The sequence below is a fragment of the Melanerpes formicivorus genome, unplaced genomic scaffold (genome assembly GCF_026170545.1).
Source record: "Melanerpes formicivorus ecotype bairdi unplaced genomic scaffold, bMelFor1.0.p_v2 SCAF_26, whole genome shotgun sequence".
NCBI classification, from domain to species: Eukaryota; Metazoa; Chordata; class Aves; order Piciformes; family Picidae; genus Melanerpes; species Melanerpes formicivorus.
The window spans coordinates 8,489,109-8,548,070 of record NW_027142378.1 but is presented as its reverse complement, the minus strand read 5'-3'; the positions used below and the strand labels follow the sequence as shown (position 1 = coordinate 8,548,070).

At 46.7% G+C, this 58,962-nt stretch overlaps 2 protein-coding genes across 4 annotated transcripts; one reads left to right on the top strand and one right to left on the bottom strand.

Annotated features, from left to right (window-relative positions):
- Positions 1-3,531: 3,531 nt before the first annotated feature.
- BROX (BRO1 domain and CAAX motif containing) lies at positions 3,532-26,294 on the bottom strand. 2 transcript variants are annotated; one of them, XM_068153532.1, is made up of 13 exons: positions 26,231-26,294; positions 23,811-23,941; positions 22,821-22,927; positions 21,238-21,334; positions 18,986-19,081; positions 17,855-17,927; positions 17,398-17,503; positions 16,174-16,263; positions 14,757-14,842; positions 13,147-13,228; positions 11,039-11,189; positions 9,701-9,860; positions 3,532-9,208 (listed from the first exon to the last, which is right to left on the bottom strand). In XM_068153532.1, exons 2-13 carry the CDS (start codon positions 23,909-23,911, stop codon positions 9,122-9,124), a joined length of 1,236 nt encoding a protein of 411 aa, XP_068009633.1. In that variant the 5' UTR covers positions 23,912-23,941; positions 26,231-26,294; the 3' UTR covers positions 3,532-9,121. The 2 variants fall into 2 exon arrangements, with proteins under 2 accessions (XP_068009633.1, XP_068009632.1); XM_068153531.1 differs by lacking the exon at positions 26,231-26,294 and adding an exon at positions 25,522-26,031.
- A 210-nt stretch (positions 26,295-26,504) lies between these two features.
- Positions 26,505-58,647, top strand: AIDA (axin interactor, dorsalization associated). Of its 2 annotated transcripts, XM_068153529.1 has the most exons (11): positions 26,505-26,732; positions 30,934-31,003; positions 38,106-38,159; positions 40,599-40,653; positions 46,768-46,831; positions 47,606-47,712; positions 50,516-50,527; positions 53,135-53,257; positions 54,410-54,532; positions 56,028-56,145; positions 57,432-58,647. In XM_068153529.1, the coding sequence occupies exons 1-11, from the start codon at positions 26,623-26,625 to the stop codon at positions 57,526-57,528; spliced, it is 933 nt and encodes a 310-aa protein (XP_068009630.1). In that variant the 5' UTR covers positions 26,505-26,622; the 3' UTR covers positions 57,529-58,647. The 2 variants fall into 2 exon arrangements, with proteins under 2 accessions (XP_068009630.1, XP_068009631.1); XM_068153530.1 differs by lacking the exon at positions 50,516-50,527 and having other exon boundaries at positions 26,506-26,732.
- The last annotated feature ends 315 nt before the right edge of the window (positions 58,648-58,962 follow it).

Sequence of the window (58,962 nt, the reverse complement as noted above, 5' to 3'; positions counted from 1 at the left end):
ACCCCATCAAGTCTCCTCCTGAACACTTCCAATGACAGTGACTCCACCACCTCCTTGGGCAGCCCATTCCAATGGGCAATCACTCTCTCTGGATAGAACTTCTTCCTCACCTCCAGCCTAAACCTCCCCTGGCACAGCTTGAGACTGTGTCCTCATGTTCTGGTGCTGGTTGCCTGGGAGAAGAGACCAACATCCACCTGTCTACAACCTCCCTTCAGGTAGTTGTAGAGAGCAATAAGGTCACCCCTGAGTCTCCTCCAGGCTAAGCAACCCCAGCTCCCTCAGTCATTCCTCAGAGGGCTTGTGTTCCAAACCCCTCCCCAGCTTCATTGCCCTTCTCTGGACTCGTTCCAGCAAGCCAACCTCCTTCCTAAACTGAGGGGCCCAGAACTGGACACAGGACTCGAGGTGTGGCCTAACCAGTGCAGTGTACAGGGGCAGAATGACCTCCCTGCTCCTGCTGGCCACACTGTTCCTGATGCAGGCCAGGATGCCATTGGCCTTCTTGGCTGCCTGGGCACACTGCAGGCTCATGTTCAGCCTACTATCAACCAGCACCCCCAGGTCCCTCTCTGCCTGGCTGCTCTCCAGCCACTCTGACCCCAGCCTGTAGCTCTGCATGGGGTTGCTGTGGCCAATGTGCAGAACCCGGCACTTGGATGTGTTCAATCTCCTGCCTCGGTGCTAGTTTCTCCTGCTTCCCCTCTCCTTACACCCCCTCTACATTGGCACCATCCCTCTTGTTATGCCAGTTCAAGCTCAGATGTTCAACTGCTTTTCATAAAACTGCAACAGGTTTAACTCAAAGCCAACTTTCTTACTGCCTAGCAGTTCATACCCTGCATTGTGGGTCACACTGATTACAACACAGTGATGAAGGTCACTGGCAACAAAACCCAACACAAACAAACAAACAAACAAACAAAAAACCAACAAAAAACCAACCAGGATGTAAAGAACTAATTACAGGGTTCTGCACTGAGACAAGATGGGAAGCAGCTGCTTAGGTAGCAGATATGCTTACTCTTGGTGAGATCCAGCTGGAGGCTTCTGTTCTCTTTTGTACGTGACACCATTTGAAAAGCATCTGGAGAAATTAGAGAAAGTCCAGGGGACAGCAAAAAGAGCAAGCAAATATCTTGGGAACTAAGATGAAGGCAGAGAGATGCAAAGGGATGGTGATGTTTAGTCTACAGATGAAAAGACTAAAGGGAGATGTGGTGCCAGTCAAATGCAGGCAAAGATCATGTAAGACAAAAGGATAGTTTGTTGATAGAGCAAGAGAGGAGCTTGAAATGCAGACAGCATGAGCTACATCAAATAAACTCCATTAGTGAAAGCATTCAAAAACACTGCAGCCAGTTATCTGGGGGGGCTGCTGCAGTAATCATTACTAGAAGTCTTGACAGCCCTGTCCAGAATTACTCCCACTCTCTAAGGGAGAGAAGCCAAACAAAATAATCCATCCTTAATTAGAATCCCCCTATTCTGAATCATCTGCCAGTGCTTTCTGCCACACTCACCTAACTGTGAAGGCTGCACAAAATTCCTAAGATACCTAACATACTGCACTCTGGTGGTTACCTACCTGCATGATACTGGCAGCCTTTCAGTACTTGAAGAGGGCCTACAGGAAAGCTAGGGAGGGACTTATTACAAGGGCTTGCAGTGATAGAACTGAAGGAGTTGGGGCTGTTCAGTCTGCAGAAGAGAAGGCTCCAAGGTGACCTCATTGTGGCCTCCCAGTATCTGAAGGGGGCCTACAGGAAGGCTGGGGAAGGACTTCTCAGGATCTCAGGTAGTGATAGGACTAGGGGGAATGGAATGAAGCTGGAGGTGGGGAGATTCAGGCTGGATGTGAGGAGGAGGTTCTTCACCATGAGAGTGGTGAAGCCCTGGAATGGGTTGTCCAGGGAGGTGGTTGAGGCCCATGGCAGGGGGGTTGGAACTAGATGATCCTTGTGGTCCCTTCCAACCCTGACTGATACTATGATGCTATGATACTATGAACAAGAGGGAATGTATTTAAACTTGAGGAGGGTAGATTTAGACAGGATAGTAGAAAGAAATTCTTTAAAGTGAGGGTGGTAAGGCACTGGAACAGGTTGCCCAGGGAGGTTGTGGATACCCCCTATCTGGAGGTGTTTAAAACTAGGTTGGATGAGGCCTTGAGCAACCTGCTGTAGTGGAAGATGGCAGGGAAGTCCCTTCCAATACAAACCATTGTATGAATCTGTGATTCTACGATAATCAGGTTGTTCTGTTGTGTTTGATTTGCTCTTTCACTTGCACCAAGGCTGCCTCTAGGTATCCAACCCCCAAAATAGCTCCCTTATGAGTACTGTGAAATGCACCCTTTGGAAAAGACCAATAGGCTGACAGCAAGCAGTGTAGTCTGAATTATGTGAATGGTTGGTAGTGTTTATGCCATCTGGCCAAAAGAAAACACAGAGTTTTAAAACTCATTTTAAATCCCAGTAATAATTCCTTGAGACAGGACTGGTATTAAAAGATGGGGGGGGGGGGGGAATAGCAACATTCTAGACACAGTCTCAAGCTGCACCAGGGGAGGTTTAGACTCGAGGCGAGGAGAAAGTTCTTCACCGAGCGAGTCGTTCGTCATTGGAATGTGCTGCCCAGGGAGGTGGTGGAGTCACCATCCCTGGAGGTGTTCAAGAGGAGATTGGACGTGGCACTTGGTGCCATGGTTTAGTCATGAGGTCTGTGGTGATAGGTTGGACTCGATGATCCTCGAGGCCTCTTTCAACTTTAGTTATACTGTGATACTGTTGCCCTTCTCTAGGGATGCTCCAGCACCTCAATGTCTTGCTTGTACTGAAAGACCCAAAACTGACCCCAGTATTCAAGGTGCAGCCTCACCCCATTGACTTTACTGAAATCACTACATGCATAAATTAATCTTTTCTGCAGTTTCTTTTCAGTGTACCTTGTTGAGGGAAAATTATTTACTTCAGAGGGAAAAAGGCATCAGAGTCTGCTAGAGACGATTTTTATCTTCTAGCAAGTGCACTAGAGCTTGAGAGGCTAAAAGGCCTTAGTGTGTGTTTACACTGAAAACTGAAATGGCCAACTGTGCCTCTGAAGATGGAAAACATCTTTCCTACAAATCCACTTGCCACCTGAAGTGGCCAGCAACCTGCAGCTCCCAAACAGCCCCTTCACATAGTATACAGAACAGCCTACAACATCCCAGACCTTTGCAAACACTAGGATTTTGTGTAAGCTTACAAAATCAGACTTCTTTTCCCACCCTCCCCCCCAAAAAAAAAGGAACTAAAAGCTTGGAAATTGCATCTCCTCCCTTCCTGCCCTATGACTCAAAAGTGCTTCACTGTAGCTACCACTTCCACATCACCCAATCCATGTCTTTTGCTCATGGAAATCCTCCTTCAGCCCCTCAGAGGGTTCAAGTATCCTCTGTAATTATTAGTCTTGCATGAAATTGGAGAGAGTAACACCCTTCTTCTTGCTCCTAACCTTAACCTTTTGAAATGATGAAACAAGACCTGGTACATTAAGATTGTTTATTTTCAATGGTACTCCAAAACCCGTGGCTATATACACATTGTCAAACTATGAAGCTTAAGATTGCATGGTGACAGTCCTCACAATACAAGACTGCTCAGTCAGAGCTGATGCCATTGATTCAGTTGCAGTCCATGAAGGCACCAAAGGAGGCAGGCCTTCCTATGGAAAGAGCTAACCAAGGGCTGCCTCAGTTACCATGTGGCATTTCTTGACATTGAGACCATCACCAGGGGGGAAAAAGATCTGAGTGAAACCAACAGTCATTGTAGGAAAGGTCTTCATACTGCACTCAAAATCTGGAGACAGGTACCTGTTGCAGGGGCTTCTCCATGCCTGTCATACTCCCTCAACTAGGCCAGTCAGGGGACAAAACCAAATTAAACTGGAAATTAGAAAGCAGCCTGTGCTTTTGTGATCATTTGGCAGTGATCTTTAGAGAGGGGTTATTACTTCAGGGGTAATGTTAGAGAGGGGTTATTACTTCAGGGGTAAGGTTAGAGAGGGGTTATTACTTCAGGGGTAAGGTTAGAGAGGGGTTATTACTTCAGGGGTAAGGTTAGAGAGGGGTTATTACTTCAGGGGTAATGTTAGAGAGGGGTTATTACTTCAGGGATAATGTTAGAGAGGGGTTATTACTTCAGGGATAATGTTAGAGAGGGGTTATTACTTCAGGGATAAGGTTAGAGAGGGGTTATTACTCCAGGGGTAATGTTAGAGAGGGGTTATTACTCCAGGGGTAATGTTAGAGAGGGGTTATTACTTCAGGGATAATGTTAGAGAGGGGTTATTACTTCAGGGATAAGGTTAGAGAGGGGTTATTACTTCAGGGATAAGGTTAGAGACGGGTTATTACTCCAGGGGTAATGTTAGAGAGGGGTAATTACTTCTGGGGTAATGTATAGGCATGGACAAGACTGATGGCAATGTTGAAACTCAGTTTAGATACTAGACACGTGGATGGGATGAAATGTGTCATCCCTCAGCCAGTACCCAGCAGCTTTTCCTTCCTTTGCATTGACAACACAGGCAGATTAACTGCTGCCTCCTCTCACGTTCCCCCAGTACTGAAGGCAGAGACATGCTTCATGAGTTTGTTTTATACACAGACAGTTGAAGGTAGGTTTTAGTAATGCTTGCCATAGAAATCTTACCAAGAGCACAGTACTGAAATCAGTGCAACAGAATCAAAATGACAGGAAGGAATATTTACAGCCACACTGTATTGTACTGAAATTGCAAGGTCAGAAACTCCTCAAGTGCAAAGCTGGCTATATTCAACACAGACACAGGGATCCGTTCTCTTGCTCATGGTATGAGCCTCTACTACTACTACTACATATCCATGCTGAACACTGAAGTGACCAAAGGTTATCCTGAGGCTGACAGGCACAACTCCTCTCCTCAATGCAGTGAGAGGTGCACATCAGCACCCAAGGGCCACATTTAGTCCCTCAGTGGTAGGAGTGCCACATGCTGGATGGAGATTAACTACTGTAAACCCAGGAACAAGAAACATGGAGGAAAGTGTATTTAAATACATGGAGGGAGGGATTTTAAATAGAGATCTTCCAAAGAGCTTTATGGTTTGGTTTATAGGAGGTTATAGACAATCACTACAGTTTTAAAAGCACAAAACAGAGGGCCCAGCACTCTGTAGTTTATTTAGCTGCAGTTCTGTCCTAGTTCCAACTGGGCACAGGTTTTTAAAGACTATTTACACCAAAAAGATTTGCAGGGTAGCCACAAGAGCCTCTAAGACCAGGGAGAGGCCAGAAAAGCAGGCTCTTGCAGCATGAGAGTATTGCCAAGTCACCACTCAAAAGACTTCATCCTGAAAAACTTATAAAGGAAATCACAACACAAGGAACGTGGCTGCTAGGTTCAACTGAAACCGAGATTAACTGAGACTCCCAGTGAATCCACCCATAATCTTAAGCATATTGGACACTTAACCTACACATTATTTACAGTAAGTCTAGCTCTTTTAGAATAGAATAGAATAAACCAGGTTGGAAGAGACCTTCAAGATCATCCTGTCCAACCCATCAACCAATCCAACCTACCTAAACAACTAACCCATGGCACCAAGCACCCCATCAAGTCTCCTCCTGAACACCTCCAATGATGGTGACTCCACCACCTCCCCGGGCAGCCCATTCCAATGGGCAATCACTCTCTCTGGATAGAACTTCTTCCTAACATCCAATCTAAACCTCATCTGGTGCAGCCTGAGACTGTGTCCTCTTGTTCTGGTGCTGGCTGCCTGGGAGAAGAGACCAAGATCTGTCTGTCTACAACCTCCCTTCAGGTAGTTGTAGAGAGTAATAAGGTCACCCTTGAGTCTCCTCCTCTCCAGGCTAAGCAACCCCAGCTCCCTCAGTCTCTCTTCATAGGGCTTGTGTTCCAAACCCCTCACCAACTTCATTGCCCTTCTCTGGACTTGTTCCAGCAAGTCAACCTCCTTCCTAAACTGAGCTACTACCCAACAAAACCAGAAGGGAAAGCTGCTCATGGACTCATGGCCGCTCTCTACCCGTCGCAAACTAAACACTCTCCAGGTTCTTATTTTTGAGTAAAGCTACCCAGTGTTTGCCACAGGATTTTAACCACACATAAACAAAGTTTGTCTTGAAAAGCAACACATGTTGAGTGAATTGGTTTGCTCCATTAGTCTATTTTTAAACTACTACATCACATTTACTGAAATAGTCATGGCCTAAGAGGTTACGCAGCTAGGCTTAAGTAATGCCTTCATCTGACACGATCCACTTGGTTATGCCCCAAACTATTTACAGTCAACTTGATTCAAACACACCACCACCAAAAAATAATTGCAAATCTGGTAAGTCACCTTTCCTAAGAAGTTGTTTGGGAATGATTTAACCATCACCTGCTAGTTTTATTTTGTGATATTCACTCACTGAAATACATGCATGGGGGAAAAAAAAGGCATTAGAAATGAGTGCCAGGACTTATACATGCATTCACAAACAGGGGGGAGTCTGTGCCTAAGTGTGGAGGATGTGGAAGGGAAATTGAAGGGAGGAGGGAAAAGAATCCAGGCTGCATAGAAGGAAAGGGACAGGGAACTGCTTGAAAGAGTCCAGCCCAAAGCCACAAAGATGATTAAGGGAGTAGAACATCTCCCCTACGAGGAAGGACTGAGGGAGCTGGGGCTCTTTAGCTAGGAGAAGAGACTGAGGGGTGACCTCATAATGTTTATGAAGATGTGAGGGGTGAGTGTTGGGAGGACAGAGCCAGGCTTTGCTCAGTGATGTGCAGTGGTGGGACAAAGGGCAATGGGGGCAAGCTGGAGCAGAGGAGGTTCCATGTGAATATAAGGAAAATTGTTTTCAGTGTGAGGGTGACAAAACACCAGAACAGGCTGCCCAGAGAGATTGTGGAGTCTCCTTCTCCAGAGACATTCAAAACCCATCTGGATGCATTCCTGTGTGACCTACTCTAGATGATCCTGCTCTAGCAGGGGGGTTGGACTCAATGAGGTCCTTTCCAACCCCTAACATTGTGTGATTCTGTGTTAAAATGAATTAGGCTGAGACACACACAGCTACCTCAAAACCAATGAGTAACTAAAAAGTCATGATTATGAAACTCAGTTAACTGCATCTTGATCCCTAAAGGGGGCAGGCTAAGCAAATGGAGATGACTACAGCTGCAGGAGTTTTTGGAATTTAAACCTGTGTAAGCAAAGTAGTTCCCTACTCTGTTCTGGCATAAACCTAAGCTGGTCTTTTAACAGTGCAAGAAGCTGACCAAGTTATGAACAGATCTGAGTAACTCTTCATAAAACATATCCCAGGCCCCTGTGCAGCAGCAGAAGAAACAGACCAATTTTAGATAGAAATTCTTCTGGATGCTCCTTGTCCTCTATCTCCTAAGCTCTTGCAGAACAGAAGCTTCTTTCAAAGCAATTTAATTGGTTTTACATTTGTTTTTTGTGTGCAGAACTGGCTGAAAGAAAATATGGAAGCAAGGAGTTCTGCATTTCATTCCCCCCTAACAGCCAGCATTAAAAGCCTCTTTGCCTTCTGCAGCAACAGCTTCTGCACTTTGGTCCAGTGTCTCAGGGTGAGTCTTGAGCTTCCTATTAATCTCCTCAACAGTTTCTATTCCACAGGCCTTCAGGGAGCTACACACCTGCCCTCTCAGCTAAGTTACTCCCATGAAAGATTCTAACAGAAGCACTGAATTACACCACAGTGGAAGATGAACTGATAGTACAAAGGGAGGAATGTGTTTATAGCTTAGGTCACGTTAAGTGCATAAGCCACCAGGATTTGTTGAAAGAGGAACATTTTCAGGCTGTTTCTTCCTCAGGTAAAAAGAAAGTGAAGCAACTGGTACCCAGAGACTGCAAGGCCCTCACTTCAACATGTGCATGGGACTGGAAGGATGTTTTTGCTGACAGGGGTGTTTGGCAGCGCTCAGCACTAAAGGATGTTATCACATTTTCCACAGGAGGCAGAAATGGAAGAAGCAAGTTCTACAAAATGCTTTCCTCAGTCTTGACTGGGCTTGGCTTTTGGCAAGTTCTCTTCATTAGGAGCTGGTGTCAGTGCAATACTGCAAAAGCTGAGGAATAGTAGTGTTTACATATGGCAGAAAGGAAACCTAGAGTTCTGTTTCCCAGTTACACCTTCAGCTCACCTTTTGTCCCTGTTAGCAGCTTCTTACAGGCACTACCTTGGTGGAAACACAGCATCTTGGCTACAATTCCATTACCTCATGCATCACAAGTTCATGAATTCTAGTGCCAGGAGGTTTCAACTCCCTGCATCTTTCAAACTTAGCAAATCTTCCAAGCTTGAAAACTCCACATGGGTGACACTGTGGTGCATTATTTCTGAACTTTCATATTACTTGCTGCATCCTCTCCACATGCACATGAAAGGGTTTTAATTGAAGGACAGGCAAACTAAAAGCACCTTACTACCAATTCTAATCCAAGAACCCTTGTCAATAGAGAAGCTAATGTTTTCAGAGTATAAATTGTGCTCTAGTTAGGCAGAACTGAAGGTTTTCCATGGTCTGTGAAATACCATAGGGGTGTCACAAACAAAACCCAGATTGGTTGGGGTTTTTTTGGCTCACTACAATTAGGTGAGCAGAACATGACATGAGGGTGTTAAGCCTCAGTGGCAAAACCTGAATAAATACAACTGCTCCTGCAAACTTCTGCTTGCAGAATTTGCCATTACACAGCATATAATTTAATAGAAAAATCCTCAAGCATCACAATCATGACACTTCCTTTGCTCTTTGTGGGGAGAAACTAAATCCACACAAAAAGCAACTCTCTAGAGAGGCACAAGAGGAACATTTAAGCCCGCTCGTTCTATGAGATCCCACTAAACCCCCCCCCCCAAAATACCTCAGATATAAATAAACTCCTAGAAACCCAGCACATTCTCAAGCAAGATAGATGCAGACTAACCAAACTAAATTAGTCCTCTACATTGAAAAAAGATGAATTAGAAAAAGTGAGATCAGAACTAAAGCCCCAAAGTCCACTTAATACAGTTTCAAAGTGAATTCAAAGCACTTAGGGCACTTAAGAAATCTGGCATCCACTGTCTTTTTGAGGCTTTATATCTGGTTCCTTCAGAGGTTTTACTTCTTCATCTGTTTTTGGTTTAGCCTGCAAACATAAAGAAAAGAATAAATCCCACAAGCACAAACTGCTGTGTCTGCACACTATTTACCCACAGCTAACTTCACATATCCTAGTCTCACAGTCCCCTCTCTTTTCAAGGCTGAAGACTTCGAGCAAGCCTCAGGCAAGTGGGAAAAGCCAAATATTCTCTATTTCAGCATCCTTAGATGGATCCCTTTCCACAAGTCTTGTTTGTTTTTTACAGCATTCACTCCTGTAACATTTCAGCAGCTTATACACATTGAAGAACTTCCTTCTATTCAGGGCTTAAGGACAAATGACTCTTAATTTGCAGATGCTGACAGTGTGGCAGAGAGGTGAACTGACTTTGCCCTCTGTCACAGCTAAAATGTGAGCTCAAGTAGTAGTCCTGTGTCTGCACTGAGCTGGGGAACATGACAGAAGAGCAAATTAGCAACTCTGTATTCTAGGCAGAATAAAGCTAATGAGAAAGTAGAGTACAGAAGATTATCTTACAGTGTCATCCTTTGGCCTCTTGGTGAGATCAAATGCTGCAAGTGTTTCAGGAGTCCAGTGTGCGTTCAAGGCAGGGAATTCAAAAGGAACAGGCTCTACTAAGCCATAGTTTGCTTTCAGTTCCAGCTGGGGAGCCTCTGCTGGCACCTTCTGAAAATAGCTGTAAGAGAAAAGAGCAATGTATTTGAAACACAATGCACTCTCTCTGCAAGTCTGGCTTGCAATTCTAAAGAGAAACTGTCTGGGTTTTTACATTGGCAACCACCGCTGCTCTCTTTCTTGTCATTAAGGCGCCATCCAACATGCATTCTCTCAGCAACATTCACAAGAACAAAAGCAATTCCTTCTTGGTGTTGTTCATCCCCTAATTACTAGGTGGGTTTTTCCCTACTTGATAACCATTATTCCCAGTGCTTCGATGAGAAGAGCAATTTTTTTTGGTCCAAAAAGCCCTTCAAAATCCAAATGGAGACTTAAAATACTTCCCAAGAAAGACAAAGAGGACAATTCTTATCCTGAATCAATCTCAAGGTGCCACAGGGCCTAGCAGCAATGACACTGCACCATCCACAAAGACTTGCTACAACACAAAGGCTGAATGGGGGGTATTAACCTACTCTCAGCAAACCAGTAAGAGCTGAAACCTGACCAATACTGACACATGCTACCTTATTTCCTGTGCTGCAGCAGGGCTCTGTGGCAGGCACATCTCCCAAAACAGTCACTGGTTATCTGGTTTCTCTTTCAAAGTTTGATTCTAGAGGGCCATGGATTTGTTGAAATCTCCTGTATGCTGCTGTTGTAAACTATGTCAATGGTTATTGGAGCCAAAGCAGAGTAGAGAAGTTGTTTTCCTGTTTGCAGTTCAGCTTGATGTGCTTGACAACTCTTTTCTTGCTGAATCAATTCCCCTGTCACACAGGACTTTAAATATTGTATCAAGGGAAATAATAAATCTATTATGGTTTACTATGGTTTAAGAGTAGGGGAGGAGAGAAAGAATTGAGCAAAAGAATTCTAAAGCCAAGCTAATCTTGCTATTTTAAACTGTTTCAAACTCTTTTTGGAAGGGTCATTTACTAACAGAAAGCCTTACTTGTAATAGTAATTATACTGGTAAGGCTCCAAGCACCCTAAGCATATTCTTCACTGAAGGCATGATTGTGTTTCAACTTCCTTGCTAGCAAAGCACAATCAGCTACCAGTCTTCTCCATCTCCCCTCTGTCCTCTTTTGCCTACCAGGTACCAGCAGCTGGAGAGTAACATTTACCATCCAGCTTGAAATAAAGGCAGCAACAGTTCATATAGAGTACTGAAATCAATCACAAATTACTTACATGAATCCATTCTCTCTCTGGCATTTTTCTAGTGTGTTCTTAATCAAACTCCCCAACTTCCTAAAGAAGAGATGTCCAGAAGGTTTGGCAGTGGTCCCAGGTCCTTTAGTTTCTCCGTATTCTTTGCACAGTGCTTCAGCCTTGGCAAAAACTTTACAAGAAAGGAAAGTAGTAAAAAGCATTTACATGACTCTGCTAAATTATGGCTCTGATCTACAGTGCTTCAGTTTTAGGGGATACCAGAATCTGTTTGGGCTTCTTCCTTCTTTGAAACAAAAATAAACTTGTTCCAAGGCAGTACTTCCAGTCAAGATTTACTGCATTGAGAAAGTGCCTAGGAACAGGAGGGGTTAAAAAAACAGAGAGAGAGCTTTTTAGGTAGGAAGATGCAGGATGACATTTGTATGCATGGGCCAAACTGTGCCACATAGTGGGGAAAAAAAAGAGAGGGCATGAAGTTGATGCCCAAAAATTGACACAGGCTTGATGCCCAAAACTAAACACTTCAAATGGATTGGGAAAAGGAGCACTGTGAACAGCAGGCAGCATTTGTTTTACTGCAAGTTAATTCACCACAGTTTGTTCTTAATAAATCCTTTTTATTTATTTTTAAAGTTAACAGTTCCTGATCTGATTATTTGGGCATTTTTCACACATTGTGGTAGTTACACAGCACAGGCCATTGGGGTAGCAAGGACTTTGAGAAGGATGGGCAGAAGACCCTGAACTACTGCAAAGTTTCTTTAATCTGCCTTTCACATGAATGAAAAGGAGCTGAGTTTCTGAGAGCTGTTCAAACATAAATGCATGTGGTCTAGATTTACTATTTAATGTGAAACAGAGCAACCTCCAAAGCAGAAAAGGCTGCAGCAACTTAACAGACAGAGCAGAAAACGTGATGACCAGGCAATTGATTTTTACACTCTATTGCAGGCAGTTCAAAGCCAGTCTTACACAGGCTGAAGATTTGTGGGCGACATGGACAGTGGCATTGAGTGCACCCTCAGCAAGTTTGCTGATGACACCAAGCTGTGTGGTGCAGCAGACACGCTGGAGGGAAGGGAGGCCATCCAGAGGGACCTTGACAGGCTGGAGAGGTGGGCACAAGCCAACCTCATGAAGTTCAACAAGAGCAAGTGCAGGGTCCTGCATCTGGGTCGAGGCAATCCCAGGCACAAATCCAGGCTGGGCAGTAACTGGCTGGAAAGTAGCCCTGAGGAGAGAGACTTGGGGGTGCTGGTGGACAAAAAGCTCAACAGGAGCTCTCAGTGTGCACTTACAGCCCACAAAGCCAATCAGATCCTGGGCTGCATCAGGAGAAGTGTGGCCAGCAGGTCGAGGGAGGTGATCCTCCCCCTCTACTCAGCCCTGGTGAGACCCCATCTGGAGTGCTGCATCCAGTTCTGGAGCCCCTATGACAAGAGGGATCTGGAGGTGCTGGAAGGTGTCCAGAGAAGGGCCACAAGGATGATCAGAGGGCTGGAGCACCTCTCCTATGAGGACAGACTGAAGGAGCTGGGGCTGTTCAGTCTGCAGAAGAGAAGGCTCCCAGGTGACCTCATTGTGGCCTTCCAGTATCTGAAGGGGGCCTACAGGAAGGCTGGGGAAGGACTTCTCAGGATCTCAGGTAGTGATAGGACTAGGGGGAATGAAGTGAAGCTGGAGGTGGGGAGATTCAGGCTGGATGTGAGGAGGAGGTTCTTCACCATGAGAGTGGTGAGGCCCTGGAATGGGTTGTCCAGGGAGGTGGTTGAGGCCCTGTCCCTGGAGGTGTTTAAGGCCAGGCTGGCTGAGGCTCTGGCCAGCCTGATCTAGTGTGGGGTGTCCCTGGCCATGGCAGGGGGGTTGGACCTAGATGATCCTTGTGGTCCCTTCCAACCCTGACTGATACTATGATACTAAGATGACATTTTCTGCACTACTGTCATGAAAGAGCCTCTTTGTTAAGACAAAAAAAGAATATGCTGTTTGTATTCTAAAGTGTGCTAGATTTTCATCAGGTGACAGATAAAATCTTAAGTATAAGGGAGGCCAAATAAATAAGAGACAGTAAAACAGAACAGGCTTGGCATGATCAGACCCTGTTAGCCAGGCTCAATCACACTTACATTTTTCTGATTCCTGCAGAGATCTGATTGCTTCCCCACATTTATCACTTGCCAGTAAAGTCTGACCATGGTAACAGTATGCCTGATGGGAGAGGACAAAATCATTACCAAAACCATTGGGCACTTTCTGCACCGGTTCTCTTCTTCTCTTCCTTACATCAGAGCTGACTTCTCTGAAGTTGCCATTCCCTGCAGATGCTGACAACTTGGGAAGGCAGGTCAAAACAGCATTGGTGAACAGTGCAGTGCAACATCAGCACCTCAAGGCAGATATGAAGCAAGCTGTCTCAAGTCTAGCCAAGGGTAACTTTGAGCTTCATGAAGACAGTTTTACCAAAAGCACCAGAACACAATCTAGTCCAAACTTCTCTCTCACTGTATCAAATGTGCACCACTAAGTTCCATCCTAGGAGGAGGATGAACTCCAGTCAAATATACAAAGCAAAGACTAAAAACTAGTACTACCTGGACACTCAAAAACTCAGTCTGCAACAAACATCACTGAATACAGATGTCTTCTGCTGCCTGAGATAGTTTGCTATAGTCCAAATAGCTTTTCCACCCCAAACAGTCCCATTGCTTCACACTTAAAGATAGTATTCTAGTGAGAACTGAACTGCCTCTTCTTTTACTATCTGTTGCTGAGTTTAAATACTAAATACCACAAGTGGAGGAACAATCCCATAACCCAATGGCTACCTTGCATACCTTCCTTTGATGTTTGTTCTAAGTCTACCATTGCCCTTATTACAGTTACACAAATTAAACAGACAATTAAACAAACAAGAAAAAACCAGCACAGCTCTGACTCTCCCTCACCTCTCAAACTTGTTAATAAGGCAAGTGGCTTCTAGACACAGCTTTAATGTATGAGAAAGTTAACTGTGTTAAATGCTTGGTTTGGGCCTTTTTCACAGCATGAAAGAGCCAGAAGGCAAGCTGGCAAGCTACAGGAAGAACAAAGACCCCCACCAATTTGAGCAGCTGATGATCCCAAGAGGACCACTGCACTTGCTAAGAGATCACAATCTTGGACAGCACTTGGAATGGTATCCAACATTACTTAATGCAGTGTCCAACATTACTTAATGCAGTTTCAGTCAGGGCCTTCAGACAGATAATCAGCTGTGGACTGTGTCAGATTGTGATGCAGATAATGGAAGCTGAGTATTATGCTCACCTTGAATTGCTGCACTTAACAATATGTGATCACAATTCAGTAATTCCACACTGAACTTCTGAAGCATCATAGAATCATAGAATTGTTAGGGTTGGAAGGGACCTCAAGGATCATCTAGTTCCAACCCCCCTGCCATGGGCAGGGAACCCTCACACTAGATCAGGTTGCTCACAGCCACATGCAGCCTGGCCTTAAAAACCTCCAGGGATGGGGCTTCTACCACCTCCCTGGGCAACCTGTGCCAGTGTCTCAAGTAATTTCACTTGGCTCAAGAAAAACCCTTCCAATGCCACTGATGCACAGTTACCCTTCCCAGCATGGAAAGTCAAGGCAGTACTTGGTCCTCTTTCCCTAACCAGCCCTTAAACACCATGAAGAAATGTCAAAGCATTAAAAACATGAAAAAGCTGCTGGCAGCTGCAGTACTTACATAAGCCATATAGAAACAAGTCTTCAAGTTTAAGTACTTCCTCCATTTACCTGCATAGGTTGGATCCAAACTGGATAACGTTTGATCTATGAACACATAAGTAAAGTTATTCTTTAAGACATTTCCATTTAAAAAAAACCACACTCAAAGACCAGAATTCTTACACTTAGCAATAGATATTAACCAGATAAAATCACCAGAAAAGAAGTGACAAACTGCTCCTGAGAAGGCACAGAGAAACTGTGAGGAAGAAAAACCACCAAAACAATCCAGTGTACTGAGCAGCTGTCCCTAGAACATCTGAAATTGCTGTTCACTAAGTTTGGAAGGCTAATGCTTTTAAGTATTTTTAGGCAGCATGTCAAAGCTCATTCCTAATTTGTAACCATGAAGTCCTTTCCAGCAGGACCAGGGAAGTGATTGTCTCCCTGTACTCAGCACTGGTAAGGCCACATCCTGAGCACTGGGTTCAGTTTTGGATCCCTCACTACAAGAAAGACATTGAGATGCTGGAGCGTGTCCAGAGAAGGACAACAAAGCTGGTGAAGGGTCTGGAGAACTGTGAGAGCCTAAATCTTGTCTCTCTTGATGTGACTCAACAAAGATAAAATCACCTTTGCTGCTTGCCCAGCCAATAGCTGATGTGGATGGGGCAGATGCCATCGGATAAGGACTCTCTGGAAGGTGCATAGATAAAGATCGCTCACCAGGCTGCAGCTGCCCTGGGAATAATGGGCAGAGGCCATTGCTGTCCATACTCTCTGGAATGTACATACAATTGAGCAACTACTGGCTCAGTAGAAGGAAAACACAGAGGACAAGAGGACACAGTCTCAAGCTGCACCAGGGGAAGTTTAGGCTTGGGGTGAGGAGAAAGTTCTTCACTGAGAGAGTCGTTTGCCATTGGAATATGCTGCCCAGGGAGGTGGTGGAGTCCCCATCCCTGGAGGTGTTCAAGAGGGGACTGGACATGGCAACTGGTGCCATGGTTTAGTCATGAGGTCTTGGGTGACAGGTTGGACTTGATGATCTTTGAGGTCTCTTCCAACCTTGGTGATTCTGTGATCTGCATCATAATCTTCTGCTGCAAGGCAGCTAAACCACACTCCCATTTACATCAAGCCATTTGTTTGCTGCTAATACATAGTCTCCAGACATTTCTCTGCCTTGTCTCCCCTCACTAACATTTTCCACTACCAGCTCCAGAAAAGAAATTCCCACAAGATAAAAGAGGCCTTACCAAAATGTATCTGTTACACTGCTAACTGAAGCCTTCAATACATTAAATGGAAGCTAAATGCACAAAGTATGTCCAGGGACAGACAGCGGTGATCTCACAGCTGATGGGCAGGTGAAGCATGTCTGCTGGCAAGGAAGCATAAACCAGGGCACTAAGGATACAAAAGAAGTCACTTACCAGCTTTTTGGTAGAAGTTGGCTGTTTCATAAGCAAGAGCAGCTATGAGCCCTGGGTTGTGTTTCAGCTCAATAGCCCGAGCAATTGTCACTGGAAAAAAAAACCCATCCCACACCACAGTATTAAAGTTTAATTGAAAGGTCAGGTCCAATCAGCAGAGGCATCTCAGTGTTTTAAACCCCCCCACCATGTGAGCAGAGAACAAGTATTGTGCAGTATAAGCAAGCTGCAGAATAAAGATGGACTGGTTCTTGGATAGGGTGATTCCAAATCAATAGAAAAGCTGAAGGAAGCTTAGTCTGAACTCTGGGTAGTAAACAGAAGCTGCAAAGTAAAGCAGCCCTGGGCTGCATCAAAAGCAGTGTGGCCAGCAGGTTGAGGGAGGTGATTCTGCCACTCTGCTCTGGTGAGACTTCACCTGGAGTACTGTGCCCAGCTCTGAGGTCCCCAACACAAGAAGGACATTGACCTGCTGGGCCATGTCCAGGGGAAGGCCACAAAGATGCTCAGAGGACTAGAGCACCTCTCCTGTGAGGACAGGCTGAAGGAGTTTGAGTTGTTCAGCCTGGAGAAGAGAAGGCTCCAAGGAGACCTTATAGCTATATTTCAGTATCTGAAGGAGACCAACAGGAAGGCTGGGGAGGGACTGTTTAGAAGGGCTTGTGGTGATAGGCTGAGGGGCAATGGTTTTACACTGGAGCAGGGTAGATTTAGGTTGGACATAAGGAGGAAGCCCTTTACAATGAGAGTGGTGAAATACTGGAACAGGTTGCCCAGGGATGTGGTTGAGGCCCCATCACTGGACACATTCAAGGTCAGAGCTGATGAGGCCCTGAGCAACCTGAGGTAGTTGGGGATGTCCCTGCTGACTGCAGGGGGCTTGGGCAAGATGACCTTTGAGAGTCCCTTCCAACTCCATGTGTTCTGTGATTCTGTAAACTGGGAATTTTTGCTAGGTGAGCAAAGACTCCATGAAAGATGAAAATATAAGAGGGGAGGAATGTGACATATGAGTGTGTCCAAAGTGGCTGCATTTGTAGTATCAGACTCATTTTTGGCATTTTTCCTCCTATAATTGAAACTCTCTTGAAAAGCAACCTGCCCCACTAAGCCCCAACAATTCAGGAGAAACAATGGCATTGCTGCCAGGCTGACTTCATGAGACAGAGCAACCCCCAGAGACTGCCATTTCCCATCCCCAGCAAAAAATATACTTGAAGATACCTTCTTGAGCTTCAGCTTGGCACTGTATGATGTAAGAGTCTATAAGTCGAGCTTCTAAATCTCTTCCCTTTTCTACTGGTGTAATCAGTTTTGGAATGTGACTTTCCTATGTACAAAGCAAGTCTCAGAGTTAGTTTAGGCTCAATACCACTGCTGCCACTGAAATGCAAGACCCTTATTCCTAACTGGATGGGACACAAAGTGAAGGTCCCAAGATGGCTGACAGCACTGTGGCACATGCCACTGGCCAGGCAGATTACTCTTCCACTGCCAGTGGGGAATAGTAACAGGGATTGAGTGGTAGCACAACATCTTGATACCCTTCTTTGTCCTGTTTCATTCAGGCAGTCTGAAGTATTTGTTTGTTCTGTAACCTCATCAGAAAAGCAAGGGCTTAGCTAAGACAAAAAGTTGAGCACATGGAGACAAGAACAGACAGCAAAGATGGTTTTTCTACCTTCAAGTGTTTAAAAATCCCAGCTGCTATCTTCAGGCTTCTGTGAACATCTTTTGCTTCATCTTCTGTTATACTATGAATATAGAACAATGCAATCTCAGTTAGAAAGGACCTCTAGGTGTCATTCCTACCTTCTGCTTTGGAGAAGGACTATCAACAGCAGTAGATCAAGATCAGTCACAGCTTTGTCTGGATGAATCCCTCAAGAATGGGGGGGGGGTGTCTACCAACTCTAAGTAATCTGCTCCAATGATGTGGCACCCTCATGGTAAACAAGTTTCTTACAGTGTCCAGTCATTAAATACTCAAATAGAACTCACTTGAACAAAGAAACCTGGCTCTCAAATAAAAACTTGTACTGACTCTCAGATGAAAAGTAACCTCAGTGTTTAAAAGCCAAAGCTTTAGATATCTGAAAGAAGTTATTGCTCTCTACAACTACCTTAAGGGAGGTTGTAGACAGGTGGAGCTTGGTCTCTTCTCCCAGGCAACCAGCACCAGAACAAGGGGACACAGTCTCAAGCTGCTCCAGGGGAGGTTTAGGCTGGAGGTTAGGAAGAAGTTCTACACAGAGAGAGTGACTGCCCATTGGAATGGGCTGCCCAGGGAGGTGGTGGAGTCACCATCATTGGAGGTGTTCAGGGGGAGACTTGACAGGGTGCTTGGTTGCATGGTTTAGTTGATTAGGTGCTGTTGGATGATAGGTTGGACACAATGACCTTGAAGGTCTCTTTCAACCTGGTCTGGTCCATTCTATTCCATTCTATTCCATCCTGTCCTATCCTATCCTATCCTATCCTATCCTATCCTATCCTATCCTATCCTATCCTATCCTACTTTGAGAGTCTGAGTTTTGTACCTGAACATTTAGAGCCAGGCTGATGAAGGGTTTACTCACAGCTGACACTTTCTACACAGCACAGTCAATGGGCCTAGTACACTTTGTTCATGGATACCAGAAGGGACTGAAGTGCCCTTGGACATTACAGCACACGAATGAAAGCCAACTGCCTCCTCGACCTCCTACTGTCTCAGCTGGACAAGCCCTGCAGCAGGCAAAACTCACACCCCACTGCATTTTTTGGTGGGATATTGCTGCAATGGAATGACTAAGGAAAGAAAAGCACTTACTCTTCTTTTCCAGCGAGTCTGGATGCATACTTCGTGTACCACAGAGCGACATTAAATCCCATGGAAACCAGTTCAAACACTGCATCCTGCTGGGCACTAAAGAGGGACAGACACACAGCCCCCCCCCAACAATTTAATGCTTTCCATTTTGGTCTGACAAGCTCTCTCTGCTGACAGCTGATAGAGCATGTTGACATTTCTCACCATAAAATAAGCATTTCCCATTTAAGAAGTGAACACTTTCTAACTCAGAGCCTCCTGCTTGCTGAACTGCCTAAAAAGACACTCCTTTTTTTTGACTCACTCCCTTTAAGAGCTCTTAACTGCAACCTCCCACACTCAGATGCCTACTTTCCCCAGTTGAGAGCTTTTATTTTAAAACAGTAACTTGAGATTTGTTTAGCTTTGGGTGTGGCTGAAATTTTTCCATCTCTTCTACTTTCCCTTTTTTTTTCCCCTTTCTCTCTTTATTTAATTGCACATTTTGTGGAAAGCCTTGCTCTGGAATGTCTGCTTTAAAGGTGTAGCTGCTAAGTTAATAAGCCAGAGCCTATTACACCTCTCTCAAATGAATGTTATTGCAAGTATTTGTGTAACTGCAGACAAACAGCATGTGCAAATAGCAGGAAAGTTCAGTCACTAAACACAGGCTCTTTGAAAAGAGGGAATTTGCAGTCACAAGCTCAGTATAGCTTAGGAACCAGCAGACTTCAAGAAAGGTGTGGGAAGTGGGAAGAAAACTATTGGCACAAGTACAAATGTGTATGACCAAGAGAAGATTAGAAGGGAGTCCTAATCAACAGACTCTCTTCCAAGGGGAATAAAAGCTTTGAGGAAGTGGAGGACTTCTAGATAAAAACTAGACATAGGCCTGGTTATACAACACAATTAACTACAATAACAAGAGACAACTGAATAATCCAGAAGGTTACAGATCTATGCTCCTACTTAAAACACAAACTTTTGTTTGCACCAGGAGTACATGCACTAGCAGCTTCAGAGGACAAAGACACAGTCTAATTATTCAGCAACACTCAGCATGGAGAAAAGGAGGCTCCATGGAGACCTGATAGTGGCCTACCAGTAGTTGAAGGGGGCCTACAAGAAAGCTGGGGAGGGCTTGTAGTGATAGGACAAGGGGGAATGGCTTTGAGTGGGAAAAGGGAATATTTGGACTGGGTATTAGGAAGAAATTCTATATAGTGAGAGTGGTGAAACACTGGAATGGGTTGCCCAGGGAGGTTGTGCATGTCCCCTCCTTGGAGGTGTTCAAGGCCAGGCTGGATCAGGCCTTGAGCAACCTGTTCTAGTGAAAGGTGTTCCTGCCCTTGGTGGGAGCTTTGGAAGCAGATGATCTTTAAGGTCCCTTCCAACCTAAACCATTCTATGAATGTATGGACATCTGTACTTCAAAGACCTCAGGAGATACTGGTCAGGCAATAGTGCCAAATGAAAATGTTTGAAACAGTAGCAAACTATCTTATATTCAATTCACCAATATTTTCAAGGCTCTTCTTTCTGCTACTGCTCTAGCCAACTGCAGATACAGTTAGTAGATCAACTAAGTCACAATGAATCCTTCTAGCATTATCATCAATGATCACATCCTTACATAACAATGATTAATCATCTTTACAAAGATGATGAAGGGAGTGGAACATCTCCCTTGTGAGGAAAGGCTGAGAGAGCTGGGTCTCTTTAGCTTGGAGAAGAGGAGCCTGAGAAGTGACCTAATTAATGTTTATAAATATGCAAAGGGCAAGAGTCAGGAGGATGGAGCCAGGCTCTGCTCAGTGATGTCCTGTGACAGGACAAGGGGCAATGGGTGCAAGCTGGAGTACAGGAGGTTCCATGTAAGCATAAGGAAAAACCTTTTTCACTGTCAGGATGACAGAGCACTGGAACAGGCTGCCCAGAAGGGCTGTGGAGTCTCCTCCTCCAGAGACACTGAAAACCTGCCCCTGTGACCTGCTCTAGGTGATCCTGTTCTGGCAGAGGAGTTGGACTCGATGATCTTTTGAGGTCCCTAACTTTCTGTGCTTCTGTGATCAAGGCAGCACATGCTTCAGAACACCTCATGCAGTACAACAGCTACAAAACCCACAAAGCAACAATGTTTTAGAAACTACTTCCTGTTCAGCATTTTGCTACACTTCAGAGTCTTCCCTCACACTTGTGCTGGCACATGTGCAGGCATATCATAGACCAGAAGCAAAGAGCTGCAAACCCTGCCATCACTAAGGCATACCCACCTTGGAATTTGTCCTTGTAATGTGTCTGTCCACTTGAAATTCTGAATGTATCTCAACTTGCAGTCTTGGGAAGATTCATCTGGTGAAAGGATAAAGCCTATAGGATAAAAAAAGAAGTGCCAACAGGTAACCAGAAAGAAACAGCAACAAGTCATGAAGGAATGGGGAGCAATGAGAATATGGATACAGAGAAAAGAATGCTTCTCACTGTACCCCTCAAACCCCCAGGTTACACCCTGAGGCTTCTATTTTATTCCTTGGTATCTTGAGAACAAGATGCACAAAAAACCCCAACTGGTTACTACAAGAAACTCCTTGCCCAGCAGGTTATCAGCTCAACCCTGCTCAAGGATTGCTCAAGGAAGACCTTGTAGACATCTGCATGTCCCATAGGATGACCAGCTAGGAGTTAGGACTGCCCCAGGCACAGGCTGGGTGAGGCTGCAGATGGGGAGTGAGTGACTGTCCCTGCCAACATAGGAAGGATGGGCAAATTCCAAGAAAAGCTGCCTGGTCAACAGAGAGAGGGAAAAAGGTTTGTAAGCATCTGCTCATGTAGTAATCACCTCTTCTGTCTTCAGGGCTACAGGAAAGCTGGTTTTTAGGTCCACCAACCCAGAAAGCAGCAGTCAGTAGGATGAAACTTATACTACACAGGCCCAAGAAAATTTTGAGGGAGGGGTAAGATGGGCCTTGGTCTGATCAGGCCTTACAGACTTCCAAGGAGTGAAGTCTTGCAACAGCAACTCTTGGGGTTATAGCTCTAGGTGCTGGCACATATTTATGAAGACACAAAATACTGTTGCTTTCACATGCAGAAGATTGTAGTGACCAAACTTGATGCTTTCCTGACAAAAACCTCTCTAAATCTTGTCTGCATGGGCTCATTATTTTAACTTCATAGCTAGACTGCTGCATTAGCTTACACCCTCCCAGAGACTGAGGGAACTGAACCAACTTGAGCTGCTTCACTTCCCACAGGCTGAAAGGTCACAGTTTCCATGAATCACCTGAGTCATAAAAACTCAGTCCTGAGCACTTGACTGCTAAGAGAGAGTTATCAAAATATTGAGAGGAGAAAGGTTTTGAGGGAGTGCATCATCAGAGGTGACCATCTACTGAAAATACAGACACTGTGCTAATGAGCAGCTAAATATACCCAGGACAGGCAGCAGCAGGAGTGTAAGATGCACATGTCTATTGTCTAGCATTAGACAAAACAGAAGTTTACACCAAAAAGTGACTTCTGTCAACTAATTAATAGACTCAAGTTATCCTTAAGCAGCAATTCACCATCACCTAAGAGGCAGGCAAACATTTTCTCCTCCAGCAGGAAGCAGAATGAGGCTAGAAGCAACACTTAGTATTGACTGGGTCACAAATGACACTGGAACTTGTAGAAAGGTCCTGGTGAATACTCATGCCTGGTATCAAGCAATAGAAGCCATGAAGATACTCTGCTTCCCAAGAAGTGCCAAGCTTCTTTACAGAACATCAGCACATGACACACTCTGAGAAGCATCATGAAGCCTCAAACTGTACATCTTTTGAGACACCAGAGTGTTGCTAATCAATGTTCCTACCTTGCAAGAGTGAGAAGTACAAGTCAGTTGCATTCTTCATCATCTCTGGATTACAACTTGAGTCTGTAAAGAGCTCCAGCAGTCGTGTTCGAGATAACCTCAAATCACTGTGTGGAGGGGAGGAAGCAGAAAAAACAAATCTAAGGAACTTCACCCCAAAAGGTACTATTAAGAATGTGGCCACCTACATATACCACTATCCTTTTGTTATAATGCAGATCAACCTCTTCCTACATCCTTTTGGCTAAGAAAGGGAAGGGAAGCACTTGATTGAGCTATCTGCCAGTCTGTCAGTCAGCATCCCTTATGTCCCAGGTGCAGCACCATTCCAGTGCTGAAGGCAAGGAAAAGTATTTCAGGAGGAAGATGGCAAGCAATTCAGGGCAATTTGCCATTCTCCTCTGGAGACACAGGATTAACTCTTTCAAGCACAATCCATTTTGGGCAGATAGCAATGGATAATCAGACTCATTATCAATCCATTATTCTGCCATATACTAAACTAATGATGTCTTCAACCACCAAGAGGTTGGGTGCAGGGAGAGGGAAGGGAGGTAATAAGCAAGCACATTCTTCAAGGTGGAGAGATAAGAATAGATCTGGAAAGTAAGCTGGGATTTTTTTCTTATTACAACATCTACAATAGAACATTCAGGCCTCATTCACTTATGGAAATTGCTTTAAGTAATCTCTTGCAGAAGAATGCACAGTCATCACGAAGACAATGAAATGCTTAGTCCTTTGCCTCTGCATTACTGTAATAGGCTTTGCCACACACTCAGAGACTTGAAAACTGGGTAATTCATTCTTTGTAACTGAATGCTGGAGGCTTGGCAGTGTCTCATTGCCTCAGCCTACACATTTCTAGTCACCTCCAGAACTGAAACTGAAGGCCGACCATTACTTTTACAGATGTGCTTTTACAGCAGTCAGGTGCTCAGGACTCCACAATGTGAGAGGCAAAGTGAAGTTAATCACAAGAACACTTACTTGCAAAGCTTTCCTGCCGCTGGAGTGGTAGCTACCCCATAAAAGTTAAACGAAACAGGAGCTGTAGCCTTCAAAGGGTTGCGATGAAACCAGTGGGTCATTTTCTTTCTGTTGTGCTGTTTACACCCAATCTAAAGTGCAGAAAGAAATGAACAGCTGCAGAAATAGGTACAACTGAGATGGTGTATCAGCCATGCTCCTCCACTCCTGTAAACTGTTAGGAAAGAAATTAACCTGCAAATTTGCATGTCAATGAAGAAATCAAGATTTCTTGTTTGCCATTTAAAACACCCTTTCCAGGCACCTTGTCTTCAGCATCCATGTACTGAGTTTGAGAACTTTACTCTCTAGGGAAAGACATACTTTCTGAGGCAACTATTTCAAGTTGGGCAAAAGTCTAGAACATACTTTGCTCTGTATTATTCCTTCGTGCTTTCTTACTCGAAACCTTCCACGTTTGTTAACTCCTGCACAAGAGAGAATATTTCCCAAGTAATTTGCAGATATATCTCAATGTATTGAGGTCATTATATTCTGTCTGGTCAACCACAGAATGGTTTGAGTTGGAAGGGACCTTAGAGTTTCAATCCCCCTGCCATGGGTAGAGACACCTTCCACCAGATCAAGTCACTAAAGGCCTCATCCAGCCTGGCCTGGAACACCCCACAGGGCAGGGGGCTTAGCAGCTTTTATTGTGGCACCATGGATATAGATGAAAGTGCAATGACTTGCAACCCCTGCTGAAAACAAGGCTTATATTTACACACAAGTAACAGACCTGGCAGTTCAGCAGAGTATAGCTAAGGCATAGCATCTGTTTTCTTTCACTTCAATTTCAGCAAACATACATTAACATAAGCATTTCAATGAACTTGCATGGTGGGAGGATGAAACCAGAGGGCTCTGTACTGGGTAAAAGGAAAAACTTCCCAGAATCATAGAATTGTTTTGGTTGGAAAAGACTCTTAAGAACGAGTCCAACCACTATCTAAATCTATGGTGCTAAACCTCAGCACCACCTCTCTATGACTGTGAAACCCCTCCAGGAATGGGGATTCAACCACCTCAGGACAGTGGGACTGTGGAACAAGTTCCACTTCTCAGGATCTCAGGTAGTGATAGGACTAGGGGGAATGGACTGAAGCTGGAGGTGGGGAGATTCAGGCTAGATGTGAGGAGGAGGTTCTTCACCATGAGAGCGGTGAAACCCTGGAATGGGTTGTCAAGGGAGGTGGTCGAGGCCCTGTCCCTGGGGGTGTTTAAGCCCAGGCTGGATGAGGCTCTGGCCAGGCTGATCTAGTGTGGGGTGTCCCTGCCCATGGCAGGGGGGTTGGAACTAGATGATCCTTGTGGTCCCTTCCAACCCTGACTGATACTGTGATACTATGACAAGTTGCCCAAAGAGCTTGTGTGGTCTCCACCCTCAAAGACCTTCAAGACCTCACCGGAAAAAGCCCTGAGCCAGCTCATCTGATCTCAGAGCCATCTGCTCTGAGCAGGACGCTGGAATAGAGAACTCTCCAAGACCTCCATCACCTTATGATCCATTTTTGAACCTCTAAGTTCATTGTTGTAAAACACTTTGCAGCTTCACTTAAAAAGAAGAAAACGAAAACAAACAATCAAACAAAAAAGACCTGCAGCAGTCCAGGTCTTCCAGACCGAGAAGACGATTTGATCTGTCAACACCTGTCACGACATCTTGACCCACCTGCGCAGCGGTCTGCACAGCGCAGAGGTGCCGTCACACGCCGCACTCACACCCCAGCCAGGGGACACTTTGACAGGCACGGGGATCTTCCGTCTCCACACCGCCTTTAGCCCCCGCACCCGACAAAGCACAGAGAGATTTGCCCGGCGGGTGCCTGCCCGCTGCCGGCCGCCTTAGGCCTGCGCCGTCGTCTCGTCAAAGCCTGTCCGGGGCCAGCGGCAAGCACCGACCGACGCCCGCCCCGGCGGGTAGCCCCTCTCTCGGCAGTAGCTGCAGTGCTGACCGGCTCCCCGCGCCCCGCCGACAGCAGCGACTCGGGCACGGACGGCCCTCCGAGGCGCCGGGACCCTCCCGGAAACAGCCGCTTCCGCCCGGCCCCGCCGCCGATCCTGGCCGTGCGTCACCCGCACAGGCAGCAACAGCAGAAAGCCGATAGCTTCGTCCCGCGCGGTACGGCGGGCCGAACGCATCGATCCGGCGGCTACATCCTCCTCGCCGGGTGCCCCCGGCGCACCGGCTCCAGCCCCGTGGCTCGGGTCTCCCTGCCAGGACAACCGACGGAAGCATGGTCAGGGCCCGCAGTCCTCCCCCAATAGGGACCCCTCAGCATCACAAACAAAGAGCGGAGGAGACGGCGGCCCAGTGATGACAGCGGCCCTCCCGGACGGGTCACCTGTCTGCAGCGCTGCACAGAGGCCGCACTGCTTACCTAGAGGGGGCCTCCAACGACGGCACGTCCGGGAACAGAACGAAGGGGAGGAGCGGACTCGTCCCCGCCCGGCGGCCGCCGCCGCGACCCAGCTGAGAGGGCGGGTTCCTTCGGGAGCCACGTGACAGCCGCCATGACACATACCGAGGCGGAGGTGAGGGCTCCTCCTCCTCGGCGCCTCGGTAACGATGGCGTGGGCGGGCGCGGCCGGCGCAGCCTACCTCGCTGGGCGGCGCTGGCAGGAGGCGCTCGCCGCGTTTGGTTGTCGAGGCGGCTGGGCTGGGCTGGGCCGGCGGCGGGCGCGGGGCTGGCGCGGGGCTGGCGGGAGCGGCTGCGGCTGCCCGGCGCGGTGCCCCGGCCCGGGGTGAGCATGCTGCCCTAGTGCTGGGGCTATGTCGGAGGCGGCCCGGAGCCTCCTGCAGCGCTGGGGCGCCAGCTTCAGGAAGGGCACCGACTTCGACTCCTGGGGGCAGCTGGTGGAGGCGATCGACGAGTACCAGATGTGAGTGCGGGGGCGGGCGGCTCCCACCGCTGCCCCGCCGGTTCCCCCGCACGGCCCCAGAGCCCCGTGCGAGGGGCCGGAGGAGGGAGCGGCTCCTGGCCGGGGTAGGGCAAGGGGGGGGCTCCCCGCCGGGCCTAGGCCGCGGTCCCCACACCCCTCCGGCCCTGCCGGCGGGTCCCCTACTGTAATATAGGGTGTGGGGCCGTGGGCAGGGCCGTACCCTGAAGCGAGGTGGGGTGGGGGGGTCGCCCGACCCGTCGGGAACCGCCCCGTCGAGACCAGCGGTCGGTGGGGGGTGCTGGGCTGGGCGCTGCCTCGGAGCTGCTGGGCTTCCCTCGGGCGTAGGGCATCGCCTGGTATGGGCACCGCTGGGCCAGGACACCCCCTCCCACCGTCCTGCCTCCCGGGCACCATGCTTGTGGGGAAAGTGGGACTCGACTGAGGCAAATGGGCTGCCGAGGGTTTAGCCTTACCCCAAAACCCCCATGCAGCCCATCAGGGTGAGAAGTGGTCCATCGCACGCCGCTGTGTTTCATCCTGCATGAAACTCGGGTGGGAGGGGGGCGAGCCTGGCGTCGCCAGTTAGATTGGCTTGCACTGGGTGTGACCACACCATCACGGATCCTCCGGCATCCTCTGACACTGCAGGGCACTGATGATAGTGTTCTTAGAAACACACCTGGTAGTTACAGCCAAATGCTCTCCTCTACTGCTCTGTTCACCATGAAGATGAAAATTCTTTCTTTGTGATGCGATTGCTGCAGGCTAAGTTTCTTAGGGTGAGTTTTCTGGAAGCAGTGCAGAGGGTTTGCACTTGTTCACCAAGAGAAAGTCAGCTGAAGAGGTGCTTTCCAAGAAGAGATCTTCCAGCATCGCTCAGGACTATTCAAGTCATGGGTTGTAGCCTCACTGGCTATCGGTTCAGTTGCCATTCAGAGTAACTAGGCTGCTGGCCACTTACAGCATAGTCATGAGATGCTATAATCTCATCACTTCATTCTCTCACCAGGCAAGATGATGCAAGTTCAGTTATTGCAGTTTGCTGGTGGTCTTTAGAGGAGGGCAAGCTATTACTACAAACCTTGGCACAGGGATGAAAAGAAGTTCTCTTCCAGATCTGTATCTGAGATGAAAAAAGAAAAAACAACAATCATTGGAAAGTAAGAAAAAAAATTCTATTTTTAATACTAGCCCTTGTGTGGACATCTACAAGGAGTCCAATAGGATCCTAATGCTTTAAATTGTCTTGGCAGGCTTAGCAGTTTCATGTAATGACCTTTCTTCAGAATGAAAAGTCTTCAGGCTTCTCATTCCGAGCTGACTTGATTGAGAAGTAAGGTCACTAAACATTGGCAGACAGTCTGGTTTGAGAGTCGAAGTACAACTTTTGTTCCTTTCCTCCCAGCATCACTTGCATCTGGTGAGAACTGAAGTGATCTCTGTGCTCTTGCTTTATTTTGACTTTGTGAGAAAGCTCCTCTTGGGTAATAGCATTGTAAGCTGCTCTTAGAAGCCTTATCAGGGAGTTTCTACTGAATAGAGAAGTTGCCAGTAGATGAACTCTGTGGTTCCAAGGGAGAGAAGATCAAAGGATTACAGAGAGAGATCTCCTAGGGAGCAGCCAGAAACTTTTCAGTGTGTTTATCTGCTTCTCAGACATACAGCAGGTAAATTAACAGCGCTTCCAAGCTATAGTGTGGGAGCTGCAAATAAGCAACACGGGGCAAGATAGCTACTTGCACCTCTGGACAGACATAACATCATGGCTTTGTACTGTTGCCTTCTCAAATGGCAGTCTGAGGTGGGATGAACGAGTGTGTTGCTGCAGTTGGTCAGGTGCTGCTGATGGCTGGGTCTGTACTGATCAGCACAAAGTGGCTGGGAAGAAGCTAGTTGTGAGCTTACTGTTGATGAGCTTACTGACACTCAGGTTTTTTTTGTTGTTGTTTCTTTTGTTTGTGTTTTCTTATTTTTTTGTTTGTCTCCTTGGCATTGTTTTGTTTTGCTTCCCCCAGATCTGAGCTACTTCAGACCATGGATTTAATGGCTGCTGATGTACAAGAGATGGGGCTGTTTAGCCTGGAGAAGAGAAGGCTCCAGGGAGACCTTATAACAGCCTTCCAGTACCTGAAGGGGGCTACAGGAAAGCTGGAGAGGGACTTGTTACAAGGGTTTGTAGCTATAGGATGAGGGGCAGTGGCTTTAAGCTGGAAGAGGGGAGATTCAGACTGGATATTAGGAAGACATTCTTTCCAGTGAGGGTGGTAGAACAGGTTGCCCAGGGAGGCTGTGCATGCCCCCTCCATGGAGGTGCTCAAGACCAGGTTGGATCAGGCCTTGAGCAACCTGTTCTAGCGGAAGGTGTCCCTGCCCTTGGTGGGGTGTTTGGAGCTAGATGGTCTTTAAGGTCTCTTCCAACCCAAACTATTCTGTGAATCTATGCTGTAAACCACAGTTGTTTGCCTCCTGTGTCCAGGGGACTTACATCTGCTCAGGTCCTTGTTACTTCTGCAAGTGCAGGAAGCTTGGTGCAAAGCTGGGCCCTTGTTTGCTCGTGTGCTTACTCACGCAGGAGTGCTCTGAGCTGTCAGCAGTGCCTTCCTCATCGAATGTCCCCATCTGTGGAACTTGGTCTGATCCAACTTTGAGCAAGCTTCAAGGGGGATGCCAAATGCATTTGTTTGGGTTAGGGTGGTTGGGTTTCCTTTTTATCAGTGACCAATGGAAAAGGGAGTTGTGTTACTGGTGCTTGCAGAATGTGATGCTGCCTATTGTGGGTGGCATGTTGCTGCTATGGTGATATATTTTCTTACATTGCTGCTTTTAAGTGTCCTTTCTGTAGGTCCTGTGTATCATACTGGCAGGGTGGTAGGGAAGGGGCATACATTGGAATTCAAACACATTTGTGCTTCTTACCTTTTCTCCCCTCTGCAGGGCCACCTTGTCCTGTTTGGTTGGGATTTCACTGATGCTAGCTAAGAACTACATTGACCTCAGTCCTTGTGGCTTTTCTAAAGAGAGCTTATTTTCAGGAAAATCCAAGAAATAGAGTTCAATTTTTTTGTTTCTGACACAGGCTTTCCTGATAATGTGTTTTGGTGTGTTACATCTTGGTGTATGTATTCAACACCCCCCCACCCCCACCCCATGCGAAACAGGCTAATGCTCTCTGCAGTGGTGGAAAGGAGATGAATCCCTTTAACAAATCAAACTTGTAAGGTTCTAGACTGAAGTGTATCATGGTATCCAGAGTACTGCTGCTGTCCCTGGGTTTCCCCTCAACCCTCTGTGCCCTTCCCCCACTGCTTTTTTAAGATAAAATTACTTACAGGGAATGGCAACAATCGCCCAGAGGTTTGGGTTGTTTAATGTTCTCCTTCCTCCTGGGACGGAAACTGTAACTCTTCCCATAGCTTCCCTCTCCAGCTTCCTTTCGCTTTCTGGAGCTGTTTGCTTGCTGTTACTTTCCAAACCCCTTGGTACTCCTGTCTCCGTGGTGACAAGGGGTGGGGTCTCTGCTCTGCATGCGATGCTGACAGGCACAAATATGAGCTGATGCAGCCCAGGCCAAGCCACCCCGCACCTGGCTTCCAGCCCTGGAAGAGCGTGCGGCCATCTCCTGGGGTGCCCGCACCCGTCTCCCCTGGCAATCCAACATGGGCTGTTGTACCACAGGGAGTCTTCACAGGGTGTGTGGTCTGTTAGAAAATAAGGGGGTGGAGTAAGGTAAATGGTCAGTGCTTATAAAAGGGGCTGTTGTCTAGAAGGACCTTCTTACCTGGCCTCTCTTATGACACACGTGTAGTCTTCTCTGCCTCATGTCGTTGCATACTTTGTCCATCTTCTGAGATTATTTCTAAGTAGGTCCTACCCTGGTTGCCTATCTGAGAATCACAGAATTGTTCTGGTTGGAAAAGACTGCTAAGATCATCAGGCCCAACCTTCAACCAAGACCACCATGGCCATTAAACCATACCCCAAAGTGCCATGTCCACAAGTTTCTTGCACACCTCCAGGGATGGTGAGACCACTGCCTCCCTGAGCAGCTTGGTCCAATCTGTGTTAAAAGAACAAACCAACCCCCAAAACCTGTTTGGATCAGCAGTCTGTGGGCCTCTTGGCTGACTTGTTGTCTGGAGACTGGAGGGGAGTGTTCTGTGTTGTGTTTCCCACTCTTACCATTTTCTTTCCCTCCATCCAGATTAGCAAGGCATCTACAGAAAGAGGCGCAGTCTCAGCACAACAACTCGGAATTCACAGAGGATCAAAAGGTGAGTGTTGCTGTTTGCTCACTCAAGGAGCTTGACTCATAGGTGTGGATTATGTTTGGTTTATATTTTTTTTCTCTCTCTCTCTCAGCCCAAAGCCTTATGAGACCTTTTTTCCTCCTTCAGTAGATGCAAACAGCCACAGAGCCCAGCGTGACTGTCATTAGATGTGACAGATGCTCTGCTGTGTGATATTGAATGTCATGCATGCTGGCCAGAGTCCTTCATAACCTGGGTGTTTCTTATTTTGAGTGACCTTTGGATAACTTGCTTACACAACGTTGTGAAGTCTGAATACAAACTGTCTTGAGCTGCAGACATCAGGGGCGTGTGAGGAGGATGTTAGCTTAACATGTAACACCTGACTGGGAAGGGTCCTGGCAGAATTCTCCCTAGTAGCCTCTCAAGGTTATTTGTTTATAATCTTTCAAAATAGTGAAATTGCTTTACTCCTCCCTGCCTCTTCTTAGTTAAAAAGGCTGATTCTTGTCTTAGCATCACATTCTCTGACAGGATTGGAGAGGAATCTGCTCGCTGAGCCTCATGCACTCAAGCACTTTCAGCAAAATGAAATCTTTGAGGTGTGAGTTGCTGCTCAGTTTGTCTTGTATAAAGGCATGCTTTTTCTTGGGAATGAAAACTTAAAGAACCCCTGTATTCCTAGACTTGCAAGTCATAAGATCAGTGGTTTGAGCAGTGGTGTTGCCTGAAATTCATGTCTGCTGGCCCAGAATCTGGCTTACCATAATAGGGTGCTAGGGTAGTGAAATCTGTGTTTGGAGATGCTGGCCCTGAAAACAGGTCTTGGCTACAGAAATTAGGGCTTAACTTGGTGTAATGAGTTTCCATAAGCACAAAGAAATTTACACCTTTAGACACAGTCTGACAGAGCTTTGTGACTGTTTCCTCAACATACACCAATAAGAGAAGCAAAGAGCTGGCCTTCCATATTCTGTTTGTGCAAGGAAGAGGATAAGGCTTGTGCTCACCTTAAACAGAGTCCTAATTGTGGAGAAGGATTTGGTCCACCTTTCCTGAACTGAAAGCCTGGGAGGCTTGTTAATGTTGGACAGCTGTTTACTCTTTGGTTGCTTCTGCTTTTAATCCCTTGCTGGTAGCTTTCTCCACCCTCCTCAGCTACAGTCTGCTGCATGTTTCACTTCTGGAGATACTTTTGAAAACATGGTTACTTCATGAATGTCAAGCTGTTAATCTCCCTTCTGGAGGCATCATCCCCTGTGAGTATGGGAACAAGAACTACACAGGGCTCTGCTTCCAGATGTTCCCTGCATCTTGTGGAAAGAACCTTGGAGCAGATTGTCGAAGTGAGTGAGGTCAGCCATGAGGGAAGGCTGGGGGGCTCAGGAAGCAGAGATAACTGGCCTCAGATGTTAGATGCACAACTGCCATCATGTCTTAAGGCAACAGTGTTCTGAAAAGGAGAAAGGACTGTCTGTTTTGAGTCCCTGCAGAGGTATACCTGTTTCCAAAGCTGACATAACTCACAGAAGAGGTTGATGTTTCTGTCACTTGTGTGTTTTTTTTTAGGTAGGTAAGGGGCTGATGCAGTGAAACATTGAGCTTGCTCATCAGGTGATGGTGCTTGTTTCATTAGCCACATACACAGCTGAATATGCCCAACAACTTGTGAGAACATTCCCTTTCCCTCCTCTACCACGAGGAATGCTAGTCACAGCAAAAATAAGAGCCTTGCTGTTGCTTTGAGAGAAGCACTGAAACCCCTGTGCAGCAAAATCTTTCAGTGTGATGTCTTCCCCATTTCTGCAGGAGCTCAGCCAGTGTAATATAGTGATCATGACCAATTACTGTCATCACCAGTATCATACACTTGGCATGCTGGAGCAGAGTTTAGCATGCTTCTGGGTTTTCAGGCAGTTTGGTTAAAGGGAAATGTATCTTCTCTCTAAAAATCTACATACCAAAAGGGCTACTTGTCCTCAGCTAAGTTCCTGCCAATGCATCAACCCAGCATGCCATTTCCTGGTGGTTCTGGGCAGTTTCTTGCCCTCTTCCTGAGGTTCTGTGTGTCATTTAAGAGCCACCTCTTTGGTTTTTTTCTGAATGTAGAGAAGTGTTTAGTCTTTAGGGTTGACTTACACTACTGTCCAAGACTGTGTGCAGAGTTTTATAGCCTGGAGAAGGCAAGGCTGTGGAAGCTAATCAGGAATTCCAGTTGCTTGATCCACCCTCACTGCAGTCCTTGTGTAGATGTACAGTGTGCTGTTTTGCAAAGGACCATGCTGCTGAGAGTTGCTGTGAGGCTGTCATTGTGTCTTAATTGCCATCCTTTATGGGGAAGATGAATTTCAACAGCCATTCCTCTGCACCAAGGGAAAGCTGCTAATTTTACAGCTCCAGGGAAAGGACAAGGCTAGGTTCAGATCCTCAGCCCCATCTGCCTGTATAAACTTTTACTGCCTTTGGGTTTATTTCATGCATCACAGGTGGTGTTGCAGTGCAGAAATGGCCACACCATAATTGATGGTGGGTTACTTGCTAATATAATCATCCAATCTGTTAATCTAACAGCACTTGACAGATACCATCAATTTCTTTCCCAGGCATACTGTGAGCCAGTTATTGTTTATCTTGTAATAGATGGATTCTTTATGGTAAGGATTCAGACTCTCTTAAACATTTGTGTCTTGCCTTTTTGCTCTCGACCTGAAGAGTCCATTTTGAAGTACTGTGGGCTACTTCCTTTGATAGAGCAGACCAGCCTCCTCTGTGTGCTGTTCAGTCCTGGATTTTCAGCTTCAATCCTGGATTTTCAGCTTCCAAGGGGTTGTGGTCTTGTCTCTACTGCTGGATGTAATTCTGGGGTTGCAGTCATTAAGGAAGGCTCTGTTTTGCCTTGGATAATTGACAGTGCTCAAGTCTTCATTGGTGATTGTGAATTCAGTGGAAGAGTTTCCCTGCAGATAAACACTGCAATCAAAACCCCCCATTGTGTTTAAATCTACTCATCCTGGGACAACTTTAAGGAGGCTGTGCAACGATTTCATCACTGCGCATGTGGAATGTGAACAGATGCAGTTAGTGGTGGATTTACTGCTGTTGTTTTACCTTCAGTCTCTTGGAAAAAAAACCCTGCCTTCATTCATGATCAGCCACTGTGTTTTGCTACATGAATTGTTCCAGTTGGATTTGGCCGTGGTTGTCAGCTTGCCTCCAGCTATAGTTACTCTCACCCAGTTCTCTGTGCAATAAATTTGACCTTTAAAGCCCTCTTGTAACCACAGTTGCTGCTTCTTGTGTAACTGTTTTTGTGCTAGGCTGAGTTTTCCTCAGTGTTAGAAAATCAGGCTGGGTTGTTGGGGTTGGTTTGGGGTTGGTTTTTTTTTTGGAGTGCTGAAATAAGAGTGCTGTTGAAGAGTCTGAGCATGATTCACTACACTACTGCTCTCCTAACAGCCTGGACCTCTCTTGAAAGCCAAACTCTGCTCTGGCTCTGTATTTATGCAAACAGCTTTGACTGCATTACAGTTAGCAGAGTCATTACTCACACAACTGCACTGAAGGAACCTTCACTATGAGCTCAACTGCTGCTTTTTTTTTCCCCCCACTTCTAAACATGAGTTTACATAAACCTGAGTCTTCACTGTTGTAAACTAGCCAAGTTCATTAGGATTCAGTCTTTTTAATGAGATGCAGGACGTTTTCCCTGGAAGGAGAGGGGGAAGTGGGGGGGGGGGGGGGAAAGGAGCCTTTGCATGGGATAGTTGCAGCTGAAAATGATAGCAGTGTTTAGCTGCATTTTCAACTTTTGGGTTGGGTGTGGTCCCTTAAAAAAATAGTTATGAATAATGCCTGCTGGGAGCTTGCCATGTTTCAATAGATTCCATATAAAACCTATTCTTTACTATTTTAAGACTCCCCAGCTCCCTTCAACTAATCTGTTTGTAGAGCCCTTAATGCCCTCCAGCCCCCAGGAGCCCGAGGACGCGGGTTTTGTAATGCTGTTTGCTCTGAGAGGAGGTGACCCAGCGCAGGCAGTTGTAGCAATCCACAGTGGTGACTCTGCAGGCAAGGGAACAGGGGTGTTGCTGAGCTTATCAGTGAATTGACAAAGGAGGTAGGGCTTGAGTGATGCTTCTGGAGACCTCATTTGTGGTGTGAGCTTAATGCTCTGCCTGTGAGACCAGGAGGGGAAGAGCCGTGTGAAAATCTGTTGCCAAGCTCTGATTCCATGGTGAGGCACAGAAGCTGTGTGCTGGCACCCTGCAAACTCGTGATCCTCTTTCTGTGGTGAAGTTGGAGGGGGGTTGATCTGACATGGAATGGGCATGCTCTTTGCCGAGCAGGCACCACCCAAGCCATCAGAACAGCTGAGTTTCTGCAAATGTGAGAGCTGTAGGTCAAACCTTGGAGATTTCCCCCTCCCTCCCCTAGGGAACCTCTGCATTCCTTTCTCTTACCCATTACTTCACACCTTCCTTTTACAAAAGATTCTACCTTTACAAATGTATCTTTCCAGATGTTCTCAAATACAAGAGAAAAAAGCCTGCTTTTGTTAGACTTCAGCTGATGGATGGATGTCATGCAGTCTCACCCTGGGGACAGAGAATCTGCTTCCATAGTAGTACGTGGTGTCCTATCCAAAAGCTGTTTTCCCAAGCTATCTTGGAGATCCAGCTATGGATTTCTGTAATGCTGGAGGCCCAGCTATGGTCTCTGTAACACAGCAGAACTTATTTCAGGGAGTTAGAAGGTTTTTGTGACTGAGCCTAGACTACAAAATGAATCTCCCTAGGAAGAGAGGTCTCATTTTTACTCTGCCATGTCACGTGCATGCATCTGGGCACTGCTGCCTGTGCTGCATCCTAGGCAGAGGAGAGAACAGTGCATAACCTGTGCTAGTGTGCATCACTCACTTCTTTGCTGGAAGGTGGTCAGAAGAGATGAATTTGTTGTAAAACCTGCATACAATGGGCAGCAATACAAACCACGAGAAGGTAAAGTCTGGACTAATGCCATGTTGTAGAAATAGTTAAGATGAGAGGAGATACCAGGTGGGAAGAAATGACCTTGAAAGCTTTGAGGAACCTGTGGTGGCAGATGAAAGTCAAGTATCTGAGGCTTTTACACACTCCAGCTGTTGGCTCTGCCCTTGAGCTGTCTGATCTGCAGAAGGTTCAGCTCCTGAACTCTCAGCTTTCAGTGTGGTGTAAGGTGAACTGAAAGGGGGGCCGCTTAGCTTTTTGCCCAGCCTGTTGAAACTAGTGGTGGCCCAGCAGCTGCCTGAGAAGTTGTGACCTCCCTTTACAGGAGAGTTAAGGCAGATGACTGGGGGAGGTAGCTGGGAAAGAATGTCTAGTTTTTATCTGCTGCTGCAAACCTCTTGAAGCCCTGAATGTAACCCTCCTTTAAAGGGAGATTTTGGCTTTTGACTGATCCCACTTAACTTGCCAGATGTCCATACTCTCGAAGTTCTTTGATGCTAGCCTTGTGCTCTGTGAAGTCTTTTTCTCCCCTTGTATTCAGCTTGTGGGGGTGAAGCTTTATATACTGCCTGATTTAAGAGGAAGGAATGAGTTACAGGTGCATATTTCAAGTGCAGTTTTCCTTCTGAGGGGAAAAATTCACTTTGAAAACGCACTGCTTACTTTGTAGCTTCATTGTCACTTTTTTTCCCCCCCCTTGCTCCACAGAGTGTTTTAAATTGTGTTTGGCCTTTATCTCTGCAGATTGCTTAGTTAATGAGCAAAGAAAAACTGAAACTAACTTCAGCAAACTTGTGATGGTCAGGCAAAAGGGAAGCAAGCCATTCAGTTGCAACCACTTGATGTCAGTTATGGAAGGCTTAACTCCTCTTTTTCAGCTGGTAGTAATAGAAACAAATGTGCCTCTCGCTGGTGGCTCTTACTTCATGAGGCACAAAAGCCTTAAGTAGAACTATCTTCAAAGCAAGACTGCTAACACTGGGCTGTTTTGAAGCCCTTCCCTTTCTTCCACTTTTATTTCATTTAATGGAAAAGGGAAATGACTTCCCAGTGCTCCTCAGGGATGTTTTAGGCAGTTGACAAGCTGGAATCAAAGAATCTCTTTCGTGCCTTACTGGGAGATTAAATGCCTTAAAATTCCCAAACTACAAAGGTAGAAAAAATAATCCACCTTTAGACTTCCTCTCCCACCAACACCCACAGGAATGGACTGTGGTTTTTCAGTGCTGAGATACTGAGATTATGGAACTTCTGAGGAGGGTTGACTTGGTCTGCTGAGGTTGTGAGCCTGATAGGAGCGACGCCTACAGCTCCTCTAAAAGGAGCAAACCAGAAGACATCACCCAAGTTCTCAGAAGCTAATAGAGTGGTTGGTTGGTTTGGATTGTTTCCTTTTTCTTCTTTATGGTATGGTGTGGTTGGCATTATGAGCAAATGACCCTGCTTTGTGGTGGTGACCTATGGACCGTGTCCAGAGAAGGGCCACAAGAATGATGAGAGGGCTGGAGCACCTCTCCTGTGAGGACAGACTGAAGGAGTTAGGGCTGTTCAGTCTGGAGGAGAGAAGGCTCTGAGGTGACCTCATTGTGGCCTTCCAGTGTCTGAAGGGGGCCTACAAGAAGGCTGGGGAGGGACTGCTCAGGATCTCAGGTAGTGATAGGACTAGGGGGAATGGAATGAAGCTGGAGGTGGGGAGATTCAGGCTGGAGGTGAGGAGGAAGTTCTTCCCCATGAGAGTGGTGAAACCCTGGAATGGGTTGTCCAGGGAGGTGGTCGAGGCCCCATCCCTGGAGGTGTTTAAGCCCAGGCTGGATGAGGCTCTGGCCAGGCTGATCTAGTGTGGGGTGTCCCTGGCCATGGCAGGGGGGTTGGAACTAGATGATCCTTGTGGTCCCTTCCAATCCTGACTGATACTATGATACTATGGGAAGGGAGTTTAGTGGCAGATGTCAGTCTCATCTGTTGGCTTTCAGAAAATCCTGGTTGTGTATTTAAGAAAACAAAGCTTTTGATGCTGAACAATCTGGTATTGAGTAACAGATCTGAAATCTTGGCAAGAAAAGCCAATTGCTTGTATTTATATTTCATTGTAAATATAGAAGAACACTAATGTTTTTTTTTCCCCCTTTTTTCCCTTTCAGAAAACCATAGCTAAAATTGCAACATGCTTGGAGCTGAGAAGTGCAGCATTACAGGTAGAGCTCTTTTCCTCTGTGTCTTTGCACTTTAGTCATTGGTCACTGCAGTGCTTTTTAAAGCCAGTTTGGTGTCTTCAGAGGTAGCCAAAACTTCTGAAAGCAGACTGAACAAGCCCTTGACACTTAGACTTTCCAGTCTGTCAGAGTGATGCCCCATGTGGCTGTCTTAAAGTGCTTCTATGACCATATGTTAGGGTTTCTACCAGAATTTAACTGCAGGGTTCGTGTCTTTCATTCTTGGCCTCATTTTTATCTTCCATAACTGATTAGTCTTCCTTACCTAGATGCAAAGGCAGAAAGATCCTCAGAGTGAGCCCTTGCACTAATTCCACAGCCTCACAGCTCATCATAAATCATGAGGAAGACTGTGTAGAGCCTAAGTGACTTCATAAACAGTCATGAAAGCTGGCAGTGCTGTAGGGAAATGTGTGCAAACAATGATTTAGAAGCTACATTTTGGTGCTTTGAAAGTAAATGTTATGGAAGTAACTTTCTTTTTTCTCTCAGCACAATCTTATCCCCAAAACAAAAAGGAAATGAGAGAACTTTCTGAAAGAGTGTGGATGGGGGAGAGATGAATCATCTGGAGCAAAGTTTGGGTTACTGGATTACCTCTTTGTCAACAGAGAGTGGTGACAGGCAAATTTTACATCAAGTTACTCACAGCAGTGCCCCTCAGTACTCCATGTTGCTGTACAAGGGCAGCAGCTCCACTGAGCTGCCTTTAGTTGTCTGAGAGGCTGGGGTTTAGGCTGTCTGCTGGAGCTGGACTAATGAGGTGGGGTTTGACTAATCTCACATCTTTGAAGAATTATTTGGTTAGCTCTACCTGCCTTTCTGTTTTGATCTCACCTGAGGTGTTTAAACAGCACTTCATTTCTTCTGAGTTGCTGTGACTTTGTGACAAAGGCAGGCATGCTCCACTGGGGGGTAGCTTTGTAGGTGACATCTCAGAGCACCAGCAGAAGATGAAGCAGTGTCATCACCTGCCAGCCTGAAGAGATGAAGTCTTGCAAGAACAGCCTTCCTTGATTGTGCTTCTCAGCAATAACTCAAGGACTTTATCACCTTGGGTGAGGGGATTGGAACTTCTCATCCATTTCATTTTGCAGAGAATTTTACTTGCTGCAGTTTTAGACTTGTGGAATTGTTTTGATTGGGAAAGAGCTCTAAGATCATTGAGGTCAACCATCAACCTAAGATCAGCATGGCCATTAAACCATGTCCCAAGGTGCCATGTCCACATGTTTCTAGAACATTTCCAGGGGTCCTCTTCCAGCACCTCCCTGGGCAGCCTGTTCCAATGCCTGACCACTTTTAGTAAAGAAATTTCTCCTAATACCCAAACTAAACCTCCCCTGACACAATTCCAGGCCATTTCCTCTTGTTCTATCAGCTGATATTAGGGAGAAGAAATTGACCTCCACCTCATCCCCACCTCCTTTCACATAGTTGTAGAGAGCAGTGAGGTCTCACCTCAGTCTTTTCTTCACCAGACTAGACAACCCCAGTTCCCTCAGCTGCTCCTCATAAGCCTTATTCTCCAGATCCTTCACCAGCTTTGTTGCCCTTAAAGCCTCTTGTTATGGCTTTTAGCAGAGATTAAAGAAGATAGGGAATGTGGTCCCTGATGACACTTGGTCAAAATCAAGGGGAAATAAAAGCCTCATCAGGCCTTAAAGAAATGTTGGGGGGGGGAAAAGTGTAATCTGAAGAGATGCCAGGGGTGCAATGGCAGAATAGGTGAGACCTGGTTCTCTGTCTAAAAGAAAATGTCCATTGTCAATCCTCCTGTGCACCAGTTTTCTTCTCAGAATAGGCCAGTTCTACAAACTGTTCTGTTGAGTAAGTCAGGCAGGTGTGCCCTGGGAAGCAGATGTGCTACAGACAGGTGAGAAGCTGGAGAAAGGAGAGGTGGGAATCCCTCTGTGGTTTGCAGCCAGCTTTTAGCTGCCTGGTGTGCCAAGCTCACCCTGCATGCTGTAACTTCTCCCAGGGTTACAATGTTGAATGTGTCTCCTGACCTGTGAATGCTGCTCTTGGAGCATCACTTTGCATTGCAGTTTTATAGCTGGTCTTGCTTCAGGACAGCTTGATTGGGCAAGAATTAAACCAAGTCCCTCTGTCTTACTGTTCCTGTATGTATAAGTATGAAAGATCAACTAGTTGCTTTCAAAATATGTTTACCTTGCATCAGAGCTTGGAGCACATGGTAAGTTGTTGGGTTTTCCCCTCAATAAATGAGCAGCAGTGTACTTTCTGCCTCACCTGTGAACCTAGCCTATGTTGGGGAGGTTTGGTAGGATATATAGCATTGAAGTAACCTGGCACTCTTCAAAAAAGGAAGCACCTTGCATGCTTGCTCTAAGTTATGGTAGCTCTGTCTGAAGGGAAAGTGCATACTGAGGATCTAACTCTTTCTTTGTCATGTCCTAGTCCACCCAAGCACAGGATGAATTTAAGCTTGAGGATCTGAAGAAGTTGGAACCAAGTAAGTAGTGCCTTTGTCTTTTGGGTGATGTTTACCCTTGCAGTGGGAAATCCAACAGCAGCATAAAGGCTGGCTGACCACAGTGTGGTTTGCCAGCAATGCTGGGTTGGAGGTGGTTCTTCCAAATATTTCTTATCACATAGGCCAGACCTGATGTGTCTTAAGGAGTGGAATGTGGGTAACTTCCAAGCCTAGTAGTCCTCATGGTTCAGGTTATGTATTCATCTTTATCCTCCAAAGAGTAATTCTCTGGGTGCTGCTGTGAGCTGTACAGTTTACCACCAGCTGAGACATTCACCTGCACATCTCTTACTTGAGCTGGCTTTCAACACTTTGTGGCTTCCTCCTTGCATGTATTATGCCTTCTGAAAGCATTCAACTTGTGTTCATGGTAGTCAACCACCTGTCACCTACTGCTGTAATGCTACCAGGCTACCAAAGTGAGGATATGAGTCAGTCTTTGAAGAGTTTTGTGTGATGTTGTTGTTTTCCCCACCTGGTGCTGGGTCAGTTTTTGCTCTCTCAATCCAGAAATAACATTTCAATCTAGGAAGTATCTATTTATCTGCTGCATTTTCCTTCCTGTAACACTGGCTGCTGTATTCTCCAAGTCTCCTTATGATGAAATCTTCCACATCTGAGCAACATTACCCTGCATGCTGACATTTCTGCAGTTCTTGGGGAGCAGGAGATGTGGAAGAGCTTCTTTCATGCTGGCAAAACCTGGATTTGTTTTGCTCCTGTCACAGCTGTATCAGTAAGGGGGATGTTGGGGTTAAACATGATGGGCAGGCAAATATTTCCAATTCATGGACAGGATGAGCTTCTCTGCACTCCCAGTCTCTTAAGTAATCAGCAGAGGATCCTGCAGGGAAGCTTGTGAAGAAGCAGGGCATTGAACTCGGCTTTCTAAGGTCTCTAGCAGAACAGAGTCCAACTGCTTTTAAACGGCTCCCTGAAAATGGAAAGTGATGATGTGTTAGAGGGCTGTGTGAGGAGGGCAGAACTAAGGAAAGGTGGGAAATCTGTGTTGGAAATACCAGGTCTTAATCTGCATTTTGCATGTCTGGCCTCTGCATCCTCTGCCTTGGGATTGTTTTGTATAGGTCCTCCTGCTCCCTCTTTATGTAGTGTTTTGAATGTTGTACTCATTGAACAACTGCAGATTTCAGACTCCATTGTGCAAGTGCCCTGTGGGTGACTGAATGGTGTGGAAGGGGGAAAGGAATCATGTCTTAATTGATCAAACTGTTCTACAAGTCAAAAGAAGTGGCTGTTGAAGGGTTTAGGGAGCACTTGCATTCTGCCAATGGCTGTGGAGCTTCCCTTGCAATGCCTCCTTTTCTTACAAGTCAACATTTTAATTACAGTGCAAGGCTTCTGTGGCTTATCTTGCCCTCAGATAATTGATTGTCTTGCCCTCCATCAGAGAATTGATTATTTGTTGCTGTCAAAAGGACTGTTCATCAGTGTGAAGCACATTCAGCCCGTGCCTCACACAGGCAACCGTAGACAAACTGAGGAAGAGTGTGTGGCCACCAGTTTATGAAGACACTGAGTTATTTTAGATGCTTCTATCAATGACAATTGAACATTGATGTTCTTAATAGTGCTGTCCAACTTGGATTGTTCTGGCATCTTTCTCTCTGAGCTGTGCCTTTGTTGTGTGGTTTATGTCTTGCACAGAGTAAATCCTAATTGGGCCAAGACCACTGGTTGCATAAAACACCCCATGAAGTGGTTTAACTTGTGTGTTGTCAGTGTTCTCTTACTTGCCACCAGAAAAAGCTGTAAATGCAAGCAAGAGATTCCTTGATGGGGTGCTTGGGGCCATGGTTTAGTTGATTAGGTGGGTTGGATTGGTTGATGGGTTGGACACGATGATCTTGAAGGTCTCTTCCAACCTGGTCTGGTCTATTCTGGTCTATTCTATCCTATTCTGGTCTATTCTATCCTATTCTGGTCTATTCTATCCTATTCTGGTCTATTCTATCCTATTCTTTGTCACAGAATGGCTTAAGTTGGAAGGGACCTTAGAGATACAGGAGAGCTGTTGAGGTGCTGGAGCCAGTGCAGAGGAGGGCAACAAAGCTGGGGAAGGGCCTGGAGAATAAATCTGATGAGGAATGACTGAGGGAGCTGAGCTGTTTAGTTTGGAAAAGAGGAGGCTGAGGGCAGACCTCATTGCTCTCTACAACTACCTGAAAGGACACTGTGGAGAGGCTGCTGCTGGTCTCTTCTCCCAGGTAATTAGTGATAGAACAAGAGGGAATGGCTTCAAGCTACAACTAGGTAGGTTTAGGCTGGACTTCAGGAAAAACTTTTTCCCAGCAAGAGTGGTCAGGCATTGGAATGGGCTGCCCAGGGAGGTGCTTGAGTCACCAACCCTGACCCCACCTGGAGTACTGTGTCCAGTTCTGGAGCCCCTATTACAAGAGGGATGTGAAGTGCTGGAAGGTGTCCAGAGAAGGGCCACAAGGATGAGCAGAGGGCTGGAGCACCTCTCCTGTGAGGACAGACTGAAGGAGTTGGGGCTGTTCAGTCTGCAGAAGAGAAGGCTCCGAGGTGACCTCATTGTGGCCTTCCAGTATCTGAAGGGGGCCTACAGGAAGGCTGGGGAAGGACTTCTCAGGATCTCAGGTAGTGATAGGACTAGGGGGAATGGAATGAAGCTGGAGGTGGGGAGATTCAGGCTGGATGTGAGGAGGAGGTTCTTCCCCATGAGAGTGGTGAAACCCTGGAATGGGTTGTCCAGGGAGGTGGTTGGGGCCCCATCCCTGGAGGTGTTTAAGCCCAGGCTGGATGAGGCTCTGGCCAGCCTGATCTAGTGTGGGGTGTCCCTGGCCATGGCAGGGGGGTTGGAACTAGATGATCCTTGTGGTCCCTTCCAACCCTGAATGATACTATGATACTATGTGTTTGAGGGTCATTTGAGTGTGGTGCTTGGGGATATGGTTCAGGAGTGAGCCTTGTAGAGTAGGGTTCTGGGTTGAGACTTGGTGATCCTGAGGGTCTTTCCCAAACCTGAATGTGCCTGTGGTTCTGTGAAAGGATGTTTAGTGCATTGTTGGTTCACTGCTTTGCAGTTTCTTAGTGACTTGGGATAAAGTATCCACTTGTTATCCTGAGGATGTTCAAAGGAGCACTTGTGTAAGTTGGCCTCTGACAGCTTCAGTGACCAGACAGAGTTGAAGGCCTTTTAAAAACAGATTTAAGAAAAAGAATAAAAATCTGCCAGTTGTAAAAGGCAAAATACTGTGAATGGTACTCCCAAAGCTCTTTCTGAGCTAAACTTCCACCATCAGCTCTGCCACCAGCCCTGCCAGGATGTCTGAAGGCAGAGTACTGCCCTGGGCAGGTCTGATACCAGGGCCTGTGCGTGTGTGGCTGCTGCTCTGTGGTTCTGCATCACGATTTCAGGCCCTGGTTTTGCTGAGCTTGTATCAGGGGAGTGTTTTGTGCCCTCTAGTGATGACTGAAATGCAGTGCTCTGGAAGGTTGTTTTTTTCCAGGGGTTGTTCATTCAAGTAGTGAGAGAAAGTGGTTACTGGGGAAAGAGAGGAATCTAGTGCTTGCCATCCTTGGGGAGATGGGAGGAGAACTCCTGTAATGTCAGTGACTTCTGCATAACGTGCCTGTGGTCTGTCAAAACACCACTTCACTGAGATTTTCCTGCCTGGGCTGCTTTCACTTTCTGTCCCCAGTATGATGTAGCTCTCCAAAGAGCTGGGGAATTCTGAGAGTGATAAAAATCCCCTTCTCTTCCTGAACCTCTGCTGTGCTGGGAGGTGACTGGTACTAATCAGCTGCTTTTCCGCTGGGAGGTGGCTGGGATTCTTTGCCACCACGTTGAGATCAGCATTACTGATGCCTCAGAGCAGAGGGCTTTGGAAAGGGAGAGAGAGAGACTTGGCATCAGTTTTGCCTGTCACATCTCCAGTGACAGAAAGGGACCTCCAGTACCTGAAAGGGGCCTGCAAGAAATCTGGGCAGGGACTTTTCACAAGGACTTGTAGTGGTAGGACAAGAAGGGAGTGGATTTAAGCTTGAGGGGAGTAGTTTTAGACAGGATGTTGGGAAGAAATTCTTTCCAATGAGAGTGGTGAGACCCTAGAACAGGTTGCCTGGGGAGTTTGTGGATTCCCCCACCCTGAGGTGTTCGAGGCCAGGCTGAATGAGGCAACCTGATCTAATGGAAGGTGTCCCTGCCAATGGCAGAGGGGTTGGAAACGTGATCTTCAGGGTCCCTTCTAACTCAAACCATGCTGTGACTCCATGAATCTCCAACTGAAGGCAACATAAAGCTTTTTATGTACTGATATATTGTGTCCAACTGGAATTGGGCAGTACCCAGTAGGGCAGTACCTAACCTCTCTGGTGGTGCTACAGAAATGGGGGGGAGGAAACCCACAAAACCAGAGTGAGCAAAGACTGTGAAGGCTTTTGGGGTTCTTGATTCATTGTAGCATTCAAATGGTGTCTGTTAAGTTAATGATGAAGCTCATGCTGAGTGATGTGAACATGGAGAATTCATCCTACATTGGCTGAGTCACAGTGTGCAGAGGGGCCTGGCAGTGGTTTCTGGGCTATAACTGGTATTCATTTGGCCTGGGTACTGTGTAATCTGGCTATTTGTGTAATCTCAACATTGTTTTAAAACACTTCTGTCCTCATTCAGTAGTCCTAAGGAGAGATTTCCCATGCTCCATGAAGGTTTTTTTCAGAGTGAGGCTCTGTGGGAGGACTCTGTTTTTCTGCCTCCTCTTTCCCTACCCACTCTGGGGTACTCATGGGCTGGTAGGAGAGTAGTGCCTCTCCCTGCATGTGGTATCTTCTAAATATTTAGGCTCTTGAGCTATGATGTCTTTCACATGGTTGTGGAAGTCCTACTTTTGGAAATAGGAGCTAAAATTGCAGTTCCTGAAACCTGAGTAAGTTTCCAACACAAGTGGCAAAGCCGTTCTCTGTTGAATGCTGAAGAGTATAGTTGGTGTCTCTGAGGCTGGATACTGAGATGTTGTTGCACTGTTGCACTCTTCTGAATTCTGCCAATCTGCCCAGACCTCTGAGGGCAGGAAACAACCCAAGCAAACCCACCAGCACCAAAAAAACCCCACAACATACCCATGAAACAAGAGGAAATCTCAGCTAAGCTGTGTGTTACCAGCATTCTTGGTCCCCCCAGAGTGACTGTCTGAATGTGCAGCCTGTGTGCTGAAGTGTGGTTAGTTTTAGAGGTGTCAGTCTTTTGGGAGCTGATGGCAGTAACAAGCATTACCCAATAGCCACCAAAGATTGCTACAGTTATCTGGGGCCTGTACCTTTGCCTCAGGGTGTCCCTGCCCATGGCAGGGGGGTTGGAACTAGATGATCCTTGTGGTCCCTTCCAACCCTGACTGATACTATGATGCTTTTGGTTATTGCCATCTTGATCTTCCCTGTCCATGTCAGTGTGGTGGTGATTATATACTGGAGTTGTAGTTAGCCTGTGTGACTATTACAGTAATATAGAATCATAGAATGGTTTGGGTTGGAAGGGGCTTCCAAAGGTCTTGTCCAACCCTGCTTCAGGCTGCCCAGAGCCCTGTCAAGCCTAACCCTGAATATCTCCAAGGATGGGCCCTCAGCCACCTCCCTGGGCAACCTGTTTGTGATCCACTACCCTTGTGGGAAAGACCTTCCTCCTAGCATCCAACTTAAATCTTCTCTAATTTCAAACCATTGCCCCTTGACCTGTCATTACAGACCTTTGTAGACAGTCCCTCTCCAGCCTTCTTGTAGGTCCCCTTCAGGTACTGGAAGGTGACTCACAGTGTCACAGTATCACCAAGGTTGGAAGAGACCTCAAAGATCATCGAGTCCAACCTGTCACCACAGACCTCATGACTCTTAGGTCTCCCTGGAGTCTTCAGTTCTCCAGGCTCCGAGCAGGACTGCACTGGTGCTCAAAATGAGAGAAGATCTGGGGGGGGTTTTGTATGCTCTGATTGCTTTTTAATATTACTATTACTTGTGTGTGTGAAGATGCTGTGAGAATGGACACAGCTATGCCAAGCAGTAGAACTCATGCTTGTTCATGGGTTTGGATTCTTACTCTTTGTCTTTCCTCTGCAGTCTTAAAGAATATCCTCACTTACAATAAGGAGTTCCCCTTTGATGTTCAGCCTGTCCCACTCAGGTAAGAGAGAGCTGGGTCACTTGGTGTATGAAATCATAGAATTGGGTTGGGAGGAGCCTTTAAAGGTCATCTGGCCCAACCTCCCTGCAGTAAGCAGAGAAAATGAAAGGTGTAAGTGCAGTTGGTAATTTCATTAGAAAGTAACTCAACCAGTACCTATTTGTCTAGATCAGGAGTATGGTAGAATAGAATTAACCAGGTTGGAAGAGACCTTTGAGATCATGGAGTCCAACCTATCACCCAACACCATTTAATCAACTAACCCATGGCACCAAGCACCCCATCCAGTCTCTTCCTGAACACCTCCAGTGATGGTGACTCCACCACCTCCGTGGGCAGCCCATTCCAATGGCCAACCACTCTCTCTATGAAGAACTTCCTAACATCCAGCCTAAACCTCCCCTGGCACAGCTTGAGACTGTGTCCTCTTGTTCTGGTGCTGGTTGCCTGGGAGAAGAGACCAACCTCTGCCTGTCTACAACCTCCGTTCAGGTAGTTGTAGAGAGCAATAAGGTCTCCCCTGAGCCTCCTCCTCTCCAGGCTAAGCAACCCCAGCTCCCTCAGCCTCTCCTCATAGGGCTTATGCTCCAAACCCCTCCCCAGCTTTGTTGCCCTCCTCTGGACACCTTCCAGCAGGTCAACATCTATTTACTAGGGAGTCTGAAATGGCACTGAAGCACACTGCCCCGCTCTGTACTCCAGATGATGACTCACGAGTTGAAAGCCAGATGATGAATGATCCTTGGTCTCATTCTTCTTTCTCATCTCTTACAGGAAGATTTTAGCACCTGGAGAAGAGGAACACTTGGAGTTTGAGGAGGATGATGAGGAAGGAGGAGCTGGAGCAGGGTCTCCAGATTCTTTTCCTGCTAGAGTTCCAGGTAGGGACAGTAGCCTTGCCATGCTAGCTTGTGTAAATTCTGCCTGGGAGAAGCCCCTTCTTCTGTGATTTGACAAGTCTGGGTGGGGAGCAGCAGGCTAATGTAAACTCTGAGGACCAGAAGGGTGACCAGTGGAATTGTTTTTCTCAGCAAACAATATCTTATTGCAAAAGAGCTGTATGGATAGCCTGTGAGGGTGGTATCACCTACCTCAAATAGTTAGCCTTTGGTTTCTTTTCAAACTCAGCAGCCTGATTCCATGCACTTTCTTCACTACCTGAAATGTTTCAGGTGCACTCATAAGTAAGCTGTGGCAGTGTTTCTCCTGCAGGGAGTATAGCATCCTCCTAGAAATGTGATAAGTTGCTGCTGGTGGTTTTTGTATTGCATTGTCTGGTGAGACAAGGGCTTAGACTCAAGTCCTGCCCTGAGAGGGTAAAGAGCAAGGAGCTTTGGTTTTGACAGCTTAAGTCCCTGTGTATGGGAAAGCACTTGTAGAATGGGATATACCTACAGGTTCTAGACAAGGGTCTACTGGTAACTTCAGTCTGTGACAATTTACTGGGTAAAGGAGTAGGGTGCTCCAACAGAGGTTCTTTGGGTCCCCAGTGTAACTTCTCCATGGAAGAAGTAAGTTTCTAGTTTCAGAGCAAAGTTAGTGTTTCAGGAAGGAGATGGCAAGCGGGGATACTACTGCTGGAGTTATCCTCAAAAGAGCTGGGGCATTGCATTGCTTATGTCTGAAGGAAATGGCTCCACAACAGAGTTCAGAGGGTCATCATCAGTGGCACAGAGTCAACTCAGAGGCCTGTGGCCAGTGGTGTTCCCCAGGGATCAGTACTGTGTCCAGTTTTGTTCAGTGTCTTTATCAATGACCTGGATGAGGGGATTGAGAGTACCCTCAGCAAGTTCACTGACGATACCAAACTGGGGGGTGGCTGACACCCTGTCAGGCTGTGCTGCCATCCAGGGAGATCTGGACAGGCTGGAGAGCTGGGTGCAGGCAAACCTCATGAAGTTCAATAAGGACAAGTGCAGGGTCCTGCATCTGGGAGGAATAACAGCAGGCACCAGTACAGGTTAGGGGCTGCCCTGCTGGAAAGCAGCTCCACAGAGAAAGACCTTGGAGTGCTGGTGGACAGCAAGTTCTGCATGGGACAGCAAGGTACCCTTCTGGCCTAGAGAGCCAATGGTATCATAGTATCAGTCAGGGTTGGAAGGGACCACAAGGATCATCTAGTTCCAACCCCCCTGCCATGGGCAGGGACACCCCACACTAGATCAGGCTGGCCAGGTATCCTGGTGTGCACTGAGAAAAGTGTGTCCAGCAGGGCTGGGGAGGTTCTTCTACCTCTCTACTCTGCCCTGGTGAGACTACACCTGGAATACTGCATCCAATTTTGGGCTCCCCAGTTCCAGAGACAGGGACCTGCTGGAGACAGTCCAACAGAGAGCCACAAGGATGATTAGGGGAGTTGAGCAGCTCCCCTATGAAGAAACACTGAGACTGGGGCCATTTAGTCTCGAGAAGGCTGAGAGGGGATCTGATCAATGTCTGTAAATATCTGGGGGTGGGTGTCAAGTGGAGGGGGCCAAGCTCTTTTTGGTGGTGTGCAATAATAAGAGAAGGACCAACAGGTACAAGCTTGAACATAGAAGATTTCATCTCAACATGAAGAGAAATCTCTTTCCAGTGAGGGTGACAGAGCACTGGAATAGGCTGCCCAGGGGGGTTGTAGTCTCCTTCTCTGGACCCACTCAAAATCTGTCTGGATGCATTCCTGTGCAGACTACCCTAAGTGATCCTGCTCTGGCAGAGGGGTTGGACTCGATCTCTGGAGGTCCCTTCCAACCTTTAATGTATTGTGATACTGTGATCTCTGTCCTTAGCTCTGACCAATTGCATGCTGCTGGATCCCATCCCTGCAGGCTATGCTGGCGTAGCTATGCACAGTCTGCAGCTGTTTATGCTAAGCTCACAAATATTGTGATATTTTATTGCTGATATTTACTGTCCTTCACCATGATAAATCCATTTGTGAAGATGCATTCTGTTTGCTCAAAGTGCAGCAGGGAGAGCTGGAGTAGCTCTTGATAGGGTGGTGAATCAGTAAGGCCATGGCCGTAACCATAGTGCTAAAGTGGCCTCTGTGCAGCCCATTAGGGCTGTGTGCATGTAGTGGACACAGAAGTTGTGTATGTGCTTAAGAAAGAATCCAGGCTGATGACAAACAGATGGAGTTTGCAGTGAAGTCACTTCTAAAGAAGTGGGAAATGCAAAGGTTTGGGGCATATACTTTCCTACAGACTTACTCTTCAGGAAGCTCATGCTTTTAAGAGGAGGTGAGAGCAGCTCCTGAGCTTACTGGTGTTTTACATTGTCATCTACCTAACCAACAGCATATCTGACTTTTCTGATCTGTTTGGCCTTTTTTGCCATCAGTTAAACTTCCCCACAGCTACAACAATGTCAACAAACCCAAGGTGGTTTTGTACTGCTGGCACACCCATCTCGTTCCCCCATGGAATGTGAGTTAGCGTGGTGTGTCTTACCTGCTTGGAGGTTGGTCTGTTGATCTTTCTCTGGGTGGTGAGGCTCAAACAAAAGCAGTTTGCAGCCTCCTTGAGTGTGCATTGTAAGCCAAGTGGACTTTCCATATTGAATTTGATAGTACTGTGTTGCACTCTTTCTTCTGTATGCCTTTAATCCATAGTGCTTAACTGTATTGTCTAACTGATCATGGTCTTGTCTTCTACATGCATGGCTTCATCGTTATCACATTGCACCATTCACCTAACCCAGGAGCCAATAAAGGTATGAGAACCTTTGAGTATATAGTTATTTCTTTGGTCATATTCATGTGGCTGTGGTGGTCTCCATTCAGCTCTTGGTTTCAGCACTCAAAATACAATCTTTGGTAGCAGTCATAGTCCTGGGCGTCAATGTGTTGATCTTCATTGGCCTTCAGACCCAGAAAAATGGGAGGTCATGTTTGGTGAAGCACCTTACAGCTTTCTAGAAGCTCTGCTGTGCTAGAGGTGTAGCCAAAGGTAGGAGGAGTTGGGTTTTCTTCAGTGGAATACATAATTCATGGAAGAATCTTACAGAGAAAGTACTTCTGTAGTTAGACTTCTCTGCTGCATGGAGCCGAACTGACCAGTGGCTTGCTGCCTCAAACAGCAAAGCTTTCCTCCCTTTCTCCTGGCTACATGCTCTTTTATTCCAGTGCTGTGTTGGCAATGGGTTCTGCTATGAACCATTTCTATTTGTGAACCCAGCTGGAGATTTGTCACTTTTTCCCCTTCCTCTGAACTGGAGTTTGGGAATGGAGAGACTGAATGCCTGTGTCTTGGTAGCAGTAGGCTGTTGGGCTGGCTTACCTTTGTATGTCTGAAATGTGCTTGTAGGAGGACACTTATTTCATTTGTAGATGCTCCCTTCCCCCTCTGGCAGTGATGCCCTGTGGTTGTGTCTGAAATGACTGGCAGTTTGCTTATGAAAAGCCTCAGTGTGAGCCTGCTGGAGGCTGACAGGCCCAAGCCATGGCTGTGGACTGGCAGTGTGGTGCCCAGCCCTAATAAAGTTACACCATAGAGAGGTTTCTGTCAGCTGGTGGCTTCTCTCTGAAATGACTACAGAGGCTTCAGTGAAAGACCTGCTTGGATGGTTCTGGCTCCCATTAGACAGGTTACAATCAGCTGCTTTAGCCCACTGGCTTGGCTGCTCCTCCTGCTGAGGCAGAAAGGAAACAGTGTTCCCTGGAGCCCTGCTGACTTTTCTGTCATTGCAAGTCTGCAATTTCATCCATTCTGGAAAGCACTTTTCAGGAACAGAATAGCTTATCCTAAGGCACTATTTTTCTGCCAGCCAGCCTCCTGCATCTTTGAGGTGTGTGTTTTCTGTGAAGCATCCTACCACTTGCTCCTTCCCACTGGTGGATTTTAGTGTTAGAGTTGCTTTTGGCAGGCAACCGAAAGATGGCGGAGCAAAGGTTTTGTGTCAAAGAGAAGGCAGGCATCCTTCTGCCATGGTTTAGACCAAGATAAGAACTGTCTTTGGACATCTGCTCAGGATGCCTTTTAACATTTCTCACACCACAGTCAGGAGCCTGTCCCATTACTACAGAATGATGGATCCAGTTCTGCTCTGGTACGTTGTGAGGTGTCTGCAGACACAGCACGTTGGAGGCCAGGAGTCTGCTAGCAGCCAGGACAGGAACTACAGAAGCATACTGCATCATAGATGTGAATTCAGGTCTTGCTGGTCATCCTGAAAGAGAGGCTGTGTGTGGGAATACTCATGAAATCCTGCTGGAGCTGTGGCTCTAGCTCTGAGAGCACAATCCGTGGTTCCCTGTGGCACAAACAGTGTCTCTAATAGGGCAAAACCATCTTGGTTCTCCAGCTCCTCAAGCAGATCAAGAGGAAAAACCTATGGAGGAAAACCTGTGTTGGACTTGCAGAGGAAACTATTACATTATTCCAAGGCTTGAGGTCTAAACAACACTTTCTTTTTTATTTCCAATTAGAAAATCCAAACTTTCAATCAAACCTGCCCCCAGGGCTGGGCATCTCCTGTCTTAGTGCTTACTCCCCTAATACTGGAAAGAGGCTTGAAGCCTGCTGGTTTTCCCTAAAATCAGCTTGAGGAAACCTCCTCCATTGTTGGTGGCAGAATGTCCCTCCTAGCTTGCAGTGAGTTTGAACAGTTTGGATTCCTTTTGGATTTCTTGCTGCACTGTGAGGATTCATTTCTTCACACTGGTCATGAACTTATCATGCTACATGGGTTTGGTGTAGAGCAGGAAACTCCTTGCTTAATGCAGGGGGGAACTTAGGGGATGTGAACACTGTTTGTTTTCCCTTTATGTTGAGGGTAAGTAGAACTTAGATAATGAAGACTCTCTCTTCTGGTTCCCTGATGTCCAGTGGGATTAACAACAATGTTCTTTTCCTCCTTATTCTCTCTGTCTAAATGTTCAACATGAAGCCAAGTCATGTTCAATGGGGTGGGACTCCTGAAAGTATCTGAATGTCTTGCAGCTGCAGACTGAATCCAGCCTTCCAAATGTAATGATATAAAGTGAGTTCCTTGAGTGAGTTACTCTGCATGAGAGCAAGAAAGAACACTTTAAACAAAGCTCTTCTCTGTTCTTATGGCATTCCTTTTTAGGGTGTTTGTTTTTTGAATGGATTCACTTCTCCTGGAGGCAGTTCTGGGTTTTATTGGTGGGGGCTTTGAAATCTGTCAAGTGGTGTCTGTGCACACAGACCTCCCCATAGTGCTGCTGGGGGATGAACCCTTGGGCTTTGAGCTCCCAAAGGAGATGAACATCTTTGAGAGATGATGGGGTGGGAGGATAAGCAAGGCCTCTGCTGTAAGGTGACAGAAGGGATGAACGATGTGCTTTGCTTCTTCCAGGTACTTTATTACCCAGATTGCCATCTGAACCCGGGATGACATTACTCACCATCAACATAGAGAAAATTGGTCTGAAAGATGCTGGGCAGTGCATTGATCCTTACATCACAGTCAGTGTAAAGGGTAATGGTTTCTCTTCCTGGCTCCTCATTTCTAATTTGGGGAGAGAGAGAGGGAGAGTGTTCTCTGAGAACTCTATTGATTGATTTTCTTTTTTCCCCTAACCTGCTGGCTGAAAACATTTGTTGGTACTTGCATTTCCTGTGGTGGACTTAAGGCTTCTGCTTCACCCAAGGCTGGGAACAGTCTGTATTTGGGCAGTAACTGGGAGCTGAATCATTGGAGAAGACATGCTGGGAGCTGAGTATCAGTGACTTGAAAGACTGTACTCCTCTGTTCCAGCTGCCTCAGCTTACTTGAGTACAGATCTGATTGGACTCCCTAACAGAGGGGTCTCTGGGCTTTCTGGAGATCAACCACAGCCCCCTGACTCCATTCTTAGCCTGGCACTAAACTAAGTTTTTACTAAAACAAAGATCAGCTTAGTGTTTAGCACAATGGGTATGAAGCTGGGAAGTAAAGCTTGCAAGAGAAATTAGCCTTGGTTTAGCCTTGGTAGTGAAATATTTCTGCCAGAGGCTGGTGGGCTGACAGCCTTGCCTTCTGAAAGCCTCCTTGGATCTGTAAGAACCTCTTTGCCTGTCAGTCCAGGCTTTCTCACCATTGCAGATGGCTTGAGGCAGAGATTTTTTTGTGTGTTCAGGCTCTTTCTAGTGGGAGCATCTGCCTCTCCCCCATATTTCATTTCTTAGCAGGGAGCCCTTGTGATCTGAGCTGCTTACCCTCAGTCTGCCCTGCTTGACTTCTGTTTGTCTTTACAGTCTTTTGAGGTGTATGATTTGTTGGTTGGTTTGTCATATTCAAATGGGTAGCTGAGTCAACAGCCTTCAGTGGCTTTCAGGTGTGGCAGGGCCCCTGTACATGTCCTCTTGAGCTGTGGCAGGGCCCCTGTACATGTCCTCTTGAGCTGTGGCAGGGCCCCTGTACATGTCCTCTTGAGCTGTGGCAGGGCCCCTCTACGTGTCCTCTTGACCTGTGCCATTGGATACCTAACAGAGAGAGAAAATACTTGTTGAGGCACACCTGATCACACATCTAACTCTTCTTTTGGGGCAGCATTAGGACTGGTTCCTACATCTCTTAAATCAGAGAAGCTTCTTCCATTCTCATGTGAATTTTGAGTTTACTTCTTTAATTGTTTTCTTTCCCCTGCAGATTTGAATGGGATAGATCTGACTCCTGTGCAAGATACTCCTGTGGCCTTGAGGAAGGAGGACACATATGTCCATTTTAATGTGGACATTGAGATTCAGAAACACATTGAAAAACTAACAAAAGGTATGTGGTGGTGGCAGAGGCCTGAAACAGGGCCCAGGAGCTCTGCAAGTGGTCTAATAAATGGGCTGTGCCTGAGCTGCTGCTGCAGGACCCAAGATCTAGACAAGGATAAAAATACTTTTGCATCCTGTCTCTTTCCAATCAGTCATTGTGATGACTTGCAGACAAGAGAGGAGTGGAGAGAGATAAAAATGCAGCAGATTGCTGTACTACAGAGGTACTGAGCTGCCTTATCACCTTCATAGTCATTGGGCAAACTGTTACCTGCATATGAATAATTGAATCAAGAGTGTGGTGAGCATTGTAAGAACATGGTATAGCTTTTGAGTAAGTAACAGGTGTGCTGGAGATCCCAGAATCACTGAATGGTAGGGGTTGGAAGGGACTCCCAGAAATTGAGTCCAGCCTCAGAGTCACCTAATACAGGTCCCACAGGAGCACATCCAAATGGGTCTTGAAAGTCTTCAGAGAAGGAGACTTCACAGTCTCTCTGAACAGCCTGGCCAGTGCTCTAGCACCATAGCAATAAAGAAGTTGTTCCTGAAGTGCAAGGGAAAACCTCCTGTGTTCTAGCTTGTGTCCATTGTCCTTTGTCCTATCACTGGGGACCAGTAAAAGGAGTCTTGCCCCATCCTCCTTACCTCCACCCTTTAGAGATTTATAAGCACTGATAGGATCCTCTCAGTCTTCTCCAGGTTAAACAGCCCTAGGTCTCTCAGAGATGCTCCAGTCCCCTAATCATCTTTGAGGTCCTCCATTGGACTTTGTCCAGTGGTTCCCTGTCTCTTGAACTGAGAAGCTCAGAAGTGGACACAATACTCCAGATGTGGTCTTACTAGGGCAAAGTAGAAGTGAGGAGGCAAACCTCCCTTAACCTGCTGGCCACACTCTTCTGAACACACCACAGGAGCACACTGCTGACTGATGGTGAACTTGTTGTCCCCTAGAACTTTCCCCAGGTACCTCTCCACTGAGCTGCTTGCCAGCAGGTCATCTCCTAAGCTGTACTGATGCATGGGGCTGTTTTCCCCCAGGTGCAGGAGTCTATACTTACCCTTGTTGAACTTCATGAGGTTCACCTCTGCCCAACTCTCCAGAGTGTTCAGGTCTCACTGAATGGCAGCACAGCCTTCAGGTGTCTCAGCCACTCCTCTCAGTTTTGTGTCATCAGCAAGCTTGCAGAGGGTACACTCAGTCCCTTACCCAGGTCTGTTGAACCAGATGAGACCCAGTAGAGACCCCTGGGAGCATCCCTAGCTATGGGTCTCCAGTTGAAGCACACTGCTGATCACAACCCTCTGAGCTCTGTTGTTCAGCCAGTTCTCAATCCACCTCACTGTCTGCTCATCTAGCCCACACTGCCTGAGCTTACCTATGAGGATGTGATGGAAAGAATTCCCTCCAAAGTCTGTAGGGCATCTTAGTGGCAGAGAAGTTTCCAGGTAACTGCTGGCTGTCATTGCTAACGCTTCTGCTAAACCATTTTCCCCTCTAGGTGCAGCTATTTTCTTTGAATTCAAACACTACAAGCCTAAGAAGAGGTTTACTAGCACCAAGTGCTTTGCTTTCATGGAGATGGATGAAATTAAACCTGGGGCAATTGTCATAGAACTGTAAGTGGCTTGCAATTATGTCAGTGGCAGAGGAAATGAACTAGTTCTCAGTTACAGTGGGTGGCTGGTTGCATCAAGGAAGGTTTCTTGGGCTCCTTAGACCAAGTTCCTTAAGGGAAATTCTATTATTAGATAGAGAAGGGGGAAAAAATCATTTTAGGCAAATGAAATGGCCAGAGAACCTTCTCAAAACAGACTGTTGCCAAAGAGCCTGCTGGTTGTAACCAGGCTTTGTGTAAGTTAACTAATTCTTGTGTGGGGGACTTGTTAATTTTGACCTTTCTTGAGGGTCAGGTCAGCTGTAGTTCCAAAATCCACTCACACCAGGCTTTGGTATGGAACTTCTCTAAAGGAAATCTGGATTGAGGCAGGATCCTGATCAGCAGTTGGATGTGGTGAACATTTCCAAGTGCTGCTGGGTGGTTGTGGGTCTTCCTTCTTGAAACAGACAAGCTGGTCATGCTGCGGTGGTTACGGTGTGCACCTACCCTCACTGTGGGGTGGAAGCTCTGAGTGAGGCCTTGGAGGTTTTGCTTTCAGGGAGAGGGTGAACCTGGCAGTTCTAGGCAGTTCTAGGAAGAGAGCTCAGGCTGTGCTAGCTGGAGTGCTTCTGAAGTACTGTTTAGCCTGGAGAAGAGGAGGCTCAGGGGTGCCCTCATTGCCCTCTACAACTACCTGAAGGGAGGTTGTAGCCGGGAAGGGGTTGGTCTCTTCTCCCAGGCAACCAGCACCAGAACAAGAGGACACAGTCTCAAGCTGTGCCAGGGGAAGTTTAGGCTGGAGGTGAGGAGAAAGTTCTTCCCAGAGAGAGTCATTAGTCATTGGAATGTGCTGCCCAGGGAGGTGGTGGAGTCACCATCCCTGGAGGTGTTCACAAAGGGATTGGATGTGGCACTTGGTGCCATGGTCTAGTCATGAGGTCTGTGGTGACAGGTTGGACTCTATGATCCTTGAGGTCTCTTCCAACCTTAGTGATACTGTGTGTGATACTGAGTACCTGGCAGTGCATCTCCTGCAATCCAAAGTATTACCCTGGGAGTTCTCCTTGCAGAAACCCTGAGTTCATTTGTCAATTGAAATCTTTGTTCAAATAACAACCCAGAGAAAGCAGGGGGGTGGGGGAGTGGGGGTTGAGTTTCTTCCTGTAAATCATTGCTGCTTCCAGTAAGTCTTATCAGGAGTGTTTTAAAGAGGATGGCAGTCAGGACAAGCTTCGTAGTAGGCCTTGCTCTTCCTGCAGCGCTGTTGCTAGCACCTGGAGTCACCTTACTCTCTTGTGGTTGCAGGTACAAAAAACCCACTGACTTTAAGAGGAAGAAATTGCAACTGTTGACCAAGAAACCACTTTACCTTCACCTCCATCAAACGCTGCACAAGGAGTGACCCTAGCTGTGAGACTTCTGTGAACTGAACCACCAGTCATGGTAGCTGTGTGTAGTAGCCTTAGCCTTGGAGGGGCGGGGGAACACCTGTATTGATGCCAGTAGGTCGGACGGGACCATCGCACGCCGCACAGCACTGCTCCGGGGGCAGGGGCAAGCCTCTCACTCAAGTGCAAGATTGTTTCAGTATTTTCCAGCTAGAGGTTTTTCTGAGAGCCCTGAAATATGTTGACTGCTTTTCCTGATTTTGCTGTTCATCACTTCCCCCCCTCCTCTCCCCTCCTTAACCGTTCCTACCCTTTTGCCTCAGGCTCCAGCCAAGGATGGAGACTGCCCCTTTGCCAGACCTGTAGCAATAAAGACATGGCAGGCCTACTAGGTGTTTATGCTTGCTGTGCTAGCGTAGTTCCTCTCATCTGCATTTCAGTGGGCTGGGTGGCAGGAGACCAGGAGGAAGATGAAGTGGGATGGGAAGAAGCTTGAGGTGCTGCAAGTGATTTAAAGAAAGAGAGAGAGAGGAGGGCGCTGGGTCAAGCAGGATGGCCACAGAAGAGCTCTTCAGACAGCTGTTCTGCTTTGGTCAGGCCAGGAGGAGGAGAAGTGCAGATGAGAGCACTGAGCTACAGTTTGAACAGCCTTGCCTGATCCACTCGTACTGAGTTCTGGACACAATGCCTGTTACAATCCTTTACCTTGCTGTTATTCCTCAATAGAGCTGATTTTTCTGTACCTTGTCCCAGAGTGATTTGCAAAGGTGGGAGGGGGATACAGAGAGGCTTTCTCCAGGGCTTCATCCATGTGGTGCTGGTGGCTCATTGTGCCCTTTCAGTGACAGCCTTCCAAGCATCAATTCTCTAGAGCTATTGGTAAAGTAGATCTGGCTGGCAGGTTGGTCCCACCTTGTTACATGAGACTGCTGTTCTTAGGGAAACTGACTGTCTGCAGTTTTGTGCAAGTCTGGAAACTTCCTCTACAAATGACCTTTTTTGTTATGTAAGTAGATAGGAGTAGCCTTTGTTTTCTATATTTTTTATGTGGTGTGTCAGAAGCTGCAGGACATTGGCTCACGACACACTCCCATTCCCCTTGTGACCTAATAAAGGGACAGAAGTAGAACCCAGTCAAATCTTTCCTATATTTGTGTGGATATTTAATACAGTACTTTGAAGTCTGATAGACTTCTTGCATATCTAACCTAGTGCCTAAATACTCCTCTGCTATGCTAAGGAAACCCAGCTCCCCAAATAGTGTCAGTAGTAGGTTTGTTTTAAGCAGTCTGGGTGCTGATGTATCACCACTTCCTCTTCTCTGTCATGTAACCCCAAGATGTTCATTTAGTGTCATAGTATCAGTCAGGCTTGGAAGGGACCACAAGGATCATCTAGGTCCAACCCCCCTGCCATGGGCAGGGACACCCCACACTAGATCAGCCTGG

Bases quoted from the DNA above. Each gene is read 5' to 3' on its own strand.
- BROX (XM_068153532.1), bottom strand. From the start codon at position 23,911: ATGACCCACTGGTTTCATCGCAACCCTTTGAAGGCTACAGCTCCTGTT. The intron at 22,928-23,810 runs GTAAGTGTTCTT...CCCTCCACACAG, and splicing joins GCGGCAGGAAAGCTTTGCAA to TGATTTGAGGTTATCTCGAA. The intron at 11,190-13,146 runs GTAAGTGTGATT...TTTCTTGTAAAG, and splicing joins TCTGCAGGAATCAGAAAAAT to TTTTTGCCAAGGCTGAAGCA.
- AIDA (XM_068153529.1), top strand. From the start codon at position 26,623: ATGTCGGAGGCGGCCCGGAGCCTCCTGCAGCGCTGGGGCGCCAGCTTC. The intron at 26,733-30,933 runs GTGAGTGCGGGG...CCCTCCATCCAG, and splicing joins GCGATCGACGAGTACCAGAT to ATTAGCAAGGCATCTACAGA. The intron at 53,258-54,409 runs GTAATGGTTTCT...TTTCCCCTGCAG, and splicing joins CATCACAGTCAGTGTAAAGG to ATTTGAATGGGATAGATCTG.